Source organism: Ochotona princeps, chromosome 11 (genome assembly GCF_030435755.1).
Source record: "Ochotona princeps isolate mOchPri1 chromosome 11, mOchPri1.hap1, whole genome shotgun sequence".
NCBI lineage: Eukaryota > Metazoa > Chordata > Mammalia > Lagomorpha > Ochotonidae > Ochotona > Ochotona princeps.
Window position 1 is genome coordinate 58641403 of NC_080842.1, and position 72089 is coordinate 58713491.

The 72089-nt window shown below is 41.5% G+C and overlaps 1 protein-coding gene across 1 annotated transcript; it reads right to left on the reverse strand.

Annotated features, from left to right (window-relative positions):
• Positions 1-446: 446 nt before the first annotated feature.
• Positions 447-33727, reverse strand: PI4K2B (phosphatidylinositol 4-kinase type 2 beta). Its single transcript, XM_004579171.2, has 10 exons — positions 33229-33727; positions 25276-25430; positions 24904-25104; positions 23748-23879; positions 22003-22156; positions 20637-20704; positions 15923-16022; positions 11250-11383; positions 10650-10709; positions 447-850 (listed from the first exon to the last, which is right to left on the reverse strand). The coding sequence occupies exons 1-10, from the start codon at positions 33512-33514 to the stop codon at positions 677-679; spliced, it is 1464 nt and encodes a 487-aa protein (XP_004579228.2). The 5' UTR covers positions 33515-33727; the 3' UTR covers positions 447-676.
• Between the last annotated feature and the right edge of the window lie 38362 nt (positions 33728-72089).

Genomic DNA, 72089 nt, shown 5'->3' on the forward strand with positions numbered 1-72089 from the left:
CTCAAATCTCACTAGAGCGATTCAACTTTTTTAAAGGGACAGCATCCTCAGACTTTCTCCCCTCATTAGAGCAAAATTCACTAAAAACACTGTAATGCTTAAAAAAAATCACTAGTTGCTTAAACAAGATATAATATTTTGGTCCCTAATAATGGCCACTTAGGACTCTCTTGCAAGTTCTAAAATAGCAGCTTTTAAAATTAAGGCAATATTGTTATGTCCTTATGTTGTTCTGAACTAACTACACTAGGGTTCCTACTAGTGGGGCAAATGCAGGCCCCTCCAAGGCCTTTTGTAAATAAGAAAAGTGTGCAGTCTGCTCAGTGTATAAAAAGGATATAAAAAGTCACTCAACTTAAGGCCAACAAACATATTTTTCTACCTGGAATCCCATACTCCAGCATTTGTAAACCATGAAATTATCTTAACTAATAACACATAAGACATACAACTTCAGCAAAAATATAATATAGGAGATATGTTACGTTCCCCCTGTAATAGAAATGTAATATTTGGACAAAAAAGCTGTAAACTTTTGATTACATTCAAAATATAACATTTTAAAAGGCTTGATTATTTAAGGTTTTGGCAACCGGAGATCTTAATAATGGATTTACGTGACTGCAATGCTGTAACAACATGACGGTACTAGCTTGTTTCTGCTTCTTAACATCTGCTACCAGGAGGAGAAAAACGGCTTCCTGCAGTGCACAGTCTGGGTGAAGGAGCTGCCGAGGTGGACGATGCGACCCTGGCTTCCTCCTGTGCTGCGTTCCACGATCACACAAGGCATCTGAACCAGCTGCACGGGGCTCTTCCCGTCTTTCAACGCCTGAGTAAGATTTAAGATCTGTGGACAATTTACATATTATAAGCAGCTCATTCATGGACATTACTTTAGCCATCCCTTCACTACCGGTTCATCTCATCACCCCAGAGATCACGGTGAGGACCACTGAATAAGAATGTGTGTCCGGGGAGGCATGTGGCCTGGCACGTCACACCCGAGGGCCTGCGTGTGATGGCCACCTCCAGCTCCTGACTCAGCTTCGCAAGAATGCACGCGCTGGAAGGCAGCAGTGAGGACGCAACCAACCGTGCTCCTAACACCCAGGTAGACACAGGCTTGAATTCCCGGTTCTCCGCCCAGAGCCACTGCAGTCATTTGGGAGAGAAATGGACAGGAACTCTTGAACTTCAAATAAAAAATTTAAAATATATATCAAATAAAAGTTAAAATATATATTGAGATGTACATGCTTACAAACACACAAATACACTATCTCAGAATTAAATCCTTGACTGCTGGTAACTAGTTAAAATATTTTAGAATGTCCCTCATCTGGCAGCAGTATGAAGACTTAGTAAGTGAAGAAATCTACATACTCAATTTGACAAAGAACCTTAAAAAGGGGGGGGGAGAAATGGCCTGAATGGTCTGGTCTTAACTAACACTTGTCTTATCCACTCATTCCGCAAATAAATTTATTGGATTCCTACAATGTGTTAGGCTCTGTTCATAGTGCTAGGGAGGCAAAAGTTAAAAAAAAATTCTTGCCTTCACAGAGCTTAATTTGAGAAGGAGGAAAAGTTTTAAGACTGAAAAAGTAAGTTACATCCTATATTAGGAAATAGAAGTGGGAAATCAAGACCCACGTATTTGCTGCCTGCAAGAAAAATAGCTCTCTAACAAAAATACACAGACTGAAAAAAAAGGATGAAAAAGACATGCCAGGCTAGTGGAAAGCAACAACAAGCAGAAGCAGCCATCCTAACACCAGACAAAACAGAGATGAACACAAAAGCTGCTCAGAGACAGAGGGCATTATATAATGGTAGAAGGAAGCCAAAGGAACATGACTATACTGTGTCCATGCACTTGCATCAGGGCCCACAGCTGCTCACGACACACGGCAGCGCAATGAAGGAAGCCACAGGCCACGAGGGCAACAAAGGGGACTTTAATACTCCACTTTCCAACAGGCAGACCAACTGAAAATGCTCATTTCTATCAAACTTTTAAAGAACTCAACTCCAAATCTTCTCAAATTACTCAAAACAATTGAAAGGGAGGGAATCCTCCCAAAATCTTTCTGGGAGGTCAGCATTAGATTAATCCCAACCCAGGAAAAGATTCAACAAAGAGAACTAGAGACCAATATCCCTGAAGAACACAGATGCAAAACCTTCAACAAACAGTAGTGGATGGATTTCAGCAGTCCATCAGAAGGATCACTCACAGACAGTGGATCTACTCCTGGTATGTGGGGGACAGTTCAATGTACGCAAAACAACAAACGCGATGTATCACATTAATGACTGAAGAATAAAAATCATATGATTATCTCAATAGGTTCAGAGGAAGCATTTTATAAAATACAACATCCTTGCAATGACAAAAAAAAAACCTTAAGCAAATTGGGAATAGAAGCAACAATTCTTAACTTAATTAAGGCAATAAATGACAAACCCATGGCTAGCAACATAATTTAAAAAAATTATTGGAAAGTCAGATATCCAGAGAGGAGAGACAGAAAGGAAGATCTTCCACCAACTGTTTCATTCCCCAAGTGGCTGCAACGGCTGGAGTTGCACCCATCCAAAGCCAGGAGCTTCTTCCAGGTCTCCCACATGGGTGAGGTGCCCCAAGGCCTTGGACCTTCCTCAACTGTTTTCCCAGGCCATAAGCAGGGAGCTGAATGGCAAGTGGGACAGCCGGGATATGAACTGCTGCCCATATGGAATCCCTGCATGTGCAAGGTGAGGACTTCAGCCACTAGGCTACCACACCGGGCCCAAATATAACTTTAAAAAAAATATTATTTTATTTTGAAAGGCAGAGTTACAGAAAGAAAGAAAGAGACAAAGAGTTATAGAGAGAGAAGGAGAGAGAACTTGCAACCACTGAATCATTCCTCAAAGGGCTGCAATGGCTAGGGGTTGGGCCAGGCAGAAGCCACGACACAGGATCCAGGAGCTTTATCTAGGTCTCCCACATGGGTGTTGGTGTCTAAGCACTTGGGCCATTTCTGTTTTTTCCTTGGCAGTGGAGTACTTGGGACTTGAACAGATATTCATATGGGATATTGGTGCCACAGGCAGAGGTTTAACACACTGCACCACAGCATCAGCTCTTCCAGCAATTTATTGAATAGGGAAAAGTTGGAAGTATTTCCACTAAGATCTGGAACCAGACAAGGATGTTTACTTTTTTTTTTGCTATTTAATATAGTTATAGAAATTTTAGAACCAGCAGGAAAGAGAAAGAAATCAGACATACAAATTCAAAACGAGGAAGTCAAATTACTCCTGTTTGCATTTGACATGGTCCTGTTTAGGGGAATCAAGACTCCGCTAAGACATTCTGAAACTTATAGGGGAGCTTATAGAGCTACCAGACATAAAATCGACACATAAATCATCAGCTTTTGTATACACAAACAATGCCGTGGCGAAGCAAGAACTTGTAAGATCAGTACCATTCACAACAGCTATAAGAAATTAAATGCTTTGAAATAAATTTAACCAAGGATGTGAAAGATCTGTACAATGAAAATTACAAAACATTAAAGAAAGAAATGGAAGAAAACACATACTCAAAAGAAAAATCTTTCATGTTTGTGACTTTGAAGAATTGATACCAAAATGTCCACATTACCAAAAATAATTGACAGGCTCAATGTGATCCCAATCAAAATACTAAGTGGCTAAAGTCCTTGCCTTGAACACGCTGGGATTCCTATGTGCACGCCTGTTCTAACCCCAGCAGCCCCACTTCCCATCCAGCTCCCTGCTCATTGCCTGGGAAAGCAACCAAGGACAACCCAAAGCCTTGGGACCCTGTATCCATGTGGGAGACCTGGAGGAGGCTCCGGGCTCCTGGCTTTGGATCACTGCAGTTCCAATCATTGCAGCTACTTGGCAAATGAATCAGTGGACAGAAGATCTTCCTCTCTGTCCCTCCTCTCTGCATATCCAACTTTCTAATAAAAATAAATAAATCTTAAAAAAATTCAAAAAAATACTAAAGACATTTTTTCTAAGATCTAGAAAAAACTATATTCAAATTCATACAGAAACACAAGAAACCCCAAATAGCTACAGCAATCTTAACAAAAACAAAATTGTAAGCATCTCAGTATCAGATTTCAAAACAGAAAACAGGACAATTATAATCAAAACAGACTGGTATTGGCACAGAAATAGACATGTAGAATATGGGACAGAACAGAAATTCCAGAAATTAATCAAATTAATCCATGCAGCTAGAATCAATTCATTTTTTACAACAAGCTAAAATGAATTGCTGGAAAAAAGACAGCATCTCCAGCAAATGATGCTGGAAAACCGGATCTCGGAATGGAGAACTATGAAACAGGACTCTTACTCCTGATACAAAAATTGGCCACAGTAGATCAAGGATCTAAATTAAAGACCTGATGCCATCAAGTTATACGAGGAAAACCTCAGGGAAATACTGCAGAAGTATTGGCAGACACTTTTTGGAAAAGACCCTGGAAGCAGAGGCAATAAAAGCAAAAACAGACAAATGGGATTACATCAAGCTAATAAGCTTCTGTGCTGCATAGGAAATATCCTACAAAGTGAAGAAGCAACTGACAGAACAGGAGAAATAACTTGCAAACTATGCAACTGATAAAGGGTTAAATCCAGGATCTACAAAGAAGTAAAAACAAAAAACAAGCAAACAACAAAAACCCTCAAGGACAACAGAACAAAGAATTTTGTGTCATGAACAAGCATTTTGCAAAGGATGAGATACAAATGGCCAGCAGACACATGAAAAACACTCAGGATCACTTGGCATCAGGGAAATGCACATAGAAACCACAGTGAGGTTTCACTTCACCCCACTTAGAATGGCTATCATCCAAAAATCCAAAAATAAAATGCTGATGAGGATATGGGTGGAAAGGTCTCCTAGTACACTCTGCGTGGGAATGTAAACTAGAATACCCATTATGGAAGACAGCACAGAGATTCCTTGGAAATCTGAAAACAGATCTACTAGTAGACTGCTTCAAAAAGCAAGACTTTTAAAAAATTATTTTTAATTTTTATTGGAAAGTCAGATTTATAGAGAAAGAAAGAGAGAAAGAGAAAGATGTTCCATCCACTGGTTCACTCCCCAAGTGGCCACAACAGTCAGAACCTGGAGCTTCCTTTGGGTCTTCCATGTGAGTGCAGAGTCCCAAGGCCTTGGGCTGTCATCTCCTGCTTCCCCAGGCCACAGACAGGGAGCTGGATGGGACATGGAGCAGCCAGGACACAAACTGGTGCCCAGCTGGGATCCTGGCAGATGCAAAGTGAGGATTTAGGCGCTAGGCTATCACACTGGGCCCAGAGAATAAGCTTTAAAAGAAAATGGTAGTTGTAGATGTTACATTTTGAGTTTCCTCAAAAATTCCCTTAAATTTTCTGGGGTGCTTGTATTTGATTAATCAGAAAAATAGAAGTGAGAAAGGGCGTTTGGTGTAGCAGCTGTCGTTTCTGCCTGCATCCCATTTCCAAAGTGCTGAGTCCAAGCTCTGCTTCCAATTACAATTTCCTGCTGATATGCACTATGGGAGGCAGTAGGCAAAGGCTCAACTGTCTCACCCCTGGGACAGCAGGACTGTTCTGCAGCCTCCTGGCTTTGCATTGGCCCAGCCCTGGCTGTTGCAGGCATTTGCTGAATGAATCAGCACATGGAGCATCCCGCTCTCTGTCTTGGATTCTGTTTCTCTGCCTTTAAAATAAAATAAATAATAAAAAATCTTACAAAGTCTGCTTGATAACTATTGTTTGTGCCACAAAAATAAAATGTGGCAGCATGGCTCAGGAATGAAATGTTATGGTCAGTTTCCTCTTTGGATAAAAAAAAAAATCTATTCTAAAAATGTCGGTCTAAATATACCAATTTCAGTCAGTAACATTTAATGTTTTCCAGTCTCAAAAGAGCAATACTTGACTGTAGCAGAGAAAATGGAAAACAGGTACAAAAATATTAGGTTGGGCCTGGTGCACTAACCTAGTAGAGTTAAAAGATATCTTTGTCCCTATCTCTGTTGCTCTTTTAAATAAACAAATTTTTTTTTTAAAGATTTATTTTTATTACAAAGTCAGATATACAGAGGAGGAGAGACAGAGAGGAAGATCTTCCGTCCAATGATTCACTCCCCAAGTGAGCCGCAATGGGCCAGTGCGCGCCGATCCGAAGCCAGGAACCAGGAACCTCTTCCGGGTCTCCCATGCGGGTGCAGTGTCCCAATGCACTGGGCCGTCCTCAACTGCTTTCCCAGGCCACAAGCAGGGAGCTGGATGGGAAGTGGAGCTGCTGGGATTAGAACCTGCGCCCATATGGGATCCCGGTGCGTTCAAGGCGAGGACTTTAGCTGCTAGGCCACACCGCCGGGCCCAATAAACAAATCTTTAAAAATAAATAATTAGAGGCCGGCATGGTGGCATAGCAGGCTAATCCTCCCTTCATTTGTTGCACTACCATCCCATATGGGCACCAGTTTGTGTCCTGGCTGCTCCACTCTGACCCAGCTCCCTTCCTATGGCCTGGGAAAGCAGTGGAGATGGTCCAAGTCCTTGGGCTCCGGCACCGGTTTGGGAGATGCAGAAGTTCCTGGCTCTGGATTTGCACTGGCTCCGATCTGACACTACAGCCGTCTGGGGGAGTGAACCAGGGGATAGAAGATCTCTCTCTCTGTGTGTCTCTTCTCTCTGTAAATCTTTCAAATAAAAAAAATTAAATCTTAAAAATAAATGAACAAATAAACCACAGAGTGGATCAAACACTGCAGGTAAAATAAAATACTAGAATCCACCACGTATGTCACATCTGATAGGTGGAGAGAGACATGACAGTTTCGGCAAAGTCAGACGGCAGAAACTTGGAGATTTCTGCAGGCAGAATTCATGTTTTCCTAGTTCACTGGTCCTCAAACTTCACTGGGCAAATGCTTACTATATATGTAAAATCACATATATTTTACCTCATGGTTGATTTCAAGTTAGTTTTCAGTAGTCATGTATCCAGATACACTGAAATAATGGCAAATTTCTGAGAAATCATTCCCAGGGAAAGCTGCCAAAATCAGATCTCCCGTCCTGTGTGGCAGCAGGAGCCTGCAAGGAGCTGGAGCTTGAAGTGCTCTCTGAAGAGAGAACACGCGCAGGGCACTCCTGGGAAATGGGATGGGAAAGGACGCCTGAGCTGCCGAGGGTAAGAGACAACGGCAGGCATGCTGGCCAGATCCGCACTGAGCAGCGCCTGGCTGACTGTGCGGGAAGCCTGGACTCAGCCATGTCATGGACGTCTTGAATCACCTCACTGTGGAAGAGGGGTGGGAGAAGAGAGGAGGAGGCCACTCAGATGCTGTTAATCCAGAGCAGAGACAAGGACTCCAGCAGTGGCAATGTCTGCATGTTGTAACTGTGCAGGCTTAGATTCCTTTACTTCACAGACGCGGTATGTTAACCTATATGAGCCAGGTTTCCTTTCATTTTCTTTCTTTATTATTATTTTTTTTAACATGTAATTACTTAGTTGATCTGGAAATGTGGCAAGGAAAGTGGATGGGGAGGTGGAGAGCCAAAGAGCAATTTCATCTGTTGGCTCACTCCCTGCACACCCCCCAGGGCCCTTGGTGGGCGCCAGAGCAGGGAACTAGGACCCTGGCAGGGCCCAAGGACCTGAGTCCTTCTCCGCTGCCTGCCTGGCGGAGCATCAGTAGGAAGCTGGACTCAAGGGCAGGGTCAGGACTTGAACCCAGGCAGTACAGAGAGGAACATGGGTCTCCCATACAGCATCTGGACTGCAGACTGAACACCGTCCCCAAGCCAAGTTTCCTCTACATTCACGCAGACACAGAGCTATGGAGGAATGACAATGAACATTAAAAATTTCTGTATGGGGCCAAATTACTCAGGATATACTCAAATGCTAGCTTCATTTTCTTCAAAATCAGTTACTGCTGAATCTACAAATGAGCTTGTGGGTTATAAATTTAGTTCATAGAACAATGTATTCTTGCTATCTTAAAAAAGCATGTAGAAAGTGCAATTCATATTTTCCATAAAGTAAGTATAGTCTATAAAGTTCAATGTTTCAAGGAGAATAAGACGTGAATTTTATTGAACCTGATAATGACCTGCGATTTAGTTCAAAATTCAAAATATTTATTTTGCACTTTCATGAAGTTAAAACCACCCTTTTGTTCATTTTTTCACAATTTAAAAAAATTTTATTTTTCATCGTGCAGTTTTGTAGGTATAGGGCTTCCCCCACCCTCTTTTCTTCCCTCTCCGCCCCATTGTTCCCTGTATTTTACAATAGTATAATCCTTCAGCTGCAACCTCGACTCCAGCTTTCTGCTCTTTATGTGTGCCATGACATGGGAGGTATAAGCTACGGTCTAGTATTTTGCTGTTAAGGTATATTTAACAGTCTAATTGGATGCCTTCTTTTATTCGGAAGTAGAGATATATACTGCAATTACTCTTTGTTTCCTGGTACCACTTTCAAATTTGAAAAGAAATAGTATCAAAACAATTCAAGTCTATATTCGTATGAGAAGAATGAGAGCATGTCACTGATTATTTGCATAAAACTGAAGACTTACTGCAAACTAGGGCAAAGGCTTGAGGGTGTAAAGCACAAATCATTAAGTTAAAAAGCAAAACTGGAGGGGAGAGACATTTAAGGGACATTTATAAATGACAAATAATGTAATATTTCTGACTCAACAAGCCAATTGAGATAATTCTGTTGTTTGGAAAGCAGGATATTGTTATTTTTGGATTTTGCAACTTTGCATTTTCCACAGACATTGATTTTGTGTTTCGTCTTTTCCACAGGTACTTTGCAATACAGGACAATACATGATTTTAAAGACAAGCTTTAAAAAGACAAAACTGGATAAAATCAGAGAGTTGCACAATCATCAGAGTATATTACTCTTTTTGGCTATTAGAATGTTCAAAATCAAATTAAAAATTTAGAAGTAAAACAGTAAAATTAAAACGTCCAACCAAGATGCAGGGTCTTATGTTTTCTTCTCTCCCCAGATCTTCATCTTTTCATTTTTATATTCTATGCCTTTCTGTAAAGTTTAGCTATTTTGTGAATGAGATGGGACAGGAAAAAACATATCCAAGAGACAAGAAAGCCACACCTCAGAACTGGACCATCCTCTATTTTCTCAGTCAGGCATTGTGGCTGTAATCCCATAGCTAAAGCTTACAGAATTATTTTAAATTTAATTTATTTATTTGAAAAGCAGAGTTATACTCACACACAGTGAGAGAGGCAGAGACAGAGAGGCAGAGAGAGAGACAGACATCTTCCATCTGCTGGTTGACTTCTCAAATGCCTACAACTGCTAGGGACGGACGAAGTAGAAGCCAGAAGTTTTCTCTGGACCTCCCAGGTGGGTAGCAAGGGCCCATGCACTTGGACCATCTTCTGCTGTTTGTCCAGGCACATTAATAAGGTGGGAAGTGGAGCAGCTGGGATTTGAACTGGTGTTCACACAGGATACCAGTGTTACTGGTATCAGCTTAACTTACTGCACCACAACTGTGGGCCCCCAATTTTCATTATTCATTTACCTTAAATAATATTCCTAAGGTAAAACATGGAAATTTACATTATAATTTTGGTTCTCAAGGACCTCTGTAGGTTGGCTCTGTCCTACCTCCCCAGCCGTTTTTCTTACTATATAAAATGTATGACTCCGGTTAAGCAGAGGTTAAATGCGATACAGCTTTGAGAGATGGATTCGCTAACAATCTGTCTTTTTTCACAGCCAAAGTTCCATGAGGATGGGACCGCGGTTCTCCTCACTGCTCTATCCTATGACCTCAACAGTTTTGGGCACTGGTTCTAACAAGAAGTATCTGATGAAAGAATGATCATTTGTCTCAATTACAATTATCTGCTAATGTTTTGTAATATGACAATTAGTGTGAAAACCTGGCTCATCTTCTTTGCCAGAAGTGTTATAGGAACAGATATGCTAATTCCTAGGTCACGAAAGATAATTCAGTTTAATTTGTTTTCACTTCTCGTCTCCTTTTGGGATGTAGAGACACTAACAGGAGCTGAAGAAGTACATCTCACCCCCAGGTCAGCCCAACAGACCTCATCTCAAACCTTGTCCCCAGTGGCAAGAAGTGAGGAGGGGATAAGACAACCAACTGGACATGGGGCAGCCCCATCACGCCCCAGTGACCATTCCATGCTGCTGCCTCGGCCTTTTAGTGATTGGCTTCACCAAGTCCAAACACGATCTGCAAGGAAAATCATCAACTGACAACAGAACTGGTGTTGAAATGTCAGGTGGATCTGAAGAAGAAAAGGCAGCAGCACCCAGAAAGAGTGATAAACTCACCATGGTGAGAAACAACTGGTGAAACAAACACTACAGAGCAATACAACTGGTAAGACAAATCAGGAAGGAGACTACTGGTGTCAAACGTAGTTCTAGTCATCTGCGTTATTTTGGCTTGTGGGACAGGTGGCATTTGAGAGTTCATCTCTGAGTCACAGCAAAAAAAAAAAAAAAAAAAAAAAAATTCTGGCTGCTCCAAAGAGACTTTTTTCCCCCTAATGAGTAAGGTCATCAATAGTAACTCACCTGACCCCTCATCACAGACATCTGGTTTTCAAAAGTAGCTTTGTCAAATCCTTTGTCAGTCTATCAAAGAATGGAGAAAAATGATTATAATCGCAAAAAATCAAAATCTTTGAAACAATATTTGACAACAGTAGAATTCTTCAATTTAGCAAATAGAGCCAGCAGGAAGTTTTCTTAATCGATAATATAATATTAAAAGGACATGTTTACCTAATGTATTTTATATACCCCACAGGATGGTAAGAATACTTTTATTTATTTATAGATCAACTTGTTCCAGAAAACATTAGGTGAATTTTCAGCCATGGGGTTTAAGAGAACTTAATTACAACAGGTAACTAAACACATATTATAATTTATATCATGATTTTGTAAAAATTCAATTTATGACATTTTATTGTAATTTCACTTCAAAGAACAGTTACAGGAAGTGTAACTTATGTTCCTGTAAATTAAAACTGCTAATTCCTCTCTGTTATGTCAGGTTCTGCTGCAAGTAGCAATATAAGAAGTAATAAATTACATGACAGCTCTGTTATGAACAATCTCTTCTCATTTAAGATTTCAGTTTCTGCAATAGTCAAAGTGCTAAACATTTACCTTAAAGAGTTCATAAAGATCTTCACACAAATCTTGTACAAAGTTCATGTCAGAAATAAATGGAAGAACCAGGTTTCTTGTTTCTTCAGAAAAAGGAACTTTTGCCTGGGGAAGCCATGCCCAGTGAAATGGATCTAACAGAAACAAAGTATTCTAATCAATGGCAGGAAACAGTTTAGTTAGACAAATGTTTATCCCCCTTTGGACAGGAGAGAGTTATCAGTATTCAACTCCCCTTGTAATCTGCATCATTCGGATTACAAAAGCCAATTCACACGGTAAAGCATAGAGAGGTCTTACTGAATCAGTATATCTCTAAGTTTTAGGTAGTCAAGAATAATAATTTCAGTAACAGGTTTGTCTCAAACAGCCCTTTCTCAAAAAATACCCCAGGGATTATTCTGTTTGAGTCCAGAAATATCGATGGATACCTATACTTTGCTCACAGCCCCAAACTGAACAGCATGGCCGAGGGGCCCTGCCCTTCACAGTTGTCAATCAGGAACTGAGTCACTGACACACAGCTCTTCTAAAATATTACAACAGGAAGCAGTAAGTAGGTGAATGGGTTTACAGATAAAGGAGCCACAGCTTGGGGCTAAGTCCAGGTCTCCCCATAAGAACACCACGAGGAACCAGACAAATTTGAGTAACAGTAGAATCTTCTAACTGGGGTCCCTGTTCAGCTTTCTGCAGCACAGTGTGAGGATGCTCTGAGCCACTGTGGAACTATTGTGGGTGCTCAGGAGCTATCCCCTTCCGGGGCTTGCCACCATCAGAGAGCCTGGGGACGCAGTCAGCCTCTCCAGTCATTCCCTCCCACACTCGTCCTCTGCTCTTTGCATGCCACTGGGAGCTGCACTGTCTGTGCTGAAGAACGCCTGTCCTCTGGTTCACAGATCCTTGAAGCTGGCTTCAACTTCCTCTTGATTTGTCCCTGAACAATTTCCCAAGAGAAAAACACCTTATCCCTCACCTGCTTCTACTAGTAATTCCTCTCCTTTAACGTCTACCACTCCCACTCAAAGACCATCAGCCATCTCATAAGGGTGCTCTTAAAGGTCAACCTGCAGTCCTCAGCCCACATCCGACATTACCGCCCAGTCATAACCAGCTTGTTTTCTGCCATCTCCTTAACGAGAATGGCTTTGGAGACACCACTCACAGTTTTCCTTCTGTTGCAGGCCACCCTTTCTCTTTGTTGCTAGCTCTCCCTCCCCTCTTTCAATGTCACCGTTCCCCCAATTCTGTAATTGGACCATTCTCTTCTTCACTTATTAAGCATTCATGAAATGTTTATGGGATCTTTCTTTTTAAATATTTATTTTCATTTGAAAGGCAGCCTTAAGAGAAAGGAGAAGCAGAGAGATTTTCCATTTGCTGATCCACTTCCCAAATGGCTGTATCAACTGGAGCTGAGTAGATCCAAAGCCAGGAGCCAGGAGCTTCCTTCTGGTCTCCCACAAAGTTACAGGGTTCTAAGGATCTGGGCCACTCTCCATTGCTTTCCCAGACCATAAGCAGGGAGTTGGATTGTAAATGTAGCAGGCAGGACATGAATTGGCACTCACACAGGATGCTGGTACTGCAGGTGGAACCTTAGCATACTACACCATGGCACCAGCCCTATAGGGGTGGTTCTGCATTTAGCATGGTACTAGGAGATAGTGCTTGTTCTTTTTATTTCCTGGAAGTTACCATGGTGTCCGCTGTCACAAAGACCATTTAAAAACCTTGCTACCAATGCCTCTCTCATGCTTCAGATTCTTTATGCCTAACTGCATATTGGGGAAAATTACCTAAAATGATTATGGAAACTCCAAATTTTATACTTTATGAATATAATTTGTTTTTGAGTTCCAAACTATTGGGAGGTAAATGAAGGTGTAAAACTAATACATCAAATCAGTTCAACAAAAGAGGGGGGGAAAATAAAAAGGAACAAATTTTCACTCATGGAAAAAATTTGCTGGTAAGAAAACTTCAAATAAATCAGTTCGAACTACAGTTAAATTCACCCAATAAAAAGACAGACTGAGTTAGAAGCTATCCAGCTAAGTATTATGTAAGTCATTTGCTTAAAACAAAATGAAGGAGGTTAAAAATGAAAGCATAAAACTTTTCCATGTAACTGTTAACCAAAAGAAAGGATGAAGGGCAATGTCACGACGGACAAAACAAGCAAAGAAAAAGGACAAAGTGTATATATTTCACACTGTTTTAAAAAAGCAACCAGGAACATAAAACTCTGGACCTTTATACATACAGGATGCAAATCAAATAATGTACAGGAATGCAAGAAGAAAATGACAAAAATTACAATCAAAGGATCTTATCTCTTAGAATTATCTCTTAAAATTAGGGCCCAGCACTATGGCTCAACTGGCTAAATCCTCACCTTGCATGTACCAAGATTCCATATGGGTGCCGGTTCATGTCCTGGTTGCTCCGTCTTCCATCCAGCCAGGCCTAGGATAGCAGTAGACGATGGCCCAAAGCCTTGAGACCCTACACCCATGTGGGAGATTCGGAAGAAGCTCCTGTCCTGGCTTTGGACTGGCTCAGTTCTAGCCATTATGACTGCTTGTGGAGCGAACCAGCAGTTGGAAGATCTTTCTGTCTGTCCTCTCTGTAAATCTGCCTTTCCAATGGAAATAAGTAAATCTTAAAAAAAAAAACCAGTATGCACCTAGAATACACTTTACACAGCTACAATACTGCATCTCAACTGTGAATACTGCAATTTGATAAATGTTTGTGTGTATAAGTTTTGACAAACCTTAATTTGTTTATTTAAGATACATTTATTTATGTGAAAGACAGAATAGACACACAAAAAGAGAGATCTTCGGTCTCCTGGTTCACTTTCCAAATAGCTGTAATGGTTTAGAGCTGGGCCAGGCTGAAGTCAGGAGCCAGGAATTCTAACCTGGTCTCCCACACAAGTGGCAGGGACTCAAGTCTTATTCACTGCCTTCCCAGTTGCACTAGCATGGAACTGGATCTGAAGTGGAACCTCCAGGACCAGAACCAACATTCCAATATGGGAAAAAGGTGTCTGAGTGTTAACCCAATGCACCACAATGCCAGTCTCAAATTTAACTTTTTAAAGATTTCTGTATGTCTTATAGTAGTGATAGACTATAATCTACATATACTTTATGCATCTGTGACACTTGCTGGTTAAATTTTGAAATATTTATAGATCACATAGTTCATCTTTATTTTTTCTAATTGTTACAAATCTCAAATAAGTTTACATCTAAGGGAAATGCAGTTCAAATCCACGTTATACAAAGGCCAACTGTGCAAATCTCCAAGTTGGCTAATATAAGATTTTAATGAATATTATTAATAAACTGCAAAAACCAAAATTCACATAGTTCATATTCACAAATGACAGTGCAAATGACAAATCAAATGACAACGATGAATAGTTAGAAAAAAAATAAGAATGGACGTAAAAAGAATCAACCAACCTAGAAATTTTATTTATTTTCTTTTTAATATATATATTTTTTATTAATTACATTGCATTACAACCTAGAATTTTTAAAGCCATACAAGATACGTCTAAGCTATTTCTGTCAAAGAGAAAACCAGAAAATCAGAAGGTATGAATATATACAGTAGAACAATAAAGTAGCACCAATTCAATCTGTGGATTTGCCAAAATGATACCCAGGAGAAGATATTGGCCTAAAACGCATTTATAAGCAAGCAACAGAGAACACATGCAATAAAAAAAAGATGAAAAAAATCAATTAAAAGGAAAAAGTAAATATGCTGATCAATAAAATATATCCTGATTAACAAATTAAAAAGAATGACCAATAAAATAAAAAGCCTGTTATCTGAAGAAAGCAAAATAAATATAGTCAGTATACAATGACAGGCAAATATGTGGTGAGATTAATAATGAAAAATATTAAAGAATATAATTCTTAAAATTAAAAAAATTAGATTTACTACACATTTAAACACAAAAAAAATGAGCCATTTTTCCAATAAGCAAATTTAATTACTACCACATTTTTACAAAACTTGTCTCATCTATTCCCCTTTTCTTGTTTCTACAAGTATTTTAAAGTAAATTCTAGATATCACCCCAGGATATTCCCTAAATATTTGATCAGCAGAGAGGGGAAGATTTTGTTTTAATTGTAAAACATTTCTTCTATATGCCATAAATCTAAAATGAAGTATTTCACAGATGACTTTAAGAAAACAAATGTCTAAAAGTGGCTCAAGGAAACCCAACCGTGAAATCCCAGCAGAGTGGGAAGGCAACTATAGTCTCTCCGACTCGCAGGGGCAAGGGTTGAGTGGCGATGGGAGACTGGCGGGGACTGTTTCACAGCCTAAAACACTACTATCGTTCCAACAAGATACTGAAATAACTTCCCTCTTACTTATATTTTTAAAACTGGAAGACTACCAAACTCATTTTCCAAGGTAAACGAAAATCTAAAAATCAAAACCAAACAAGCATCCAGCAACACACACCTTACCCACGCTGCGCGCGTCTTTCCATGCCAGCGTCTAGAGTGAGCCTTAGTCATTGCTTTTCTCTAAATTTTTTTCCTTGTTATTTTACTATCCACAAATTTTGTTCCCCTCTTACTCTAGAAAAGAGGGCATTAAAGAATCTGTAGAAGGTTCTAGATACTCACATGCTCTCCATTCATCAGGATGTTTAAAAGGAAATGCTAGACCATTATCAATTGCAGCTATTTTAATAAGTGACTTTTCATCATGGGTCCAGTTTGATTCCTAAGAGGATAAAAATAATGAAATAATTTATATAAATATTTCCAAAGGATAATTACAAAAAATTGAGGTGTAAGGATATATTCTTTTTGAAGAGCCCACAACAATAAAAAATAAGTTTCCAGGGAGAATATAACTTCTCCATGAGGGAAAGAGTGTTTAAAAGACAGTGGGGGCAGGTGGGTGCACAACAGGTTAAGCTGCTGCCTGGGATGCCTACACCCCACACTGCACCCAGTTTCCTGTTAATACTGCTGGGCTAATATACTTAACTCCCTGTCAACTGGGTGGGAGACATTTGTGAGGCCAGGCCCGTGGCTTTGGCCTGGTGCGTTCCCAGGTTGTTGCACGCGTGAGCTGAAGGCTCCTGGCTTTGGCCTGGTGTGTTCCCAGGCTGTTGCACGCGTGAAGGCTCCTGGCTTTGGCCTGGTGCGTTCCCAGGCTGTTGCACGCGTGAGGTGAAGGCTCCTGGCTTTGGCCTGGTGCGTTCCCAGGCTGTTGCATGCGTGAGGTGAAGGCTCCTGGCTTTGGCCTGGTGCGTTCCCAGGCTGTTGCACGCGTGAGGTGAAGGCTCCTGGCTTTGGCCTGGTGCGTTCCCAGGCTGTTGCACGCGTGAGCTGAAGGCTCCTGGCTTTGGCCTGGTGCGTTCCCAGGCTGTTGCATGCGTGAGGTGAAGGCTCCTGGCTTTGGCCTGGTGCGTTCCCAGGCTGTTGCATGCGTGAGCTGAAGGCTCCTGGCTTTGGCCTGGTGCGTTCCCAGGCTGTTGCATGCGTGAGCTGAAGGCTCCTGGCTTTGGCCTGGTGTGTTCCCAGGCTGTTGCATGCGTGAGGTGAAGGCTCCTGGCTTTGGCCTGGTGCGTTCCCAGGCTGTTGCATGCGTGAGCTGAAGGCTCCTGGCTTTGGCCTGGTGCGTTCCCAGGCTGTTGCATGCGTGAGCTGAAGGCTCCTGGCTTTGGCCTGGTGCGTTCCCAGGCTGTTGCATGCGTGAGCTGAAGGCTCCTGGCTTTGGCCTGGTGCGTTCCCAGGCTGTTGCATGCGTGAGGTGAAGGCTCCTGGCTTTGGCCTGGTGCGTTCCCAGGCTGTTGCATGCGTGAGCTGAAGGCTCCTGGCTTTGGCCTGGTGCGTTCCCAGGCTGTTGCATGCGTGAGCTGAAGGCTCCTGGCTTTGGCCTGGTGCGTTCCCAGGCTGTTGCATGCGTGAGGTGAAGGCTCCTGGCTTTGGCCTGGTGTGTTCCCAGGCTGTTGCATGCGTGAGGTGAAGGCTCCTGGCTTTGGCCTGGTGTGTTCCCAGGCTGTTGCACACGTGAAGGCTCCTGGCTTTGGCCTGGTGCGTTCCCAGGCTGTTGCACGCGTGAGGTGAAGGCTCCTGGCTTTGGCCTGGTGTGTTCCCAGGCTGTTGCATGCGTGAGGTGAAGGCTCCTGGCTTTGGCCTGGTGTGTTCCCAGGCTGTTGCATGCGTGAGCTGAAGGCTCCTGGCTTTGGCCTGGTGTGTTCCCAGGCTGTTGCAGGCATCTGGGGAGTAAGTCAGTAGACAAACAGAAGATTCTCTCTCACTTGCTCTGTCTCTATTTTTTTTTTTTTTGCATTTGAAAAGGATGAACGTGAATAAACTAGTTTTTCTTAATTTTGTAGCCACGAGTTCAATAAAATATATATTAATAATGGTTTTCTTTTCCCCTCTTTTTGGAGGACTTAAAAACAAAAATTTTAAAAACCTAAGCTCTAGATAATCAATTGCTGGATGTACTGCTTAGATGTTTGATGTCTGCAAAACATTACCATTATTTAAAGGTAACAAAATACAATTACCTTCTTGGGAATTAATCTTTCTTATGATTCCACAGAGATAAGTAGCTCAAATATAAAATGGCTCTAAATCAAACACCCCTAAAAGCCATAATAAAATATAATAAAGTCCAGGTAAAGCAATCTTCAGGTATTTTTAATCACAGAATGTCACTGCTAACTTCTACATTCTTTTTTAAAAATTATTTTTATGGGCCCGGCGGCATGGCCTAGCAGCTAAAGTCCTTGCCTTGAACGCACCGGGATCCCATATGGGCGCAGGTTCTAATCCCAGTAGCTCCACTTCCCATCCAGCTCCCTGCTTGTGGCCTGGGAAAGCAGTCGAGGACGGCCCAATGCCTTGGGACCCTGCACCCGAGTGGGAGACCCGGAAGAGGTTGCTGGTTCCCGGCATCGGATTGGCGCGCACTGGCCCATTGCGGCTCACTTGGGGAGTAAAACATCGGATGGAAGATCTTCCTCTCTGTCTCTCCTCCTCTCTGTATATCCGGCTTTCCAATAATAATAAATCTTAAAAAAAAATATTTTTATTTGAAACCAGATTTTCAGAGACAGGAATGTCTTGCATCTGCTAGTTCACTCCCCAGATGCCTGCACGAGCTGGAGCTGAGCAGATCTGAAGCCAGGAGTCTAGAGGCTCCTCTAGGTCTCTCATGTGGGTGCAGGATCCCAAGGACTTGGGCCATCTTCTGCTGCTCTCCCAGGCCACAAGCAGGGAGCTGGAAGGAAAGTGGGCCAGCTGGATACAAACCAATATCATATGAGATGCTGGGGCTTACAGGCAGAGGATTAACTTTTTATGTCACTGGGCCACCCCTAACTTCCACATTCTTCAGCAGAGATGAAGACTTCTGGAGAAAGCATTCCATAGTATTTGAAGATGTGGTTGTCATGACTAAGTGGCTTAGCTAAAATATTTTTTCCTGCACTCATTTCTTTGAAGGCAGAGTGGTAGAGAGAAGGGAAAGGACAGGGAGACTGGATGGCTTACTTCCCAAATGCTGACACAACAGTTGGGGCAAGGCCAGGCTGAAGCCAGGAGCCAGGAATCCCATGCAGGTCTCCTGTGTGAGTGGCAGATGCTTGAGTGCCTACAGCAGCACCTGCTACCTCCCGGGCACCTTAGCAGGGAGCCAGGTGGGCAGTGGAATGGCAGAGTACCAAACCAGGTACTTGGATAAGGAATAGGGGCATCCCAGGCAGTCACATCATTTGCTGCCTCACAACACCTGCTCTGCAAAGGGTGATTTGACACTGAAGGTCCCATCATGAAGACTCATGCGAAGGACGTATCAGGTTTCTTTGCTTCCTTTAGCTAACATGAAATTTGTTCACTTCAATGAAAATGCACAAATGACTAAATGTACAAGTATAATGACTATGGCCAAACCTAATTGCTCAAGATATGTTAATGGAATAAATATGACAAAACACATATTTAAATATGTATTTTATAGCCACTTCTGCTATAACTGTCTTTTGTATTTATTTCTATCATTCTTTTCTATGTATTACTTTCTCTGGAAATAATGTATACACGACAAAGCTCATATATTAAAGTGTAGAACTGGGTAAGTGTTCAAACAAAGGTTTCCCTGGATCCCTGGTCAGTCCATCCCTCCTTCTCCATCCCCTTCACATTTTATCTGCTTTCTATCACTAAGGACTAACTGGCATTTTCTAGAATTTTGCACACATGTTATTATAAAGTATGTTTCCTTTATGTTTAGCTTAATTCACTCAGCATGGTCTTAAGAATCATCCATGTTACTATGTGTAGTCAGCCTGTTTTTTTACTATTGCTCCTGCTGCACTATTAATATGTATTTTTAAATGCCTGATAGCCAAACTTTGAAGTGATGCAACTGTTTTAAGTAATCACTTTGTAGCAGAGATGATAAGTACTGGAGAAAGTTTTTCAATCATTTAAAAATGTTCTCAATTGTGTAAGGCTTCAAACTTATAAAACACTCTAAACATATCTCATGCAAATATCTAAAATTTAAGCTTAAGTACTAAAGGTAGAAAGCAACTAATACAAAATCTAAAATTCTAACAGTGTTAAGTTTCTGCAATCCATCACGTAACTTAAGAACAGCTTCCTAAAAGCAGTAGAAGTACTTTGTTAAAGTTTAGTGGCCATGACTCACATGTCAAGTACACATGTTCCACTTTATTAGGTAATATAGTATGACCTAATACTGAAACAAGAGACTCAGGAAGTAATTAAGAAAATATAAACACAGGACTAAAAAAAAATCACAAGCTTTTATTATAGAAAACAAACAAATTTGGTAGTTCAGCAAATTTTCCAACCTCTAAAAAAAAGTACTGAGTTGGGGGCTGATGTTGGTGCGTAGCTGGTAAGCTGCCTTCTGCACTCCACAGACTGCTCTGCTTCCAATCCCCTTCCCTGCTAACGTGTCTGAGGAAGCAGCAGATGGCTCATGGACCCAGTCATGTGGGAGACCCAGAAGCAGCTACCCAGCCACTGCGGCCCTGGGGAGGGAACCAGGCACAGAAGATCTTGCTTTCTCTGTAATTCTGCCTTTCAAGTAAATACAAGAAAACTTTTAAAAAAAATTTATGAGTACTGAGTTGATATCATTCTATTACAAAATCTTTAAAAATCAGCTTAGAAGTAGTAGTACAAAACAGAATTAAGAAATGCAATGTGAACAAATAATGAGAAAAGAATGAGAAAAATAAAGAGATTAAAGAACAAAGGAGGGAATGGTGAGAAATCATACCAAGGATGACTTCACTGACACGGAATCTACATTATGTATTTTGTTCCTTTTAAATGGCCTTACCTCACGGTCAGTTTTCTTCTCACATTTCTCCTTTTCATATCTGATTAACCAGTTATCATTTCCCCTGTCTTTCAAAGAAAAAATCTGTCACTTCATTTTTATGACATTATGGCTTAATATCAAGAAGAAAGAACCTAGTAATTTGCCAATTTTTAAAACTTCCATTGGTTTTCCACAGCATATATTTTCCCACATTAAAATTTCCAATTTAATACAAACAAACTACCTTGCTAACATTAATCAAATGCTTTCTCTTTGTCACGCACTGTTGAAAGCACTTACTATGTACCAATTCATTTAACATTCAGTGAGGCAGGTACAATTTTTAAATCAAATCAAAGATGACTTTTATACCTCTTTGAGACAAAAAGCAGCTACTCGTATCGCTAGGCAAATTTCCAAGCCGGCTCACCTAATTTTAATTTAGGAGTATACTATTGTATTTCAGCTTTAGTATTAATATAAAACCACATTAATTAAGAGGGTAAATGTAGAAAATTACATGATATTTTTTCAAAAGCTAATATAATGAGGAAACATTTTTTTCAATATATTCATCTATTTGAGAAGGGGGGAGAGAAAAAAACCCGCTCCCTTTCCATGTACTAGTCTACTTGAAATGCCCTCATTGGCCAGGATAGGTCAGCTTGAAGCAGGAGCTGGGAACTCCATCCAGGACTCCCGTGTGAGTGCCACGGCCTCCCAGGACTGGCGCCAGCAGGAAGCTGGTGTTGGGAGCTGGAGGTGGGCCTCGAACCCAGCACTCGGAACCAGAATCTTGGCAGCAACACTAAACACCACCTTGAAAACACTGTCATCAAATACAAGCTTTCAAACTTGCAAGTGAATCAGACGTGTCCACAGGGCTCATTTGCAGACTTCCTACTTGGAGAGGTCTGGGTGGTCTGGGAGCAGGTGGAGCTTAGGAAGCTCTCACTATGGCTGACTCAGAGTTGGGGAGCCAGCCTGTGGATCACGCTTCCCACCGTTTCTTTACAACCCAGAACAGTAACATCACATCCAAATACACTTCTGAAATAAGTTACACAACAAGTTCCAATTATTCACACAAAGGTCTCAAAACATTCATGTCTAATGAAAAAAACTATGCACTGATTTCAAAATTGAAGCAAGGTAACTTTCTGAAGTCCGCTAATATGTTACACAGATCCCCTTTCCAGTGCCTGGTGGGGTCCCGGGGAGGAAGCTGTGCTCTGAGCGAGAGGCAGGTGCCTGCAGGACTGACTCAGCTCGTACACAAAGCAGGCAAGGGACTCAAGACATTTACTTGAACCGCTTTCTTCTGGGTGACAAGGATAAAGTTCAAAAGCTCACAACATATAAGTAAACAAATGAATTTTAATACCTGTGTTTCTGATGATGTAATCCAAAATAACTAATCTTTCAAATTGTGACTGAAATTGTTTTCTAATATTCTCAGGCAAAGGATCAGCTTCAAATTTCCTAAGCCAATATTCAGCCTCCTTGTAACCTTCAACAAATAACTGAAAGGAACCAATCTATAATTTTAAGAACTACAGTTAGAAAAGAGAAGCATAAAAACAGAAGGATTAATTTTTAATTTCCCTGCAGTACTGGCACGAAATATGTTATATAAACACAGTAAGAAAAACAGAATAGTTAATGCTAATTTAGATAAGCCACCTTTATCAAGAAGCTATTTTTATACATTGATTTTAAATAATCACATGAAGAATATACCAAATAAGAGACGTTCAACCTTAGTCTTCCAAGGAGCATACAGCTATTTCACAACAATTAAAACAGAATAAATGTACACTTCAAGGCGACACTCTTCAGGCCGTTTTCTAAAAATATTCATCCAAGTGAATTTAATTATGGAGGCCAAGTTCTATCCTTATCTTGGTTATTCAATAATCATGCAGTTTTATCTTACTGCAGAAACATTTCAGGATTAATTTTAGTCAACAAACACAATGGATTCATTCACTATAAAGATGAAAGAACCTGTTATAAAATTTTAAAGAGCTAATCAGTTAGTCATAACCTGGGTAATAATTTTTTTAATTTCTTTCCTTTACAGATTTGCCCATTTTAGAAGCATTTTTATTAGCCAAATTGCAAGTTAATATTCAACAATTACTAGAGAAGGAAAACAAATGTAAACAGTGGCTGGTTCACAGGTAACCCAGTCTGTCGCACACTCACAGACAAGCAAATCACAACACAGTCTACTGCGGACCCTGGCAATTTACATTTCTGCTGAGCCCATGAAACTTTAATTACTTTCTAAAACGTTCAAATTAAGTACTAGTAGTCCAAAGTATGGAAATGTCATAGCCTCTAGTCACACTTATTCTAGCTTATCTGGAGGAGGTCTTGTAAATCCTTTCACTTCCTGCCTGCTTCTCCAAGCACAAATAAATAAAACAGTCAAATGAACTATGCAGTTTTATTATCCATTGATCTAGACGAATGTACAACATCAACAAAACAATAAATGTATGTTAAAAAAATAAATCCTACAGCTTTCTCTAGAATGCCTTTCTTGATCCCTTAGCTAAGCTGCTAACCATTTTCAGGTTTATTCAAAGTGGGAAGATGTAACATGCAGTTGTAAGACAATGACTAGCATTGATGGAACTCTGATCACATGCCAAGCGCTTGTTATGAACCCGTTAACTTTATCCTCACAACAAGCTGAGAGGTCATTTTTATCAACCCTTTAACTGAGGCAGTAAAGAACCTGCTGCCTCAGATCTCAGAGCTACCTAGTAGAGAGCGAACCTGGGAGAGCCTAGCAGAGAGCTTGGAACCTAGGTTTGGCTCTGGACCAGCGCTCTCTGAGTCGTTACTTTATAAATCCTCTGATGCAGTTGCTTGGGAAATGGTCCCATCAAATCAAACTTAAGTCAATCATTCCCTTCCAGTCCTTTTATGGGTTCCTTCATTTAGCATCACATCCAACAGTTTCATCCCATGGCACTGAAACTGCTTACTAGGAACCCCTTAAAGATAAACATGGTTTCTTTACACGTATGTCCACAGCTCAGGGTACAATGCCCAGCAAGCTGGCCCTCAGGGCACATGTGTCCCACTGTCCCAGTAAAGTTTCTCAGAGCAACTTACCTTAGGAGGGAGCCCTATCCGATGAAACTTTCTACCCACTTTTGGCACTTTTTCCAGAGCATACTTCTTGCCTCTGGATTTTGCACGATCAATTGCGCTGTAGTTAAACGTTTCACTGACAAGCCAAACAACCTAGAAAGATACAGAAACAGCCTAGAATTTTCTTATTGATTAGTTTATTCAAAACACAGAGCAACAGAGGGAGGAGAAAGGCAGAGGACAGTGGGAGAAGATGCAAGGCAAAGGCAGATGGTAACACAGAAAGAGCGAGAGTGAGAGTGGAGAATGCCTGCAACAGCTGGGACGCCAGGGCTGGTCCAGGCTACGGCCAGCAGCCAGGAATCCCGCACTGTGGAAGTGGCCTACGCACTTGGGCTATCCTCTGGTGCCTTTTCAGGCACATCAGTGGGAAGCTGTGGGAAGCTGCACAGGAGGCAGAGTCGCCAGACCTTGAAATGGCACTTCTATAAGGGATGTTGATATTGCAAGTGCTGGCTTAATTCACAGTGCCACACACTGTCCTCAAATGGCTAGGAACTGCATTATAGTATTTTTATTCACCATGAAACTCACTCTAACATTGTAAATTGGCCAAGTTTATTCCTGTAATAAATGCCCAGGAGAACCTAAAACAGAAAGGAAGAGATTTTGCAAAGCTTGTTAACAGTGGCATACATTTCTTTCTGGGAATATAAAAGTAGCCTAAAATCTTCCAGCTGAAGGAATAACATGTCTTGGAATGCAGAGCTGGAATGAGTATTTCAGAGCAGGCTTCAAGTTGCAAACCCTAAAGCCGCAAGCCAGGCGAGGGCAGGCCAGGAGAGGGCAGGCCAGGCGAGGGCAGGCCAGGCGAGGGAAGGCCAGGCAAGGGCAGTCCTGGGCACTCTGGCTACTCTACCTTCAGCAGCCTTTCTGCATCCCCCACATGTTAATTTTCTCTCCTTGGTGTGTAGTGTCATCTGACCTCTCAGAGACAAGGACACTCCTTTTGACACTTTGTGGATTTATATTAGAGTCAATTTGCCAGGCACTCATGACTCTTGGCTTGCAGGCATTCTGTTGCAGGTTCAATGTGAGGCCTTATCAGTAGGAATGACTGCCAACACAATCAGGTTGTACACTGGAAGTACACGAGTCCAAACAAATCCTCCCTTACCTTTGTTTTTGGGACAATGCCCAGGTGAAGTTTTTCATCCACAAGGTAGGCACCGGCTTCAGAAAGATATCCCTGGTTAGGAAGCAGGCAGCCTCTGCCAAAGCAGCAAGGACAGCAGACCTTATGTACATATTTGGTCCATTTTGGGTTCAGCTGACCATAAGGCTCTTCCGATTTGGGTTTAAACACACCAATAATTTTCTATACAGGGAAAAAGGTAAAATCTCATTAGACTTTTACTCTATAGACAGACAATTTATAATGCGCATTCTGAGAATTCTGGAAAACAGGGTACAATCAGATCTAATAGTAAAATACTTTTAGACACTCACAAAGATTCAGTTACACACAGTAGCTCTGTGAAGATCTTACCCCCTTAGGATCTGCCACAAAGTAACTTCCACTTGAACCTTGAGAGATTCTTTCAGGAAAAATTCCCAGTTCTATTGCTTGCTCTGCTTTCAATATAGTTTCAGCAAATTCTGGATCATCCAAGAATGCATTCATCTCTGAGATACTAGTAGTTGCTGCATGAAGAAGACAGACCAGCTCTGAGAATGCTTATGAGATGGGTTAAGTTACTGACAGGATATTAAAGGACACAAAATGTAGTACAGTACTGTCCAGACTGCTCTGATTCTACTGCTCATCCTTCCCGAGCCACAATGCTGTTTCTTTAATAAAAAAAATGATGTATTTATTTCTAGAATTTTGGATTAACTTGCAATACTTTTATATTTTTATGGGTTATACTTTAATATGTCCACATAGTGTAAACCAAGCACAACAGGTTATTGGCTTTCTATTTTCTTATCTTTAAGTTCCTACTTTCTTTCTCTCTCTCTGTGTCTTCTAAAGATTTATTTTATTTATTGGAAAGACAAAATTAGAAAGAGAGGGACACAGGCATTCTATCCACTGGTTCACTCTGCACATTGCTTCAACGGGCAGGGTTGAGCTGGGCTAAAGGTAGAAGCTTCTTTTAGGTGTCTGAGGTGGTACAGGGATCCAAGCATTGGGCCACTCTACTGCTCTCCCAAGCGCATGAGCAAGGAGCTGGATTCTAAGTTGAGTGGCCAGTATGTCCACTGGTGGCACTGTAGGTGGGTGACTGCTTAACCCATTGGCCACAATCATGGCCCCTCCCAATTCCCTTTCAGTTTTACTGCTTGTTGAAATAATCACACTGATCTCTCCCATTTCTTAGAACTCGTCCCCACTGATTCTATCTTCCAACCCTCTTCAGCCTAACTCCAGTCACACCTCAGATTTTGTCATAATCAATAACTTCTTCCTATCCATACCTGAAATTTCAAATACCGCCTATCTTCTCAGTTTAGTCCTTCAGCACCTAAGTTTTGCCACCTCCAATAACCCATGAAGCACTAATGCATGCTCTGACTGGTCTCTCCCTGCTTCTGTACTCACTTCCCTCCCTGGCCAGCTTGAATTATGGCCAATCATTACAGGATCACTCTTGCTCCCTCCCTTCCTCATGGTCACCTGCAAAAATCCTAGTCTTGGTAAAACCCAGCTGTCTGCGGACTGTACGCTTGCACTGACTCAAGCTGAACTTGATCAAAGAAACACAACTGATTTCTCTTTGAAGTGCCAATATCACTTCTCTAATCCACTCTCAGCAGATGATCTAGTCTCTAAGCCAGCAATAGGAAAACACTATCCCCAGGGCCAGTGCCACAGCTTCCCAGCCCCTTGTCACTGTGAAACATTCTTTCCACACAACTGGTGCTACAAGTAGCTCTCACCTAAATTATTCTATTATCACCTAAATTGCTACAAATGCCTCCTAACTGGTGTCTTTCACTTGTGCCTCTGTACATTCAAAAGAGATGCTACAGTAAACTGTTACAGCATTAGCTCAGACAGTCCAAGGGCTTCCCATCGCACTTCACCCTAAGCCCTGCACTCGACTGTCTCCAGCCCTTCACTTCCTTTTCCCATTTGGCACTCATCACCTAATATACTGTGTAATTTATTTTTTGAACTCCAGGAAGACAAGGATTTTCACTGTTGTATTCTTGGAGCTTATATAACTCCTGTAACATAAGAACTCAATGAGTAGTTGCTGGATGGATTATCATCATTCATCTCAAGTGGCAGACAGGCCAAAAAAACTTTTCACATTTTAATTTGGAAGGCATTTCAACATTTTGCTTGATATAAAAATATAAAATTTATTTAAAATTGATTTTGTTTGAAATAAATAAAACTCATTTACTAATTTTTTAAAGTTCATGAGGAGAAAGTTACTACAAAAAGGGCTACTGAGAATATTTAACTTACTAAAAAATGAAAGTATTTTGGTCATATACATAAAACTGGTATGCAAAAACAAAGTTATCCTTGCTTATCTTTTCAACATTCCATTTTTCCTGGTCACTTGGAAGAGGGAACGGTATTCAGCAGGCACTCAGAACACATGAATCTGCCAGTAACTGTTACTACTAGCCAAATGATACTTCTTGTACATCAAGGATTCATGGGCTCAGAACAAAACAATGAATCTAGAGAGCTATGCTTCAACCCTGTTCCTAGGACCAGGGCAATAACCTCCATAACACATCACTGGCAAGTGGTGTTTGGACCAATATTTAAACCATTCAGAGAGATCACTTTTTAAAACTGTTTCTGTTTGTATGGAAGTGATAATATAATAAACTTCTTTCCTAGAACTAAGTCTTTAGCAGTTTCACCCTCTGTCCTAGACTTGCTACTTAGGTAGAAATAAATGTCTAGGAACCCCTTCCCGCCAGTGGCAGCTCTCCAAACAGTTAACACCATCTCCTGTTCCCCCCCGGTCTCTTCTCTTTCCTGTCTCCTTCCAATGGAAGTGTTTCCAGGTCCTCCTCTCTCCTGCCTCAGTACTTCACTGTGCATCCTTAAAATAGTCTCCAGAACTGAGAGCCACCGCAGGGAACAGAGACCCAGCCTCGACACTAACCCAGAACAAGAAGCCTTCTAACGCTGCGCTAGCGACACACTGCTAGTTCCCATTCAGTAGCTGAACTCCAAGGCCATTTTTCTCCCATCCCATACCTGAGCAGATCTTTTTGGATACCAAGTCAAAAGTTTTTAGAAAAATGGAATTAAAAGGTAAGTTTATTTTGGTGAAAAATAAAAAACTTTCTTGAGAAAGTTCACAGAAAACGTGTATTATGAAAAACTATGGGGCCCGGTGGTGTGGCCTAGCAGCTAAAGTCCTCGCCTTGAAAGCCCCGGGATCCCATATGGGCACCGGTTCTAATCCCGGCAGCTCCACTTCCCATCCAGCTCCCTACTTGTGGCCTGGGAAAGCAGTCCAGAACGGCCCAAAGCTTTGGGACCCTGCACCTGCATGGGAGACCTGGAAGAGGTTCCTGGTTCCCGGCTTTGGATCGGCACAGCACCAGCCGTTGTGGCTCACTTGGGGAGTGAATCATCGGACGGAAGATCTTCCTCTCTGTCTCTCCTCCTCTCTGTATATCTGACTTTGTAATAAAAATAAATAAATCTTTAAAAAAAAAGAGAAAAACTATGCATGGCCTTAAAAATCTTTTGCACCAAAATAATCTTTTGATTCCATTTCCCATTAAGTTTTAGAAAAGATTTATCTATTTTTATTATAAAGGCAGATTACGGAGTGAAGGAGACAGAAAGATCTCCTCAAGTGGCTGCAACAGCCAGAGCTGAACTGAGCCAAAGCCAGGCTCCTCTTTCGGGTCTCCTACGTGTGTGCAGGGTTTCAAGGACTTCGGACATGCTCTGCTGCTTTCTCACACCCCAAGCAGAGAGCTGGATTGGAAGGGGAGCAGCTGGGACACAAACTGCCACCCATATGGTTAGCGTGCTTGTGCTTAGGCTGTGCGAGGCTGGCACTTGAAGGTGGAGGATTAGCCCATGAGCCACAGTGCCAGTCCCTCCATGAATTCTTTGCGGGGCTTTTAATATGTATAGGCCATGACATTAACCATTATTAATTTTTATCTATTTGGTTTTTGAGTGACATTTTATGATTCCATTAGGGAACCTGCTTTTGCTGCCTTCATGGAGCTAACAACCATCCTAAATACTTTCCCTTAAAATTTTTTTTTCCTTTTCTATTCTCTTTTCTTTTCCTCCTTCCCTTTCTTTTGTTTCCTTCCTCAAAGGTTCCAGTGCTATTTGTCCTTCAGGTCTCAGATTGGATTCCACCTCTGCCACTAAGTCTTTCTGGTCCCTAAACCCTCAGCTTCCGCACACCTTAGCAGCAGGTTAAAGTGTTTAACTGACCGTCTCATCCATTACGTTACAAATATATATGGTGATAGGGTAGGAAACCAGGCATCCATTTGATGTAGTTCATATTGTTTCCTCTAGACTTTGATTTCCATTGGCAAGCAAATATTTGATCACTGACGAATAAACGGGAAACAAAGAGTAGCTGTACTTTGAGCAGTGGTTGTGGAATAACCTCCAATGTATCACTTTCAAAATTCCAGTTATGGAGGACTGTCAAAACACAGGGAACATGTACTCTTCTAGAAACTTTCTTCTTAGTTATTCTACACTCTCAGTGTCTTCCACCTAGATCAAACCCTTGCAATGATGCCAGCATCTCATGCCAGAGTGCCACTTCAAGTTGTGGCTGCACGGTGAAGGCAGTGGAAGCTGGCCCGGAGTCCTTGGTTCCCTGCCACCTATTGGGAGGCCAGCACAGAGTTCCTGGTTCCTGGTTCCAGCCTTGCCTCACCCTGGCTGTTGTGGCCATTTGGCCAGTGAACCAGCAAATGGAACATTTCTCTCTCTTTCTCTCTTCATACTTTCAAATAAATAAGGCTTTATTTCATTTTTAGTTACTTCTTCTAAAATGACCTTAAGGGGAGTTGCAACACGTACACCCATGAAATTGGCCACTTGGCTTACAAATACCTTGCATGGTACACAGTCCTTGCTCCCTGGGAATACGGTCGCTGTGCTCTCATTAGCTGCTCAGTGACCTTCCACCTGTGTGTAGCCTGCATCAGTTATCTCATATACACTTAGTGTACTCTTGCTCCAGTTTCCATCTGGTTTACTTCACCATCCTTTCCCACTCTAATCTTTCTTCTCATTTTTAAAGGATTTTCCGACTTTGTTCATACGTTTTTGAGCCATTAGCACTTAAATCATGAAATGACACACTCACACACACACACACACACACACACACACACACTTTTCCTTTGCTCTGGAGGCCATGCGAATTTTAACTGGCTGTCAGACTGTCTGGGAGGATAGGTGCTCCTGTGCGTATGAACTGGGACCTCAGGGAAATCACGTCACCTCTCTGTGCTTGCCTGCTTGCTCTTTTTTCTTTGGAAATATCTTTTTATTTGAAAAGTAGAGTTACAGAGACAGAGAGATCTTCCATCTGCTGCTTCACTCTCCACATGGCTCCAACGACCAGAGCTGGGCTGGTCTGAAGCTGGGAGCCAGGAACTTCTCTTGGGTCTCCCATGAGAGTATGGGCACCCAAGGACTGGGACACCCTCTGCTGCTTTCTCAAGCAGATGGACCAGAAGTACAACAGCTGGGACTCTAACTGATGCCCATATGGGGTGCGGCTGTGACAGGCAGAGAATGAGCCTGCAATGCCATAGCACTAACCTCTTTGTGCTTTCTAAAATGAAAATACAGAAGTGTTCACTTCTCTGGGGCTCACTTCACTGTATTATATTTATGAGACACACAGTTTTCATTTAACAGATACTAAATGCTATATATACTGTGGCTATTATCATCTTCATTATTATCCAATGTACTGATTAAAGTGATCACTAGCCCAAGGAATGACATTAATCCTTTGACTGCGGCACTGACCCAACAACTGAATGTTTCCAGACTTTGTCACATGTCTTATTAAAATAAAGATAACAGATGTATGACATTCTTCCACCGGTTAAAGTACATAGAGCTCCTGCTTACATAAACAAAACAGTTAAGTATAATCAATGAAGTTAAAATTAATCTAAAGGCAAGAATTTCTTGGAACTAGAGAATTTTTATGGTAATTGCTTGGTAAAGGACAAAGAAAATTAATGAGTTCATTTAAAAAGCAACTAAACTTGGGGCTGACACTGTGGTGCAATAGGCTAGGGTTTAGACTGTAGTGCCAGCACCAACTGTCTCCACTGCTTCATTTCTGATCTAGTTCCTTGCTTATAGCCTGGGAAAGCAGGTCTCCTAACCTGGGAGACCTGGAACAAGCTTCTGGCTCCTGGCTCCTGACTTTGGATCAGCTCAGCTCTGGCTGTCATGGCCATTTGGGGAGTATACAAGCAGATGGAAGACCTCTCTCTCTCTCCCCTTTTCTCTCTATAACATCTGCATTTCAACTAGCTAATAAGTAAATCTTTAAAAAAATCCCACGCAAAATTCTTTTATAATAGTTAGGGATCTATAGCAAAATGGAAAAAAAAAATGCAGGACATGAAAAAGGAAGAACCAGGCTCAGGCCCGCCTTTACCACTTCCTGGAGGTTTGACTTCAGGCAAACCATCTACCGGTAGAATTCTCTGAACTGCCAGTGGTCAAGGCTTTAGCAGATTTCTATCTTCACGAAGATGAGAGTCAGTAACAGCTGGCTGTGCTGCTGTAAGAATCAATGGTCACAAAACCAGATCTCAGCAAACTGTAACCTGTGAGACACGCTCAAGAAGCAATCCTTTCAAGTAGCAATTCTCTTTAATCCATTTGTGCTCCAATATACTGTGTCCTCACATTGTCACCTTCTGGTCTGCAGGCTATTTGTTTACAAAAGACCTCGTTTTCACAGAACAAACACACTTCCCAGATTGTAGGTTATTTTGAAATCTAGTTACCCAGGGCAACTTGGAGAAAAAAAAAGGGCAAGCTGGTGGCAGGGATCTGGGTTACTCCAGAGCCTGCAGTCCAGGCAGGCACATCCCAACTGCCAGTGCAGGCCCGGGCGGGAGCTCGGTTCTCACTTCACAGCTGTTTAAATACCACTCTGCTACTTGTTGCAGCAGCCATGCGCAACACGGCAAACTGTATGTCAGCCACACTTGCTGCAGTTTAACAACTGGATAGATGAATTCCCAATGGGCCCACTCTGTGTTTAAATGCAAGTTCAACCATAATATGAGTCATCTATCCAAAATTCTTTCAGTTGTAGATGGTATATTAGTGCACTGTGGCAGGACATGTAAAAATGAAACAGCTCCAGAACAACTCAGTAGTATTAATGCCAACTTCCTTTACTGTGGCTCTAAGTTGTCACGTGAGCAGTCAAATCTACCACAAAGCTGGTGTGCAGGTGTTAACATCACACTTCTTCATCTCCAAATGGGGCTCCTCCAGGTCCACTCAAGTTTCACCAAACTGCCTAACTCCATTTCTCCATGAATTCTCCTGTGTTATGGCACAGAGTGAAGCCACATGGGAAGCCGGCAGCCCTCTGGCACCATGTCTGATCCTACTTCCTGCTAGGGAGCCTGGGAGGCTGCAGCAGATGGCTCCTGTGCTGGGGTCCTTGGAACCCACAGTGAGACCAGGCTAAAGTTCCAGGCTCGTGGCTCTGGCCTGGATCAGCCGGGGCTTGTCCGCTGCATTTGGGGAGTGAGCCAGAGGATGGAAGATGCCTCTCTCTCTCTTCTGTCTTTCAGAAAAATACAAATAAACGTTACCAAAACAAAAACAAAAACAAAACCAAACCCACTTCATTTCATCAACAAGTATCCATGTTTGCAAATTTACCAAGCCTTCATAGCTTTCCATTTAATCTGCTCCACCTGAGGCTATACATCTCGTGAACAATGAGAAAAGATCTCGCCCCCTCTTTTCAGCACAGGCTACTCAAGACACCAAAATTTTGCCTGACAGAAAGCAGGAACGGCCTCTGTGCCCTCCAGCCAACGTCACAATAATATTCAGTAGGATACTGCTACTGTGGACACCTCCTCCTGCCATCCACCTTGGAAACTCGCGGGACGTTTATGACACTCCAGAGCCCTTCTAGCCAAACTCAAGCCTCAACGTGAACGAACAACTGACGTCACCTGCCAGTGTTGAAGTTTCCCGCCGAATCAGATTCCCCCAAGTTCAGACTGATTTTGGGTGGAGGCCCAGGGAAGCCGAGTTTAATGACAACCCTGGGCTTTGGGTGAAGGAACCGTGGTGAGGGAACCCAGGAGCGAGAGAGAGGCGAGGTGTCCCGGGGGGCCGGCAGTCCATCCACCAGGCAGGGGCAAGCGCGCCCAGGGAGGGCGTGGACAGAGGGGCTGAGTGCAGAGGCCATGGGCTGAGCGCAGGGGCCATGGGCCGAGAGAAGGGGGCTGCTGCTCGCACCTGCACCTGAGAGGCGGCTCCTGTCCAGGTCGGTGGGTGACGTCCGTGGGATCCCCATGTCCCGGGAGGCGCAGCCGGCCGAGTCCCCGGGAAGCAGCAGCTCTTCTCTGTCGCCGGCCTCGCTCCCGTCCCCCGCGTCCCCCGCAGCCTCCAGCAGCCGCACGGCGCTGCCCGGGGCGCCTTTCCGCGGCTGGGCCCAGGCGACCCGCGGCAGGAGCGGTTCCCGCTCCTCATCCTCCTCCTCCGCCGCCAGGCTGCCGCCGCCCTCCTCACAGGCCTCCGCCATGGGCTCCCTCTGCGCCTTACACGCCGAGAACCGACCGGAGAGTCCAGGGTCCCGGGTCCGGCCTCGGCATCGCGGGCAGCAGGAGCGCCTGGGTCCAGCCTACGCCACCTCACCAGCGATCGGCTCCGGCCCGGCGGCCACACAGAGGCGCCACACCTCCAAGCTCGGCGGGCAGCCCTGCGCCTGCGCACAAGGGCCGGGCGGCGCGGGGCTCGGCGGCGGGGCGGGGCGTGAGCGCGGCGGGGGCGTCACCTGTCTCCCGGGGTCCCGGAAGCCAGGAAGGTTACCTGGATCCCGTCTGCAGCATGGCGGGGTCCCGAGGCCCTTCTGCGCGAGTGAGGAGGTCAGGGGCTGGGCACGTTCTCACCTTAGTAGGCCCCTCCCTTCGCTACAGAATTCAGTTTGGCACTATCTGTACGAGCAGCCTAATCTATGTAATTATTTAATATTGGATTCTTCCACTGAAGGTCAGTGAGAACAGGAACCTTGGCGTCGGCCATTCCTGAAGCAGGTAGTTATCTTTGTTTGGCAACCCTCCTGCCCCACAATGTAGTTCGACGTGTATCAGTTTAAAAAATCTTTTCAAAAGGTCATGTTTTGATTCCACTGGCTTTGCTTCCTAGTCCTAGGAGTTTTGCTCTTTATTAACTCACCTGCTGTTTGATTTCCTTTCTTTCTGACTGCTTGGAGCAGAAAATTATTGACTGTGGATACGCTTTTGTTTGCATATCAACATGTAGGGCTATGAGTTGTCCTACACATATTGCTATAGCTGGCTTTTGCTATTTTTGATATGTTACATTTTCATTCTCACTTAATTAGAATAATTTTAACTTCCTTTGTGACGGCTTCTTTGACCCACTTTGAATTGTATTTAATGCCCAGTACACACGTAAGGGCCTTTTTTGGGTGTTCCTTAAGCCTGTGGTGGTCCAAAGAGGTCTCCAGGATTTCAGTCGTTTATTTCAAAGTCCAGAATATCACGATGAACGTCCTGTGTACACTTCAAGACAGATGTATATTTTGCCATTGAGTGTTCACATAAATATCAATTAAGTATTGATAGTGTTGCTCAAACTGCTTGTATTCTCATGGATTTTCTTGTCCAATCCTGTTACTTACTGAGAGGAAATTATGCTAGTCTTTGTAATTATGGTTAATCTGTCTTTGACTTCTGTCAGTTTGTTAAGTTTTTGCTCTGTGTGTGTTGAAGTTCAGTATATACGTGTGTACATAGGATTTTCACAACTTAGGGTTCTTTGTTTTCCTGATGATTTGATTCCTTAAAAATTGCTGTCCTGAATGTATTTTATCTTTATTAAGACTAATGGCTTGGAATCTATTTTGTCTGATGTTGACACAACCACTCTATTCTTCCAGTTGCCAAGTAAAACTTTTCCCATTCATTTTAGCCTACATGTGTTTTAGTAAAGTACATGTGACTTTTAGATAGTTTGTAGTTTATTCTTGATTTTTAAAAGAATTTATTGTGGTAATGTCTGTCTTTCAATCAGAAGTTTTAGTCCATCTATATTTAGTATGGTTGTATTTAGATACATCATTTCAAAATTTGCCTTCTATTTCTCTTTTTTCATTTTCTTTGAGGTTAATCTAATGTATCTGACTATTTCATCTGAATTTGATCATTGGATTTGTGCTGTGCTACTTTAATTTTAGTGGTCTACTAGTGTTTTCAATATGTATCTATATTATCTCAGTGTTCTGAGAACCCATATGCTACTTAACATAAACTGCAAAAGTCTTGCAAAATTTTAGTTCCATTTATCCTCTTTCATGTATGCTATTGCTGTCACATAATACTATCTTTTATAAATGGCATATTTTCACATACTTTTTCCAAACCCCTTACACATAAGTTTTAAATTATTTGCAGCAAAATAAACTTTAAATGTGCTATGCACAGATTTTTGAAGTATCTTTATATATTAGACATACATAAATACAGTAATTATTGTCTTGATGTCTTTTAAATAAATTAGGAAAATGACTTGTCTTATATTTATGTACTTTTGTTTTTTTAATTTAATTTTTAATATTGTATACATGGTTGAGATAGATGCACACCCGTGTGGGTCTTCAGTTAGAGTGGGGAGGGTCAGGGAATGCAGGAAGGTGGATAGGACAAATGCTTCATTTTTTTTCCCTGTGTCTGCAGGGCAGAAAGGAGAAGGGACCACCCTTTGCTGTTAGACTACATCAGCATGGCATCCAGAGATAGTTAATGGTCCTTTGATGACGCTTTAGAGACCTTGTTGTGGGGAAGAGTGTTGTCAGAGTGTTACTTGAGCGGTTTTGATAGTTCTGAGATGTCGTTGGTTTCTAAGCACCAGGGTTGAGGAAATCTTCCCAAGGTCTATTGGTTGACCAGATTCACTTTAGTGCATTCACAGACCCAGGAACATGTTGTAAAGCTTGGCCAGGAGAGTGGCCAACCTGTTTAGCTTTCCATCCTCTGACAAGGAATTCGACATCCTCTGCTGGCCCAAATAGGCTGGCTGCCTGGGCATGCTGTGCACTGCACAGGCATCAGCAACTGAGGAAGCCCAGTTAGACATACTCTAAGGTCATACCACATTTATTCTGATTTTGCCTGTGGCTGGAGTTTAAGTCCAGCTGTCCTCTATGGAAGTCTCTGAAGCAACCTTACCTAGGTGACCTCAGACTTCACTCTTGTATGTATCAGCCATTGCAGGGTCAGGTTTGGTCTGTCACCTGCACCAACCAACACACATACCTGCTGTGGTACGAGCAGTGGGTGTGGATGACACGAAGGTGTGAAGAGAACAGCTCCCCTGTTTGGCAAGGCCCAGAGGAGCTTCCAGCTGTATGGCAAGGCCTGGCGGGTGTCTCTTCCCTTTTTGCATGGATACTTGACCATCCTACTAAGAATTCTGTGATCTATTGAGGCATTGTTGTTTGTCCCTGTGAGATGGCTTTTGCAGCCAATGTGGGCTTGGGAGTTAATGTTGCTGACAACGTCTTGGTGAGTGGGCACTTAACAATTTGCACATAAGAGTACAATTAAGCCCATGCCGTTTCTGGACACCTTATTGTGTGCCTAACCATTGCCCCGGAATCTGGCTCAGACATGTGGAATGCCTTCTGGGAAATGGCTTGATAAATATCCTAAAAATTAATGAAAGTAATGGGAGTATGAGCTGAAACTGCTATGGCGCTAAATACAGTTACTGTGACCTTAAAGGCTAGCCTGATTTTGCAATTTCTTTGGAGCATAGGAAGTGTACTTGTTTTAGCCTCTCATACAATTTTAGGCTAGAAGAATTAAAGGATACTTTTATTAATATTATGGAGATATGCTTTTAATTATTGTTTGATTGTTTATGGGGTTATAGACCCTATAATTGTAGGGGGATTTAATATTTGAAACTTTTGTCTTGGATTTTTACATTTTTTCTCTTGTGACCTATTTTTTCCTATTAAATGATGGGCAAGTTGTGAAAATAGAAATGTGGTAGGAATATATTTCTGATTCGTAGTTAATCGCATGTGCCTTGGCCTTGGCGTCCTGGCTGTTGCCCAATGGCTGCTACTGAAGAATGAATAATAGCTTGCTTTGAAGAAAATGATAATGGTAACTTACAGGATTATCTTTAAGAGCACCTGGTTGACCATGAAGTGAAAAATAAAATAATCAAACATCTGTGCATACCCACTTAGTCATAAAGTAAAAATGGAATAGTAAAATGTTTGTGCAGAGGCTTGTGATGTGTCTGAGAAGATAAACAGGACAGCTTCTTGAGCTATTACAAGAGGGCACCAAGTGACAGTGTCTGTGTCTCTTTTTTTTGCTGACTCTACACTCCCTTCTTGAGCTCTGAACTCGGCTGGAGCTGGCCTCTGGCACATACCAGTGGATGCAGCTGCCTGGTCAGCTCCACCTCCAGCCCCATCTCCCATGTGAACTGATGGGGTGCTGTGGCCTAGCCCAGCCCAACCCCCCACAGACCTGGTCTTCACATATACCAACGGGTGCCATGGCCAGTCATGGTGATTCCCAAGAACACCCACTGGGCTTACCCCCAGCCCTAGTTTTTGCATGTGCCAGCATGTGCCATGGCCTAGACGGATCCATCCCACATACCATTTGACTTTTGTGCACTCCCGCGTGTGCTGCATCTTAGCTCAGCCTGACCTGCTGCCAGATACATGCATATTTGTCACTGATGTGTTTTACCCTTTTTATGTATCTAAATTTTAATCTAGTATCATCTCCCTTAAAGTTAGTTAATTAATTTGAAAAATTATGGAAAAAGAGGGAGAGACAGAGTGACAGATCATCCATCCATCGGCTCACTCCCTAGATGGCCTCAACAGCCAGGGCTTGCCTAGGATGAAGCCAGCAGCTAGGAGCCTCATCTGAATCTCTGCTGTGGGAGACAGGGGGCCAATCACTGGGGCCATCTTCTACTGCTTTCCCAGGACATTAGCAGTGGACTGGATTGGAAGTGGAGCAGGCAGGACATGAATTGGTGCCAGTACTGCAGTCATTGGTTCAACCCACTATGCCACAATGCAGATGTCACTTAGATTGCTTATTTTATTTAAAAAAAAAATTGTTGGGGTGAGCATTTGATGCAGCAGTTAAGACATTGCTTAGTATACTGGCACACCGTATCAGAATGCCTGAGTTTGAATCTTGGCTTTGTTCCTAATTATGACTTCCTGCTAGTGTATGCACAAAGAGGCAGCAGGTGATGGCTTTCTTATTGAGCCCTTGCTAACCACATGGGAGACCTGGTTTGAGTTCTTGGCACTTGAATTTGGCCTGACCTAGCTCCACTTGTTACAGGAATTTGGAGAGGTAACCAAAGAATAGGAGGTCTCTGTCTCTCTCTGCCTTTCAAACAGGAAAAAATTAAGAAAGAATACATTTTTTTAAAGATTTATTTATTGTATTACAAAGTCAAATATACAGACAGGAGGAGAGACAGAGAGGAAGATCATCTGTCCGATGTTTCACTCGCCAAGTAACCGCAATGGCTGGTGTTGTGCCGATCCGAAGCCGGGAACCACGAACCTCTTCCAGATCTCCCACGTGGGTGCAGGGTCCCAAGGCATTGGGCCGTCCTCGACTGCTTTTCCAGGCCAAGCAGGGAGCTGGATGGGAAGTGGAGCTGCTGGGATTAGAACCGGTGCCCATATGGGATCCTGGCACATTCAATTGAGGACTTGAGCTACTAGGCCACACCACCGGGCCCGAAAGAATACATTTTTAATAATGCAGTTATGTTGTTGATAAATTCTAAGTTTTTACTTATCTGAACTTACCCTTATGTCACCATCATTGTAAAATATTTTTGTGTGGAGGTGGAATTGGGCTAATTTATACTCTTACCTGTTCAAGCTCAACTCTAACAAAGTCAGTCCAGTGTTCTAAAATCTTCATTATTTAAGAGACATGTCTCTTTATCCACTCACTCAGTACAAATTTTTTAAAAAATTTTTATGTGCTTGAAAGACAGAGACGGAGAGATTTTCCAACTACTGGCCACTCCCCCAATGGTCACAGCGGCTGCAGCTGGGCCAATTTGAAGCCAGTAGCCAGGAACTCCATCTGGATCTCCCAAGTGCTTGGTGGTGAAGACCTAGGAGTTCTTCACTACCTTTCCCAGGGACATTAGCAGGAAGTCAGATGGAAGCAGAGCCAACTTGGACTTGAACCAGTGATCCTGTGGGAAACGGGGGTTGCAGGTGGAGCTTAACCTGATGTGCCACGACGCTGGCCCTGACCCACCCAAACAATACTGTGTCATTTTCTCAAGCTGCCTTTAGGATTTTCTGTATCTTCTGGTTTTGGTAGTTTGACTATGGTATTTTGGGTATAATTTTATACATGACCTTCCTGGATTTTCTGAGCTTCTTGAATATGTGTATTTATGTTTTACAGAAAATTTGAGGAAATCTCAGTCATTATTTCTTCAAATATTTCCTAATTCCATTCTTTCTTTCTTCTGAGTTTCCTTAAGCATATATGGTATACTCTTTGCGATTGTCCCAAAAGTTAACAGAGCTCAATTTACCTATTCTTTTTAAAATATCTTTTAGCTCTGTTTTCATGTTGTATATTTTCTAATAGTCTGTTTTAAATTCACTAATACTAATTCACTTATTAAGCTCTTCTAATGATTTATTTCAAATCCTATACTTTAAATTCTAGAATTTTATCATTTATTTTTTGTTCTTTTTCTCCACTATATTTTCTATGTATTAGTTCATCATGACTATGTACTGAAATGTTTAATAATTATAAGCATAATAACCACAAGTTTATATATTTATAAGTGTTCATATATAGATATAAAACTGTCTAAATGTCTTTGCTAATTCTTACATCTTCATCATCTTGGGGTCAGCTTCTCTTCTTTGATTTTTCTCTTGACTGTGTGCCAACCTTTCCTGTCTCTCTAGAAATCTGTTAGTTGTTTGCTATATTCTAAGCATTGTGGATGTTACATTGTGGAGCTACTAAATTCTGATGTCTTCCTCTAATGTAGTTAACGGCTGAAATGGAACACCTGCAGTTTCTGATGGTTGCTTACAGCACTTCAGCTGCTACTTTCTGCTGGGCTCCCTCTGGCTCCCACCATGTGCACATAGGTAAGGAAACAACCAAGGATTCTGACAGGGTCTATGTGCAGTTCCTGGTGTTCTCTTTGCTATTTGTTCCTTTCCAGGATTTCTCTGCTCTAGCTCCAGCTAAACTGAGAAACCCAACAGCATCCTTTAATTCCTTAAACTATTAAGACTATACCCTGAGCTTAGCATGATGGTTCAGTAGCTAAATCATTGCATTGTACGTGTTAGGATCCCATGTGAGTGCTTGTTTGTGTTCTGACTGCTCCAGTTCAGTCAAGCTCCCTGATTGTGGCCTGGGAAAGTAGTTGAGAAAGGCCCAAAGCCTTGGGACTCTGCACCTGCATGGGAGACCTGGAAGAAGCTAATGGCTCCTGGCTTCAGATAAGGTCAGCTCCGGCCATTGTGGCCACTTGGGGAGTGAACCAGTGGACGGAAAATCTGTTTTTCCTTCTCTTTTTGAATCTGCCTTCCCAATAAAAATAAATAAATCCTAACTAACTAACTAAATAAAAAGACTGTACCCTTCCAATGGAGTTTCAGCTGCCTGACATATTGGGAAGGGTCCTCAGGTGAAAAAGCACATAAGCATAAAAAGCACCCATTGTACTTTCTTTGTGGGAGTAACAGTCATCCCTTCAATTGTTTTTGATTATTTTCCAGTATCAAAAATTAATTTCTTGAATTTCTTTAAAGTCATTTTTATCCACAATGGTGGGTTAGTCTAATATACTCTCCTATGACATAACTTACTGAAAATGCATCTTTCAGTGAAATGAATATTGATATATTTTGCTTTGTGGCTCATGTATTAGTAAAGAAATATTACTTGTAGCTAAATGAGGCATGGTTCAGTATTGGATGTACTTCTAGTTTTAGTTTTGTAGATGTAAACATCAAGAAAATGTGTCTGAAAATGGAAGGCTATGGTAACCATTTGGAAATGATAATGTCACTCAAATCTTTGTCCTCCAAGAAAAGTGCCGAGAACCACTTAGGATTCTCTCATCAAGAGGGTTGTTTTTTGTACTCTTTCCTTAGACAGCTTGTTTAGGTCTTCCATTGTTTGAGTTAGTCACTTTCTCAGTTCCTGGGTAGTATACCAAAAAGACTTATAAAAGATTTTTCCAAGTTTTCATAAAAGTCTAACTCTTTCAATCTTAAATCATCTTGCTTTTAAACTCAAAGTTGAAAAAACGTGAAGAGTTCTATGAACCTGTTGCCAATACAATATTTTTCATCTAAGCGTTTTTATCCTTCTCATGAGCTTTAATCATATTTTTGTCAAAACTTCGGAACTACACATCTGTCTCATTCAATATATGTAAAAATCTCACTTCAAAGTTAATCAGCAGAGCCAGGCTTCATTATGACATCAGTCAACCAAAGCAGACTTCTCCCAGTTTTTGTGAGCACGTTGCTATGTGTCACTGTGTCAGCATCTCTGCTTTGTGTTCTCAAGCTGTCACTTTCAGTATTTTCCACTGATGCTTTATTTTGTTCCTATGGGCTTTTCCCTTAAGAGTTTAGTCTTTAATGATGATCAGGGTTAAAAAGAAACAAGACCTTTACATAAAACGTGTCATCACCCCCACAACTCACTTTATAATACATATGTATCAAAATCTGTAAATAGAGATTTTCTCATATCACGTCCAGTGTCACCATCGCTTCTAAAGAATAGTTCTTTGGGGGCAGGGTCATGGCTCAATGAACTAATCCTCTACCTCCAAGTCCTGGCACCCCACATGGGTACTGGTTTGTATCCTGGCTCCTCCACTTCCCACCCAGCTCCATGAGTGTGGCCTGGGAAAGTAGTGGAGGATGGCCCAAAACCTTGGACCCTACACCTGTGTGGGAGACCTGGAAGAAGCTCCTTGTTCCTAGCTTCTGGTCAGCTTAGCTCTGACTGTTACAGCCATTTGGGGAGTGAACCAGTGAATGGAAGATCTTTCTGTCACTGCTCTCTGTATATCTGCCTCTGCAATCAAAATTTTTAAAAAATTAAAAAGGTATAGTCCTTTAGTAAGAAAAGGCATGAAACAGAGCTGCAATTCTATAGGGTCTTTAAGGAGTCTCTGCTAATATTTGTGTTTCAAATACAGTATTTCATGAGAACCTCGGGTTTGCTTGGGGTAAGGAGCCATTGGAAGGTTCAAGTAGATAGCACCAAATTGTGTCCCACCATTCCACTCTAGCATTAACCACCCAGCTTTAATGCAGACCCCACAGGTTAAGGATTCAGTCATCTCCAACGCTGTATGCACACAGGATGCCAGCCACACTGCAGGAATCCCTTATAACTGACGGGGGAGGGAAAGAAAATACACTTGTCAAGAGTCATAAGTCCTAGGGCCTATGGAACTGTATCATAAAATGATAATAATAAAAAAGTCAAATAAAAAATAACTTTGTACTATGAAGAAAAAGAAGTTCCATAAATTCTATGATAAAAACCATCAATTTTCTTTGGTAATTTTGACATTCACTTCCTGAATATCACCAAGACAGCCTACATTGGAGATCTCCAAGATCGCCCAGTGTTTCATGAGGAACACTCACAGTGCTCAGCAATACTCTCAGATCCAAGCTATCACTTATGACAGTGAAAGGATACAAAAAACATCAGCAAAGGGACAACCCGCATGGAGCCAAGTCTGGGGGAAGCCAAGAGTCTCTTCCCAGAGTTACAGGCCATGCTTTCCTCTCCCCACCACAAGCTGTGGCAACACATGGGAGATGTTGTCTGCCCAGAAAACTCAGCAGTCGTACCCAGGGTTGTTGGTGGGGCTGGCCGTGCTGGCACCTGTATACCTTACAGGCTCTAAAGAAAAGCAAGTGTCCGGGTAAGCCATGATGCTGTTTATGCCAATGGTGTAGTCGTGGTTGGTCCCTTGGGGATCCCTTTGGAAGCCTGGGATCCCGGCTGTTGGACAAAGACCAACCCTACAGACATGTGAACAGGTTGCAGGTCCCTTCCCATGATCCAGGCACATTCCAAAAGGCCCATTCATTGAAGGGAAAAGGACCTTACTGTTGTGAAGTGAGGAAGCAGGAGAACTAGGTCTCAAATCAGTCCCCCAGTCAATATATACAGGGTGGGGTAAGAGAGTTGTTACACAGAAACACCCAGAAGAATCTTGATTGGAGAAGCTTGTAGGAAGGCCAGCATGGTAAGATGGCCTTATAATTCTTGATTTTTCATGTCTGAGGGACTCTTCTGAAATGGGTCCAGTGTATCCAAGTCCCAGTATGTTTGTGGGCCAGCTAGCTTTAACTTCTGCCAGTGCCTAGGTTGTATGGCATGCAATTCTCGGCTCTGGATTTCCTTTGCGCAGACACAGCTGTGTCCTAAAACATTCAGGGACTAAGTCGTAAGATCAGACCCATTGTTAAAACACAAAATAGGGGAACTTTCAGGAGAACAGTGGGGAAGCATAGCAGGATCTTTTTGTGTGTGAAGCACCAGGGAGTAACTTGTGAACTTTCTTCCACCATGCCAAGAAAGACTACCAGGTTGGTGGTGGGGGTGAAATGAGAAAGTGGGAAAGGGGGAGGGCAAGGTCAGGATTCACTGAAATTGGGATTAAATTGAGATTTACCTTGATTTAAAGTAGATCTTACAATGCAGGACATAGATTAGGGTTGAATGCGGATTGGTGAAAACAGTAAAAAGAAGCATTTTTGAGGCAAGATACTCAAAGATTTTTAGAACTAAAACTGTCTTCTGATGCTTTCTGTTGGAAATCTGCCAGGTCGTTTGTGAAGTTCCTACTACAAATATCAAATTATTAGCTTGGCTAAGGGCCTGCTCCTGAGACACTGGAATGATGAAGTTAATTAATAAGGGCATTAGATACAAGAACATGGGCAGTTTTCTGTTTCATTTTTTATGTGTTTTTAAAAATAGTGAATATTCAAATCAAAGTACATACTCTGCTATGGAAAATTGAAGTTAATTTATTATCTCACGTTTCAGAGACACATGATAACAATTAATGGGATTTACTTTTCCCAGAGATTTTTATCTCTAATCTCCCATGATTGTAATCTAGGAATGACCTCCGGAATGGAGGGTTTTGGGAAGAGAGGAGGCTGGGCAACAACAGCATCCCACATCTGGAGAGAAACGATTTGCAGAGAAAAACTCTTTGCTTCTATTGCCTCTGTCTCTACACCAATCTGGAAAGGTCTGTATTCTCATCTGTGTCTTACAGATATAGATGCTGAGCCTCAGAGAATCAAGTCACTGTTAGGCTTGTGCCCCCACCACTGACAAGGAGAAGATTCGAGATTACAATTCAAGTTTGCTGGTTTCCAGAACCCAGGATTTATTGGTTGAACAAATCAAGACTCTTGTGTTGACTTGGACCAATCAGGATTTATTCTCAGAGTTGGGAATATGAGTCAGCTGAAGGAGAGCTGGACATTTTCACAAAACTATAATTTTATAAGAAGTGAGGGAGGAAGATGTACAAGCTATGGAAGGTGTTGGCCTGGGTTTCTGTCACTATTTATTGTCTGTAAAGCAACCAGAGTGATCTTCCAACCTGCTTTTCTAGTAATGTTCCTCATCTGGGTGGCACCCGACGCTACACAGACTGAAATCTTCTTTGAGACTACAAGGCTATGTAGACTCTATGCCTTGCCCTCCTCATCCATTGTAAACCAGTCCTTCTAGCGTTTTCTTTATCTTAAGGGCCTATGCTGATGCTTGGAGAAAAGCTGCCACAGTTCTCCAAAGAAACAGAACCAGAAGAATATTTTCAGGCATTGGTCCCTGTGATTATAGGAGCTCCCCGGCAAGTTCAAAATCTACAGGGCAAGCCTGCAGGCTGCAGACTCAGCCAGGAGTTGGTGCTGCAACCTCGAGGGAGGCAGAACTTCTTCCCTGAGAAGCCCCAGTTACTGCTCTTTGTGTCTCTCAACTGATTGCATGAGGCCCTCTTATCCTATAAAGGGTACAGTCCTTAATTTAAAGACAGAGGATAGTAGATGTTAACCACATCCACAAAATGTGTACAGCAACATCGGAATTAGTGTTTGGTTTGAGAACTGGCTGCTCTAGTCTAACCAAACTGATAGAGCAGAAACCCTCTGATTAACTGTGCCTCTTTGACCCTATCCATACCCATCATGTGGTGAACAACTCTTGCTTACTCAGCTGACTCCAGGAATATGCTGCGAAGGCTCCCTTCCCCAGCCACAGTAGATGATCTTTAGTGCTAAAGAAATTCTCAACCTGTAACAGCACTATGTTGTAATAACCCGTTCACCTGTTTGTATTGCCAACTAGATGTAAGCCCAAGACCGAAAACTGTACTTAATTCACCATAATGCTTCATTAGCCAGCCCAGACTCTGTAACATAGCATTTACACCCATTTACTCCTACTGCTAGGAGTAGGAGAGCTGACTCTGAACTTAAAACATCTGCCTGCAAATTTGAATCTTCTTTTTGTTGAAAGGTTTGGATCATTCAGATGTAGCAAAACATGTGAATGAGTATGTGCACATGTATGGCTCCTTCATATTAAAAAAAATGAGTCACACACAGGTTACTGCAAGTAATAGGGGTTTTTGTTGTTGTGTTAAAAGTGTACTCATGACCATAAGCGAGTATAAGCTGGCAGCTCAGGCACTCTGCCTCTTACAAGAAGCACTACTTGCACTCTCATGACATGAGATCTGAAACACCTCCCCTCTAAGCATCATTCACATTGAGTTGACGATACAGGAGCCTACAGGTTCAAACCACAACATTGTCCAGTGTATTATCTCCTAGCAAATTTTTTTAAACTATACTCTCATATTCAGTATGAAGTAGTTTTGATTTTTCTTTTTGGATTTGAGTCGTAAGGGTAAAATATCCTGGGATTGGTGTGAAGAAAATGGCAGAGGTGGAAAATGCAAAGAAGTAAAACAAACCTGAGATTATCTGACTTGAACAATAACAAATGAATTTAAATGAAATAAACCTCAAAATGATTTTTATGATAATAGACAACTAAGTTTTCTCTTTTTTTAAGGTTTTAATCTGATCTGATAGAGTAGGAGAAAATAACTCAATGTTCTGAAAATAAATTTCCCTGAGGAGACCATTAAGGCAGCCCTTTTGTTTCCTGTCATACTCTGAATCAGTTACAAGGACAAACTCTATTTGTTTGGGAACATTAATTTTGTTCAATGGCCTTTCTATAAAATGAGCGTCAAATTGATGGCACTGGACCTCAGTAAAGAAGAAGTTCCAATTTTCTCTGGATGGATTGTTCTGGATGTGCAGTGGAAAATTATTATTAATAGCAATTCATGTTTACTACCCAGTGAGCACGAGTGAAAGATGGGGTTTAGAAAGGCAGCTGCCTTCAACCAAGCACTGAGGACCAGAGGACAAATTACTAGGGAGTGGTGGCCCAGTCTTCAGGTTCTGTGTGGCTTGTCTCTGGGTCATATCTGGTGTGTTGGATCATAGGTTTTTTGTGTCTTGGTTCACAAACTTCAGGGAAATGAGGCAGCTTTTAAATAAGATCTAGTCATTTGGATTGCCTGCTTGCAGATACCTGTGGTGCTGATACCTCAGATGCATCTGTATGCTTGTTTTAGTCGTTTAACAGGACACAGGATAAAGGATAAACAGACATGAGGTCTTCCCTCATGGAGTCTGTATTATGAAGATTTAATAGCTCCTAGATCTCCCTGATTTTGATTCAGCCTTGAAAGATCCAACCAAAACACATGTGTATGTTAGCTCTAGATTTTCCTTTTCTGACTAAGCGGGCTGGGAGCAAAGCATGTTGAAAGAATGGGTGTGAATGATGGGGCTCCATCAGTGCCCAACCGGTGCTGGAGTGACATGATCCTCACTTTTTTTTTTAAATATTTATTTATTTTTGTTACAAAGTCAGATATACAGAGAGGAGAGACACAGAGAAAGATCTTCTGTCCGATGATTCACTCCCCAAGTGAGCGCAACGGCCGGTGCTGCGCCGATCCAAAGCTGGGAAGCTGGAACCTCTTCCAGGTCTCCCACGCAGGTGCAGGGTCCCAATGCTTTGGGGGCGTCCTGGACTGCTTTCCCAGGCCACAAGTAGGGAGCTGGATGGGAAGTGGAGCTGCTGGGATTAGAACCAGCGCCCATATGGGATCCCGGGGCGTTCAAGGCGAGGACTTGAGCCGCTAGGCCACACCACCGGGCCCGATCCTCATTTCTTATAAATGTATATGACTTTGTCATTTGCTTAGTCTATACTAAACTTCATCCTGAGTCCATTACTCTCTTTATTTAGTGGAAATGAAGGAAGACCAATCAAATGAAAATGGGAAAGTCTCTTCATTTGGTACTCAGCACAGCAAAGAGGTCAGCCACTGTTCTCTACACTTTGGCAGAGATTCCAAAGGAGGCAGAGGGCTGGAGAAGCGTCATAGGGAGAAGAGGAAGAATTCAGGAGGACACTATTTGGAAGCTGGAGGTGGCTGAACTAGACACCCTGTGTGATTGGACAGGGATGTGGACTTGCTTTCTCTGGTTTATCCAGAGTGGGAGGTAGGACAACAATTTAGGGAAGTATTAAACCTAGGTATTCCAGTAACTGAAAACAGTTATTCATCAAGTCCTCAACATTTTTGAATTGTTACAGATGTTGTTATTCAGCCTCCTAAGTTGTTTGTTAGTCATAATGGGCTGATTTTCTAGGCTTGCTACTATATACTGTGGGTCAGAGTTCAGCTTTTTATATTGTTCATTTGCCTATTCAGTCTCTCACTTATTGTTTTACATGGTGTATTATTCCAATTTTCATCACTACAACTAACATCTTGGATAGTTAACTTGTAAAGAAGTAGGTTTATTTTTGCTCATTATTTTGTTGGTTTACAGTTCAAGATCAGGTGGTCCTGTTGGCCTGGCAACTGATGATGGTGGTGGATGGCAGAATGCATACTGTGGAAGGATCACATGGTAGACCATGAAATGGAGAGGGAGCATGCTCATCTTCTAAGTCCATGTACCTTTAGTTATAAAAGCACCATGCTATGAGCATGAGGCTCCGTCTGAGCACACCATTCACTTCCCAAGGTCATACCTTTGTACACCACAACCAGGTGAAGTTACAACTCTTACTCCTTCAGCCATTAACATTAATCCATTGTTATTAGCATAGGACTTTGAGGACCAGCTCTTAACACATGGAACTTTGGGAAACACTTGAGCTAATATCCGAAGTCTATCACTTGGGTGGCTTTATCTATTTTAAATTTAAAACTATCTAATAAATACTTATTAATAGCCACATTGTCTCCAAACTTCACATTTTCAATAAAGATTTAAGTCCAATAATTTTGCATGTTGTGGGTGCATGTTTAGTCTAGCAGTGGCTGAGCTGTCCGTTACGTCACCTGTGTACCACATTAGAGTACCTAGTTTTTTTTTGTTTTTTTTTTTGGAAGGGGTGGGTACCTAGATTTGATTCTCACTCCTAGCTCCTGGCTGCAGCTTCCCACTAATGCAGACACTAGAAGGAAACAAAGATGACTTATGTAATTGGGTCCTTGCTACCCAAGTGGCAGTCCTGGGTTGAATTTCTGACTCCTGGCTATGGCCCAGTCTAGTCCTGGCTATTTGGGATTGAACCAACAGTTGAGCTCTATCTCACTGCCTCAAATAAAAAACAAAAACAATAAAACTTCTGCTTCAGGGAAAGTTGCAGAAAATGCAGTAAGTTGTATAGACCATTAAAGGAAAATAAATTAGGGCTGGACATTCAGCATAAAAATGAAGATGCCACATGAGAGGCCTGTATCCCATGATGGAGTGCTTAAGTTCAAGGTCTGGCTCTCCTTGTGATTCCAGCTGCCTATTAATGCACACTGTGGCAGGCAGCAGAGTCACTACAAGCATCTGGGGAGAGAACCAGAAGAAGGGAGATTTCTGTCTGCCTGTGTGCCTTTTAAATTAAAAATAAATTTAAAAAATTTCCACTAAAACTGTTCATGTAGAGATGGACATTTGGCTTAGTGGTTAAGATATAACTCAGGATACACCTGGTACAGAGAGGAGGGTAGAAAGAGAATCTTCCACCCAGTGGTTCACTGCCACTTGGCGAAACAGCTAGGACTGGGCCAGGCCAGAGCCAGGAGTCAGGAACTCCATCTGTAACTCTCACTTGCATGGAAGAGGCCCAAGCACTTGGACCATTATCTGCTACCTTCCCAGGAACTTTAGTAGGAAGCTGGATAGGAACCAGAGTAGCTGGGACTCAAACCTTTGGCTCTGACAAAGGATGCTGGAATTATAAGTGGCAATGTAATCCAAAGCACCACAATATTAGCTCCTAAATTTAATCTTTTTGTACAAAAATACAATCTTTTTGTCATGACTCAATCATTTGCAATTTTCAATTCTTTTTCAAGTAATTGAAAAAATTGGAACTTTGGATAATGGTTTTTGCAAGACATTGGTCAGAGAAGTCTCTTTCCTGATTAAAAGCATGGGTGATGATATATTCTCTCCAGTCATCTTTTATTTATTTATGTCTAATAATTCTGGAACTAAATACATGACTATGGTGATCTGTCACATGCTTTATGCCAGTATTTCGGAAAATCAACTGATTTTCTTTTTTTAAAATTCATTTCAAAAAGTTGTCATTAGTGAGCCTAAGGATTTTAGAGGTATAAAAGAAATGATTTTCAATAAATCATTCAATAGCAAGGCACTGATGTCAACTTCTCTTTATAGTCCTTCTATGATACATCTCTGTAATATCTGGAGAAGGGTTATCACATACATTATTTCTAAAGCTACTGTCCTCAGGGCTGCATCTCTAAAAACCAAAAGCTGACAGTGCAGCCTGGAGAACAGGAATATGAACTCAACTGTCCTGAATATCCCCCAACCAGCTCTGTCTCTTGCAAATCCCACGAGCTACAGGTGCTGTCTTCCCTCGGAGTCTCAGATGCCAGCTCTGTAAAATAGGAACATTTCTACAAGCATTCTGTCTTGTAGAATATGGTCACTCATTGTTTTGTTTAATATAAACTTACATGTCCAGGCCTTATTCTAGATGTTACGACTCCAGACACATCATGTTCCATTGTGTAGAAACCTTTGGGTTACTGTTGAAGAGGCAGGCAAAGATTTTGATTTTGGAAAACTGAAGTTTTCCCTCTCAATTCTTGGGGAAAAATGTAAGGATACAGGCATAGTATATGATACAATGAAAAGGCAAGGTAACATGAGGTGTTAGAGACTGCTGCCAACTCAACAAAGCACATCATTTTTCAATAAACTTCTTTTTACTAAAAGGAGTACACTCTAAAATAATACTAAAAACTGTGTATTGTAACTTGCGAAACAGTAATGTAGTCACTCATTACCATTTTCAAGTGCTATGTACTGCACATAATTAGATGGGCTATACTTTTATTTAATGGTCAGCACAATCATTTGTTTACATGAGCATCACCCAAAACCCCTGACTATTATGCTCCAATGTTACCATGGTTACCATGTCACTAGGTGACAGAACTTTTCAGTTCCCTATTTATAATCTTATGAAATCCAAAAGAAAATCAGGATGAAAACAACATTGACAATGGAGTTGGAAGATCATTGAGGAAGTGGGATTTATGCATGTCTCTAGCTGCCGCCTAGAAATATCAACACTTGAGCCAAGCCCAGAAATGTGACCTTTTGAACTGGGCCAAATATACAGTAGCCACAGATATCCTTTAATGAACATTATAGCTGCAACAGTCACAGGTGTACTTTTAAACTTATAGATAGTCCTAGCAATCAATTATGTGTAGCCTGGTGTTGCACAGCCTAATGTTAGGATGACTTGTCTGCAAGTCCTTGGCAAACAGGTTGTATACACTGTCTGGAATTTCCTGTCATCTACTTCCTTCCCTTTCAAAGCCCTGTATAATCTGAAATACTTTGGAGAACCAGTTCATCTGAGTCTGGTTCCTGAATTGCAATCCCAAGACTCCAAATAAAGTTCTTTTACACATTTCCAGTCGGAGCTGTAACAGATTTCGCAGTCTTATGAGAGCACCACTGTGTGAGTGGTCTGTGGTTCCCAGAAAGGCCATCACTCAGCACATGGTTTCTGCTTCACTCAGTGTCCACACCTGTGCAGGTGGTTGCACCTGCTTGCAGTCCGCATCCGTTACCTGATTACATGATAGCATCAGAAGACATTACTTCCACAATCACCCTTTGTAGAGTGAAAGTATGTAGCTGACACTAAAATCCTTGATTCTGAAAAACTCAAGTTGATTTGAGGAAAGCAGTTTTTCAGTTCTGATTCCAGAACTAATCTTTACAAGAGTTTTGGACCACTTTCCTGTATCTGGCCTGGAGAGTTTATCTGCCATTATTGCAAGGCCTCCCTTTCCACATTTTTGGTAAACATTGGCTCAGAAGAATTGTTTTGATTTAAAAGAAATTTTAATAGATATACAGAAACTGTGCATATCAATGGGGTACAATCTGATGTCTTCTTACATGTACGCATTGTGCAGTATCAGGATAAAGATTTAACGTTTCTTTATGGTGGAAGCACCCAGAATAGTATCGTCATGGTTTATTTTCTTTTCCTTTTTTTTTTTTTTAAAGATTATTTGTTTTTATTGGAAAGGCAGATATACAGAGAGGAGAAGAGACAGAGAGGAAGATCTGTCTGATGGCTCACTCCCCAAGTGGACCCAACAGCTGGAGCTGAGCCAATCCGCGGTCAAGAGTCAGAAGCTTCTCCCAGGTCTCCCAGGCAGGTGCAGGGTCCCAAGACTTTGGGCCATCCTCAGCTGCTTTCCCAGGCCACAAGCAGAGAACTGGATGGGAAGTGGGGCTGCAGGAATAACCGGCACCCATATGGGATCCTGGCGTGTTCAAGGTGAGGACTTTAGCCGCTACAGTAACACAGCGGGTTCGGTTTCTTTTCTTAAACAGAGAAAAATATGTAGTACATTACCATTATTTATAGCTCACTACTGTGTCAATGAATCCAAGAACCTCTTACTCCTATCCATTTCTAACCCAGTACACGTCAATCGTCTTGCCTCAACCCTATCTTCCCATTTCCTTCCCCAGCCTCTGATCATCACCATTGCATTTTTAGCCTCTATGGGATCACTTATTTTTCAGACTCCACATGAGTGAGTTATATTTCTTTCCATGTGTGGCTTATTTCCATTACGTCATAACCTTCATTGCATCCATGTTGTCATAAACGACAAGATTTTGTCCTTTCGTGGCAGAGTAATATTCCATCATGTGTATCAAATATGCGCCACCTTTTCTTTATCCAAATGTCAGTGGACTGATAGTTGTTTTCATTTAGGAGCATTTACGAATAGAGCTTCCATAAATATAGCAGTACAGATGTTTCTTTGACTTATGAATTTAATTTATCTTGGACATTCACCTAGGAGTGGGATTGTTGGATCATATGGTATTTCCATTTTTAGCTTTTTGAGGAGCTTCCATACTGTTGCACAACAACTATCCTAATTCACATTCCAGCCAACAGTGTGCAAGGGTTCCATTTTCTTCACATTCTTGGCAATACTTGTTATATTTTCTCTTTTCTGCAACTGCTGAGCTTAAAAGAATGAGATGATATCTCACTGGGCTTTGATTTACATTTTCATGATGATAAGTAATGTTAAACATTTTTTCTTTTCTTTCTTTTTTCTTTCTTCCTTTCTCTTCTTCATCTTCTTTTTCTCCTGTTCCTCCCTCTTCTTCTTTTTGATAGCTATTGGAAATGGATTGCTTTCTTGCTTTATTTTTTCAGATGTTTCACTGCTACATTGTTGGTATATGAAAATGTTACTGATATTTTATACAGTGACTTCTCATCCTGAAATTTTCTGATTTCCTTATTAGTGTTAATATAGATTTTTGATGGAGTCTATGGGGTTTGGAAAGCACTTTTAGAATACCCACGCCTTGACCTCACATGAAACAACTGAATTGTAATATCTGGGAGTAGAACATTTTAAAAGTCTCCCAGTGATTCTGATGTGTAGATAGGGCTAGAAAACACCCCCTCAAAATTGTTTTTCTCACTTAACATTTGGAGTTCTTCCAGAAAAAACTCATCAGCATTACAATTGTTCTAGGTGGGCAACTGGTGGTTTTCTAAGCCTTCCTCCTACTTCTAGACAACAGTGTCTGTATTTACACTGAGTGCTTGGGCAGGTGGGTGGAGGATCTGCCCTCAGCCATTAAAAAACAGCATTGCCAGCATTTAGTATATTTTATAATAGTAATAAAATAATTTTTATAGTTAAAATGGTTCATCAACTATAGATTGTAAATATTTTAGTTCATTGAAATAAGTTTATTTCTTCTACAAATACAAACAGGCTTGTAATGGGAAACCTAGAAAATATAGAAAAGTGAGAGAATGCAAAAAACTCCTGAATTTTAATATATTATAAATTACTTTCCATTTTTAATGAATTAATTGCATTCTCATTATAAATCATACATATTTATCTTAGAATGTCAAATACAGAATTTATAAAACCAGAATTGAAAGTTGCTATCCTCCTTCTGACCCCTCACTCACCCTAGAATCTGCTCCTATTTTCCAGGAGCAGATGGTAGTCAATGGTTTTCCAAACCATGCTTCCAGGCTTTTCCTTGCTGTGGACATTAGTTTTAAAAGATTTGTTTTGTATGGTGGCAATCTTAAAGCACCTGGAAGTTCTATGCAGTTTATCTCTATTGAACTATGAGTCCTAATATAACATTAGTATTCTTTCATAGATAAGTGTTACAATTGGTTCTGTTAAATTTTGTTCAATTTAGTCATTTCCAGTTTTTCACTATTATAAATTCTGCAATCACTATACACACAGCTTTTTCTATTCTACTTATACAATTTCTACAGAAAAACCCACACTCCAAAAGAGCATTCCTGGATCACATTGCTGATTCTGGAACTGGCATTATGATTGTCATGGGTTAATTTGCTGCTTGTAATGCTGGTATCCCATAACAGAAGAAGACTGGTTCAAGTCTTGGCTGCAGAGCTTCTGATTCAGCTTCTTGCTAATGCAGTTGGGAAGGTAATGAAAGTTTCCCAAGACCCTGCCACACACATGGGAAACCTGGATGAAGTTTGGAACTCTTCACTGTGATCTAGTCCAGCTCTAGATTACAGCTGAGGGATTGAAGCTGCTTTTGAAATAAATCAATCTTGAAAAAAAAGTACCATCTCTGATTCTTTCCATGGCCTTGGTAAGCTGGCTATGCAAATACATACCAATTTAATCCTGAAGCAGAGAAGGAGTATGGGTTTGGGAATCAGGCAAACCTGTCTTTGAATCTCAGAAGGGCCACTGATTCCCTCTGTGACTTTGGAAAGTAACTTAACCTCTCTGACTCTAATGGTCTCTACATGTGTATAGAGTTAATAACATCTACTTAATGATATTACTATGAAGATTACACTGTAATGCACTTTAGCTTATACCAACCCTGAATAAGTACTGGGTAAAAGATGTTTCTTGTAACTTTTTTAAAAAATATTTATTTTCACTGGAAAAGACTGATTTACAGAGGGAATGGGAAACAGAGAGAAAGATCTTTCATCTGTCGGTTCACTTCCCAAATGACCAAATGACCACAATGGCTGGAGCTGAGCTGATCTGAATCCAGGAGCCAGGAACATCTTCCGGGTCTCCATGTGGGTTCAGGGGTTTAAAGCTTTGGCCCATCCTCCACTGCTTTCCCAGGGCACAAATATGGAGCTGGATGGAAAGTGTAGCAGCTAGGACACAAACCAATGCCCATGTGGGATGCTGGTGCCTAGAGGTAGAGGATTAGCCAGTTTAGCCATGATGCTGGTCCCTGTACCTCCTTTAAAACAACTTTTGTTTTATCTTTTAAAAAATTGACATATGACAGGAGTGGACATTCCAGTATAGTAGGCTGTTGCTTATGAATCTGCATCCCATATTGAAGTGCCTGATTTGGGCTCTGGCTGTATATTTCTAATGCAGCTTACTAATAACGTGCTTGATGATACCACATGATGGCCCAAATACTTGAGTCTACTACATGGAAGACACAAGTGAGTTTTGTCCTTGACCTGGATCAACCCTGGTTGTTCTGGGTACTTGGAGAGTAGACCAACAGATTGAAGGTGTCCCTCTGACTCTCTGTTAGTCTATGTCACTCTACCTTTCAAATAGTTGAATAAACAAGCATTTTAAAAATTGACATGTGGCTTAATACATTGTATGTCTCTTGAAGGTGCAACACAGTGATTTTTTTCTTTTACAATTGGATAAACCCAGGTGCCATAATTCAGACAAAGAGAACATTTCTGTGATCCTAGAACATTCCCTTATGGCCTTTCCTGTCAATAACCATTCACCTTCCCAGAGATAATTGCCAACTTTCATTACTATGGGTTAGTTTTTCTTGTTTTAAACCTTTATTAAAGGAATAAATCAGAATACATTCTCTGTTGGTAAGTACCATCCATGTTGTTAGGTTGTGAGTTTGTCGTTGTGTATTGAGTCATATTCTAATGTCCGAGTATCCTCCAATTTACTTTCCATTCTCCTGTTGATGAACACTTAACTTGCATAATTGGAGCTATTTTGAAAACTTTTGCATGTGTCTCTGGGGGACGCATAGCATTCCTTTCTCTCTTGTATGTCTGCTAGAAACTAAACTACTAGATCATGTGGTAGGTAAGTGTTTAATTTGGTTTTTATTTTTTATCAATACAGAATCTGAAAGTTAGTCATTTATTTAGTCAATAAATGTCAATATCTACTATATACCAGATAATGTTATAAATCTTGAGTTTAGAAGGTTCCAGGGGCAGGCAATTGAGTGAATCAAAGTGTTTTGAAGGCTTGAACTTCATTTTCAGATTCATATTTTCATAGCCTCATCTTCAGATATTATGTCATTATAAGATCTCATCCAAAAGCAAAATGAAGACATAGAAAGGGTTGTTCATGTGTATGTATATATTTGAGTGTATTTTATGTTACTCAATATGTATATTATTATTATTTCTTAGTTGACAGAGAAAGAGGGAGAGAAGGAGAGAATCTTCCATTTGCTATTTCACTCCCTGTATAGCCACAACCACTGGGCTTGGGCCAGTCTGAAACCAGAAGCCGGGAGCTCCAATGTGGATCTCTCCCATAGGGAATAGAGGCTTAAGTACATGGCATTGTTCTACCACTTTCCCGGCTGCATTAGTTGGCAGCTGGATCAGTAGTGGAGCAACCAAGACTCTAACCAGAGTTGCTATGGGCAATGGCTTAATTCACTGCTGTAAAATAGCAACCTCAATTTTTATATTTTTAACAAGAGAAAACATTTGCAAAGTTCCCTTGCTTTTTTTCCTGACCCTGTTGGATACAATAGGTGATATACATGTCGTTTTAGCAGCAGAGAAAGCTGAAATAAAGAGTATCCAGCATTCAGCTTCTTTAACAGGAGCTATGTGCCACCAGCGCAGAAGAGGGCGACTACAGTCAAATCTGCCGCAGCTCTCTTAGAGCCGCCTTAACCTAGGTAAATAGCTGTCTTTGAATCTTTCCCATCAGAAAAATAGGGACAATGACAACTGTTTTAGAGATTTGCGTCATAAAGGAAATAAAGTAGAATGTGATGTGGAGGTTACATCACAGGTGTGAAACAAATGAGCACACTGTCCTTGATACTGTTCTAACTCGCAGGAGGCTCAGTGTTTATGGAGATTTCATCAGGAATTGTTCAAATGAAAGACCAGTTGACAAAAGCGACGATGCTAAGAGAACGTATTTCATGTTGTGACACAAGTCTGTGCAGTTTATGAATTATATGGCTGGAAAAATTGGAGCTTATTATTTTAGGATGCAAAAAAGAATGTGGAAATCTGAATCAGTTAAGGGAGATGCATTGCAGTTAGCCAAATTGTGTTGCTTCGCAAATACATGAAAAAATATGATCATGTGAAGGATATTGGATGCCAAATGGGCTTTATTTTTAACTGTTTGTTTTAATAGCTCATGAAAATATGGTGGTGCTTTTTATGGCTGTAATGAATTTTAGGAATATGAGACTTCACTGCAGTTTTCTGGTACTAAATCTTTTTAGTAGAGAGATAAGAGAGTATGCTGGTGTCCCCCCCATGCACACTGGTGGCCAATTCTTTGTACTGTTGTTATTCATGCTTTTCTAAACATTGTAGATATGAGTGTGGGTAGAAGGGATGATAAGTTCAGGAGATGGTACTTAGGAAATTGATATCATGAGCTTTATTTTTCGTTTTTCATGTTAATCCTGATGTCAAAAATACGAACATTTAGGGCTAGCATGATGGCTCACTTGGATGATCCTCTGTCTGCAAGCACCAGCATCCCAAACGGGTGCTGGTTTGTGTCCCAGCCACTGCACTCTCCATTCCACTCTCTGCTTATAGACTGGGAAAACAGTGTACCAATGGAAGACCCAGAGGAAGCTCCAGGCTTCTGGTTTCAGATTGGCTCAGCCCCAGCCATTGTGGCCATTTGGGCATTGAATCAGCAGATAGAAGATCTTTCTGTCTCTTTTCTCTGTGAAGTCTTCCTTTCCAATAAGAACAAATAAATATTTTTTTAAAGAAAGAAATACAAACATTTTTCTTCCTAAATAGGATATATACAGGCTTTTTAGAAATGGGCCTTTAAAAAGGGAACATTATGTGAATGTATAAGACTTTTTGATTGTGGTATAAGAAATTCAGCAAAGCTTTTGCACTACAAAAAGAGAGCTGATGAGTTCATACATCTGGAAGTTCTAAGTTCTATTGACTCCAGGCCTGACTGGACCCAGGTGCTCCACTGTTGTCACAGGATTTGGGCATGTCTCTACTTATCGCCTTCTTTAATCATGCATACCTAATCAGCTGTGGGGAGAATGGACCTGCCCACCCCTATTCAGTTAGACTTCACCTTTGTGACTTGTTTTAGTCCATGAATCTGAGAAGTAGTATGTGTTACTTCTTTTTATAATTTTTAAAATTGATTTACTTTTTTTTTTTTTTTAATGAACAGAGACAGAAAGGGAAAAGTAGGCAGAGACAGAGATGAAGAGAGACCTTCCATCTGCTAGTTCATTTCCTGAATGTCTGCAACAGGCAGGGATGGGCCAGGTTAAAGCCAGGATCCTGGAGTTCAGTCCAGGTCTCACACAGGTGTAGCAGGACCCAAATCCATGGGCTATCACCTGCTGTGTACCAGTGTGTGTATTAACAGGAAGCTGGAATTCAGAGTGGAGCCGGGACTCAACTGCAGGCACTGTGACACGGCACACAGGCATCCCAAAGCCTTTGGAACTGCTGCACCAAGCGCCCACTCCCTACTCTGTCGTTATTTCTGAGAGCAAGCTGTAAAAGTCGGTGTGGGTTTTGACACATGCTGTGCAGTAAAGGATTTGGTCTTGCCCAGAGGAGTGCTGGCCTTTGCCCTCAACCTCTACGTCACACCTGATTGGAATATCTTTGGCTCGGCCAGAGGCTGGACACACCCAAGAGGGCAATTAGGTCACATGATACCGGCTAACCTGGGTGTAAGTTCAACCAATTTGTAGTCAAGCCTCTGTGAAAATAAAGGTCAGGATTCCAAGGTGAGCCACCTTGGACTGCAGTGGCACAGCAGGCTAAGCCCTTGCCTGTGATGCTTGCCTCATGTATGAACTCTGGCTCAAGTTCTGGCTGCTCCGTATTTGATTTAGCTCCCTGCTAATGTAGCTAGGCAAACAGTGGTATATTGCCCAAGTGATTGACTCCATGCACCAGTTTGGGAGACCTGGATGAAATTCCAGGCTCTTGCCCTTTTTGGGAGTGAACCAGCAAAGTGAAAAATCTCTGAAATATTTTCGATGTTAACAAAGCAATACTCTGTGGTTTGTCACGCAACATTCTTTGTATTTAAGATGCAAGGTAGGTGACGTGTTCTCAGGGCAGCACGACTTCAAGTTCAGAATCATCCCAGCTCTGTCTCGTGCATTGCTTCTGTTGGTCGAGATCTGTGTTCTTTCCCTGAAATAAACTTGGACCGTGAGTCTAACAGTTTCCAGTGAGCTCTGTGAGTTTTTCTGGTGAATTATAGAAACCAGGGAGAACTTGGGGGGCTTCGAACCTAAAGTTGGTGTCAGAAGTGAGGGCATCTTGAGGCTGGTGCTCTCAGGCCTGTCATCTAACTGTGGACACCCTTCCCCTGTAGCACAGTTGACTCTGTGCCAGACACAGGCAGTCTACCAGCCTGGGTGTAGCCGTGAAGGCGGTGACATCACCAAAGCAGAGTCCCAGTCGACATGATTGAGAAATAAACTGGTATTTATGGAAGCCACTGAGATTTAAGGGCTTGTTTTCATTCCATCCTAATGAATACAGCATGGCACAGGGTCTATTTATTGAGTAAGCACTTAATAAATATTAACTATTATAAATTAGTTCTCTAGTGTACACTTGCTTTAAGTAATATAGGTATATATAGAACATTTATAAATTTCAAGAGAATTTATCCATAGTGTCCATTATTTAAATCCCAGGAGCTCAAAATTAGTCTTCCGTCAATGCTCCCTAATGAACAAAGTCCTCTTGCATATCACACACAATAAAGATGATTGAATTGGGGAAGAGCTAAGAGTATAGCGTTCCCTGTGAGGCAGGCTTTTCTTCAAAATTAGAGAACCCCCACCCTGTGCCACCAGCCCAGAGCAATTTCAAAGCAGAATCTGCACTGAAAGAACATCAGAGACACTTTACAGTTTAGTTCCAGTTTACTCTCCCTTGTACCTGTTCCAGGAATGGGGGAACCAAGAAAGATTCTCTTCCTAAATTACGCATGGGGAGAAATAGGCTATGGTGGGAGAAGCAGCACCACACCTGCTCTAAAAGCCCAGCTTTTCCCGGCCTCATTTAGCTGCCACCTCTCATCCCAGATCTGCAGAGGGCAGAGCTTAGTGAAGCTCTCACCTTTGATTGAATCATGACCTTTTGTCTTTTCAAAAAAGAAAATCCTCTTTTAAAGGCTTATCTGCTTTTTTGCTGTTGTTATCTCTTATTACTGTATGTGTGGATCTTAACTTAGATTGTTTTCTAATTATCTGCTGCTGTATGAGGAATAACTGCCAAGCGGTTAACAGCATCACAGTATAGTTATTGCTTCTGACTCTGTGGGTTGTCAATTCAGGCAGCCTTCTCTGGGTGACTCCTCTGCCTTTTGAGCATCCCTGGGGGTCACTTGGTGTTTAGCTGTAAGGGACCAGGTTGAAAACCCTGGATGACTTCCTTCCCTTGTCTGATAGCTGGAGGGACTGGTGGAAGGTTGGGCTTTCTGGCTTCCTCATCTGCAGGGCCCAGACAGAGCCTCTCCTACAGTGGGCTGAGTTCAGTCATACTCCTATGGCAGTTGAAGGGCCACAGAATGCTTCAAGAACCAAGAGGGAAATGCTTCTAGACTCTTAATGCCTGACCCCCCAAACAGGAACAGAGTGAACACTTGCCATATTCTACTGAAGAAAACAGTCCCAGAACCCACTCGGGTTGAAGGGGAGAAGATGTTAGCTATTAAGAATTCTTGGCCATTTTCAGTCCTTCACACTATTTACATAGCAACAGCCTAACAAACAGCATGACTTACATGGAGAAAAGTCTGAGTTTATGTGATCAAGGCCAGAGAGATAAAATGAATACCACAAGTGTAGACAGATCAAAAACTGAGGTTTTCAGAAACTGCAAAATTTACAGATTAAGCTAAGTAAGCATGAAAACGTCTGAATAGAAAAACTGAGTAGGAGTGGGCATTTGGCACAGGAGCTGCAGTGCCATGTGGGATGCCCATATCCCATATTAGGGTGCCTGAGTCAAGGCCTACCACCTTTACTTCTGATTTTAGCTCCCAGCGAATGTGTACTCTGGTGGACAACAGATGTCCACGTGTATCAAGTAGAAAAAAAGAAAAACACTCTGTTAGTGGACAGACATATCAATTTGCTTGACCATAGTAATTGTATCATTATGTTTATTTAACATTAAAAAAGCTGAAAATACTGTATGTTGTGATTTCTGTGTTTTACGTGAGAAACATCCCAGTACAGAGCAAGTGTTGTAGCTAAGTGAATTAAGCTGCTGTTTGGGATGGCCGCACATCATAGCGCAGTGCAGTTTACTGCTAACACATCCAGGAAAGCAGCACGTGGGGCTCACATTCCTGCTGTTGGGGACCTGAATGGTTCCTGGCTTTGGCCTGGCTCAACCCTGGCAATTACAGTTGTTTTGATTTTAACAATGAATACATTAATTTCCAATTTAGACTCTAGCCTTCCCAGAGATTAATATGCTAGGTGGAGACTAGATTTATTTAGCAACAAAGGAATGCACATATATTCATGTGCAATTGTTGGTCACCCCACATTAACAAATACCCCATATGAGTGTGCCAAACAGCTGCTCATGATCCAGAGAAAGGGAGAAAAATCTGAGACTACTACCCTTAAGTAAATAAAAGAGCTGTCCATTGCAAAGAGAAAATCTTCTCAGCTTGTCCACCTCTTTATATAACAGGGAAGCGATCAGGCCTGGCATGGTGGCCTAGCAGCTAAAGTCCTCGCCTTGAATGCGCTGGGATCCCATATGGGTGCCAGTTCTAATCCCGGCAGCTCCACTTCCCATCCAGCTCCCTGCTTGTCGCCTGGGAAAGCAGTGGAGGACGACTCAAAGTGTTGGGACCCTGCACCGTGTGAGAGACCTGGAGGAAGTTTCAGGCTCCTGGCTTCGGATTGGCTCAGCACTGGCCATTGCGGTCACTTGGGGAGTGAATCATCAGATGGAAGACGTTTCTCTCTGTCTTTCCTCTGTATATCTGACTTAGCAACAAAAATAAATAAATCTAAAAGAGATAGAGAGAGAGAGAGAGGGCAGTAGTACCCCAATAGTATACAAATAGGGTGTTGTCTGAGTATGCACCCTGGTCCTGGTTGTGGCAGGTGCATCTTGAGAAGGTGGGTGTGTCAAGCTGAATGTTAGGTAGACAGCAGCACTTCATGGGGATACAAGAATTTCAGATCACTTAAACATGAAGTTATCTTATTGTACTGTACCAATTTGGGAAGTGAACCAGCAGATGAAACATCTCTCTATTTTCTCTTCCTCTCACTCTGTCACATGTACAGGTGCAGTTAGGTAGCACAGAGAAAGGAAATGATATCTGGAAGCCTCAGCTGATCCGCATTTTGACAACTCTGATGATGTGACCCACTGTGGGTCAGCTCTGGCGATACAGCCTGTCGCAGGACAGTTGTGCTGACTCCTGCATGACGGCCTGGTCTGGTCTATAAGACAGCCTGACTTTGCCTGTGTGACACTCCCTTTGTTTGCACCAACCAAATTTTCCTTTTCCATGAAACATCCAAATCCACCTTCCATGCACCATCAAGCTCCAGTTTCTGGACAACAAAAAACTACAAGTGCACAGTACTGGGGACTTAGAAGCAGGGCCAGCTGGAAATAACCGATACAGCTGCTGAATGTGTCCCCATAATAACCATTAGATCATTTTAATGCCATTGTAATAAAATTACTATGGCTGGCACATTCACCTCCATCATACATTTGACTCCACAACACTTTCAGTATTTCCAACAATGAGCACAGAAATAAGTGGTACACAAGGACACCCCAAACTGCCTCCTTTGCAACAACCAGCACTGAGATAAGCTGAAGCCAGGAGCCAGAAGTTTCATCCTGGTCTCCCATGTGGGTGGCAGGGGCCCAAACACTTGGGTTGTCTTGTTGCCTTTGCTAGGAGCCTGATTGGAAGTGGAGCAGCAGAGGCATGAATTCATATGCCAGCAGCCACATGGGATGCTGGCATTGTATGCAGCAGTTTTATCTACTATTCCACAACACTGGCCCTTGGTCTGACTTCTTTCTTTAGCATGTATCTTTGCTTTGCTTTACGTAAGTCACTCTCCACTCAACATTGTTGTGCTTTCACTTTGAATTCATTCATGGAAAGAAGAACCTGGAATAAGCCTAGCTAACTGGTGGCCCTGTTGCCAATAACTGCTCTGCCTTTCAAATACATAAATTATTTTTTAAGTATCTAAGTATTTACTTAGGGAAAACGTTTTGATGACCATACATCCTCTGGGTATCATTGAGTGGTATGGTTTTTAGGAGTGATCTCGATTTTCTTTTCTATACATCACACGGGTTTGATACACACACACACACACCACATACGCATATAAACAGAAGAAACACAACTCTGTTAAACAACCTACCCTTGTGGTGTGAATGGGTCAATAGTAGTTATTGATCTCAATGGGAGGTCTGTGGAGTCTGGTAGGTCAACATCATGTGGGAAAATGAACGAGCCCAGGAAATTCCAGATCCCAGGCAGCATGTGTTTGCCAACTGTTCTCATCAGTGGATGGCAGTGCTCCCACCTCCACAGAAGGTTGGAGACCAACTTGCTGAAGGGAGGACTCTTACCGGGGTGAATTATCCCTCTTCCTCCATAAATTCTTAAGTTGAAGTCCCAAATCCAGGACTTCAGAATGTGATTCTATTATAATTCAGAGGCCTTAAAAGAGGTATTTAAGATGAGATTATTGGGGTGGCTCTTATCCAGTCCGACTGGTGGTCTTCTATTGGGAAATTTGGATACCCAAAGATTGACCAGGGATGCACCCACACACAGGAAGAGTCAAGTGAGGACACATAAGCAGGCCATCATCTAGTACAAACTAAGGGGAGGAGCCCCTTACCCCAAAAAACCCCAACTGTTGACAGCTTGACCTTGGGCTTCAGAGCCTGCACACCTCTAAGAAATAACTTCGTGTGGTTTAAGCCACCTGTTTTGTGAAACTTGGTTGTGGTGATGACCCTTTGAATTAAATAGAACACTATTCACAATTTTAAGTATTTTCTTTTTGAGTTGTGTAAACATTCTAGCTCAAATGCTTTTGTAGACACTGTCTTTTATGGCCTTTATTCAGAGTACCTTTCTTCAACAAGTATTTCAGAAGAAACACTTCGTCAAGTAAGTTGTCTCTGTTTATGATTCCACATAATTATAGGCCTTCTTCAATTTCATTTCATTCCAGTACAGAACATAAATTTATCCAATTAAAAATAGGTGCTTCAGCAAACGATTCATCCTGCAAGTAGAGATACTCTAAAATGCAATTACAGAATTCCAACATTAATATTGTATGCCATTTGAGGACTCATTGTTTAATTAATCTGTTCAATACATCCTGTGCTTATGAAAGGATAAATTTCAGGTGTCTGTCTGCAAATCACACTTCCAATAACAGTACGTTGGCACTTCATTTGATGAACGCTTGATTAAAAATTTTCATGACCACATGAAAAAGTGCTCAACTTTAATAAATGTCAGAAAATATGTCAATCAAAGTCATGCTGAGGTACTATTATGAATAACATCATAAAGACTGATACTACCAAGTGTTGACAGGGATATGGTGCACTGGATAGCTCGTATATTGTTGGCGGGAATGCAAAATGGCACAACAACTGACAAACACATTATAAGTGCAATTCAAAAAATACCACTTGTGGGTGTTTACTCAAGAGAAACAAAAACAAATGCTGGGCCAAAAGCTTATACATAAATATTCATGACAACATTAGTCATAATGGTGCCTTCTGGAAAAAAATGCCAAGTGTTCATCACTGTTGAGTGGATAAACAGTGTGTTAGATTTATACCATGCCACAATCATAGTCAGAAATGTAAAGAGAGGAAATAGCAATTCAGATAGCAGTATGGAAACATCTCAAAATATTATGTTAACAGAAACAATATCCCTTACTATACGATTCCATCTGTATTAAAACCTATAATATGAAAAACTTCTAGACAGAAAGCAGATCAATGGTTTTCTAGAACTATTGAAGAGGAGATGACTGACTCCATACAGGTCTGAGGAAACACCAGAGAATAAGGAATTGCTCCATTTCCTGATTGATGGTTAAATGATTGTGCACAACTGCCAAAATTCACCAGCCAGGGCACTTAAATCTAGTTTAAGCATTACCTCAATAAAGAGGAAACAATTTGCAGCTAATGTTGAATGATATTAAACCAAAATTTAGAGGACTTGTATATAAAAATTCAGCACGGCAATAGAAAGCTTATATTGGTTTGCCAAATAGATTTTCTGATATTCAGAGGTTCAAACATTCTCAAATAGATTAATGAGAACCAGTAGAGAGAAAACACAGAATGATAAATGGAAAAAGTTCCTATAATCAACATCAGCACTGCCACAAAATTTCACAATTTAGTTGTTCTGTGCATATGTAAAATATTTCCAAAGTTTGGCAAGCAGCTCCTTAGTCATAGTTAGAAGGATTATCATTTGTTACAACCTCATGTTACTATATACTTATACTGCATGTATAAGTAGATCATTGTTTTTAAAATTTCTGAGTAGCATTCTATTTTAAATGTTTTGATTGGTTTATTCGAAAGAGATAGAAGGATTATATTTTTCTGAACTTTTGAGTGTAGTTATTAATTATGTGTGTGCCACATCCAGTAGTAAGTAGATCTTCCCAGTTTTTAGCAAGAGCAGAGATTTTGTGAATATTTGTATTTATCACATCATCAAGAGATAGGTTTCCCATTCACTGGTTCACTCCCCAGGTGTTGATAACAGCCAGAACTGGGATAAGGCAAAGCCAGCCATAAGGACCACACTCCAATCCACCTACATGAAAGGCAGGGACCCAATCACTTGATTCCTCCTGTGCTTCTTTCCAGGACGCAGAATGGTGGGAAGTCATAGAAAGCAGAAAAGGGACTCGAGGTCAGGCACTCCAAGGGACGATGTTCTAAGTGGTGGCTTCAAAGCGGTGCTAGAAGCCCACCCCTGAGCAAAATTTTGTTTCATAAATCTATCACAATTCCTAGTGATGGAACTTAGGTTGCTTTTGTTATTCTTGCTATTATAAATTAAACTTTATTAAATTATTTTTTGTGCAAGGCACTTTTTAAAATGTATTCTTTCTTTTTCTTTCTTTTTTTGATTAAATATCTTCAAGACATCCTATTGAATTTATCTTAACTTTAAATTGCAACTTAAGTTTAGCATAACTGCCAATAGGTTTTCTACCATAATCCTAGTGTTTTACTCTTGAGCCTACATTTGTAATGTATAAAAGTAGGAGAATCCCAATTATCCCATATTCCTACTCTCAACTGTGTTTTCAATCTATTTAATTTTAGCTATGTTAGTGAATAGGAAAATATTTGGTGATAGTTTTGAATTTTCATTTCCCTAATGACTTATAATGCATGAACACCTAATAAAAAAAATCTCTGTAAAAAATATCCTTGAGTCTATTATTTATAAATTTTTGTTGAACTCAGTGTCATTTTATTATTGATTTTATAGCAGATCTTTATATATTCTTGAAGAAGTCCTTTGTCAGATTTATTACTACAAAGTATTTTCACAAACTGTAGCTTGCCTTTTCATTTCTTAATGGTGTGTTTCAAAGAGTAGAAGTGTAGAATATTGATTAAAACAAATGCATCAGGATTTTCTTTTGCACTTGATAGTGTCTGTACCCTACCTGAAAAAAAGGCATTTAAAAAAAAGTAGAAGTAATAATGCACCTAACTTTTTAAATTTAAAAAAAAATTTATTTTATTGGAAAGGCAGATGTACAGAGAGAAGGAGAGACAGAGAGGAAGATCTTCCGATCGATGATTCACTCCCCAAGTGGCCACAATGGCCGGTGCTGTGAAGATCTGAAGCCAGGAGACAGTAACTTCTTTCAGGTCTCCCACGTGGGCGTAGGGTCCCAAGACTTTGGGTTGTCCTCCACTGCTTTCCCAGGCCACAAGCAGGGAGCTGGATGGGAAGTGGAGCTGCCGGGATTAGAACTGGCACCCATATGGGATCCCTGCGTGTTCAAGGTGAGGACTTGAACCATTATGCTATCGTGCCGGGCCCTAACTTTTTAATTTTGATCAAGTCCAATGTGTGTCCTTTTTCTTTTACACTTAGTACTTTTGCACTCTTTTTCTCAACAATTAATTAACGTGTGTGTGCGTGAGAGGAAGAGAGAAGGCTCCCATCATCTGATTTACTCTCCCAATGCTTACAACGTTTAAGTAGGGTCAAAGTTGAAGCTAGAAGCCTGCTACTCTGGGTTTCCCACGTGGGTAACAGCAGCTTGATGGCTTAAGCCACCACCACTGCCTCCTCCAGTTGCATTAAAGGAAGCTAGAACCAGGAGCTGGAGGCAGGAATTGAATTCAGGCACTGGAATATGGAGTGGAGGTACCTTAGCCAGTATTTTAACCACTAGACCAACTGCCTGCACCAACTTCTATATTCTTTCTAAGATTTTTTTCCTATCTCAAGAAGGAAAGACATTGGCTCATGTTATTTTTTAGAAATGCTATGATTCTACCTTTATGTTTATATATACAATTCATCTCAAATTGCTATTTGTGAAGAATACGAGGAAGGGATTAGAATGATTCATTTTATCTATATTAGGTCACTCATTTAACTTCTCTGAGTCTTGCTTATTAGCAGATGACTAAAGCTTATGTTGTAGTGGATATTGAAATAAATATTAGTATTTGGCATAAAGCAAATGTTGAACTCAAGATCATGTTAAACCTTTGTGGCTTTCTTGAATACTCTATAAATAGTCCTCTTGTCTGTTCTCTCATGTTCTCTTTGATATACAAGATCTTCAGTGAACATTAATAGAAATAATATAACAACTTTTGAGAACTACAATGAATCTATGTTTAAAATATGTATATATATTCCTGGCCCAGTGTGGTGGCCTAGTGGCTGAAGTCTTCCCTTTGCATGCATTGGGATTCCATATGGATGCCTGTTGTAATCCCAGCAGCCCTACTTCCCTTCCAGTTTCCTGCTTATTATCCGGGAATGCAGCTGAGGATGACCCAATGCTTTGGGACTCTTTACCCGTGTGGGAGACCTGGAAGAGGGTCTTGGCTCAACTCCAGCCGTTGCAGCCACTTGAGGAGTAAATCATTGAATGGAAGATCTTTCTCTCTGTGTCTCCTCTTCTCTGCATATCTGCCTTTCCAATAAAAATAAAATAAATCTATCTACCTCTAGATCTATCAATCTATTTATCTATCTATATAGATCTTTATTTTGAAGATAATAAAGCAAGTTCAGAGAACAAGAGAAACTTACTGAAGGAAATGGATGATGAAACCAATATCCAAAATTAGGTCCAAGTTCAAATCTCATACTCTCCCCTCTACAAGATTTTGACTTCTTAATTGGGCTAGACATTAATGTTTAACACAGTCTTTTTGAATTATTGAATTGTGTAGGGACATATCATTTCTAGTGTATTGGAAATGTCCTCTATTAGTCAGACTTTTCTCATGATGAGGAGGATGGTGTATCAATGATTTGCAAATGGACTTCAGGTTTTCTGCCTCCACAGCTTGGTCTCTTCTATCAGGGCCACTCCTCACATTTTCTATACTATCCATTGTTGGTTCATAACCAAGGAGTATTTGGAAGTGTTGGAGGCAGAGAAGAGTATATTGTACCTCCTAGCACCTTCTGGGCAGGGTTTAGGAATGCTAAATATAATGTCATGCATTCAGCAGACCCACAGAATAAATCATCCACCCCCTAATGCCAATATTTCTCTCCTTAGAACTTCCTTGTCTTTGGCAACTATATTAGTCAGCTCTTTGATACTATAACAAAATGTCTGGAACATATTACCTTTATGAAGGAAAGAAGTTTAGTTTAGTGCAAGGTCTAGAGGCTTCATCTGGTGGTGGCTTTCTTACTGACAGAGTCCTGGCATGACACAGGACAAGGCCAGAGACAGGGAGTGCATGTGTATGTATGAGTCTATGTCTCTATCTCCTCATAAAATTTGCAGGAATCAATCATGGGAGCTTTACCCCAGGAGCCCATTCCAATCCTAATACAATTCCCAAAGGTCCCACCTCTGAACAAAATAGTTTGATTAAGTCTCTGCCCTCTTACCATCATTAGTGTAAGACTTTGGGGTCTAGGGCCCAGTGCAATAGTTCAATTGGCTAATCCTCCCCTTACAAAGTACTGGGATTTCATATGGGCATAGGTTTGTGTCCTGGCTCCTCTACTTCTCATCTAGCTCCCTGCTTGTGGGCTTGGGAAGCAGTAGAGGATGGCCCAGAGCTTTGGAGAAACCCAGAAGAAGCTTCTGGCTTCGGATTGGCTCAGCTCTGGTCACTGCAGTTATTTAGGGAGTGAATCAGTGGATGAGAGTTCTTTGTGTCTTTTTCTCTCTGTAAATTTGCCTTTCCAATAAGAATAAATAAATCTTAAAAAAAAAAAAAGACGTTGGGGTTTGAACTGCATGAGTTTGGGTAGAAAATACATTTAATCAGCGCAGAAGCCAAATTCAAGCCGTACCTTCTGTGAGGTGTTCTTTTCTCAATCAGGCCCTGTGTCACCTCTTGAATGTTACAGCCTCTGCTGCTCCTATCTAGTTATGTGTTCACTGATGTCCTTCTTTTCTTGGGGTACAAGCATGTCCATCAAAGCACATGGAAGGAACTCTGCCATTCAGTTGTTTTCAGTGCTTTATGAGCACAATGCCTCATTGGCTCATTTATTTGGTCCAGAAATGATTTAAAAGACTTCAATCAGTAGAGCTGTAGCAATTTCTTTAGGGTTGGAAGCTAGAGATTCATGAGCAATAGTCTTTCTACAGAGTGAGTATAAATATGCGTACTTCTGAGGCCTGTGGGAGGCCATGGACAAAGGCAGGTGGATTGAGGGGGACTTCAGCCCTGGCTGACCTTTGTTTGGGCTCTAGGCAGCCAGGGCTTGGGGAGAGAGCTGTAAAGCGCTGGTCAGCACTCAGCTCCGCACCGCTAGTCACCTTGATTCATGCACCAGGTCGTTAATCCAGCAAGAAGTCGCTAAATGGGCAGACGAACAAAAACAGGAGGCCCTTCTGAGAGCTGTAAATTATTTCTCATAACAGCTTTATGCACTCAAAAGTGTAGGGTATTCCAGAAGCACTGTGAAGAGCCGGAGGAACCTTGGTTTCTAATAGAAACCAGGAAAGTTTTGTTCAACCACTAGCAAGTTACTTTGTATAAGTGGCTGGATTAGCACAGAGATGAAAAAAAAACAGTCCTTAGCATTTCAGAAGTGCAGACACTGGTGAGTAGAACTCTTGCACCCTGCTTTCCCCATTCATACTCCCATCCCTAGTGCTAAGAACTATCCTCTAAACCCTGTGACTGGGCTTTCTCCTCCTCCTCCTGCATTGTCTGGCTTCCTTGAGGTGAGCCTGGATGGCTGTCATCCTTGACAATTCCTGGTCTGCTCTGATCCAATGTCCACACGTGGCCGACTCACATTTCCAAAAAGCAACCTGAACCTCTTTTTGGGAGTGGATCGGAAACCTTTTAATGCTTCATTAGTGATTAGAGAATTGTTTTCTAAAGACCTTGACTGCCAAGTGCCCGTTTGCCTCTTCAGGCTTTCTACAATGGAATTCTCCCAGCCAGACATCCTGACCCTCTGGTTGGCTTCCAAATCTCTACGCTCCTGCTAATTGTTGCCTCCCACAATGTGTCCTGGTTCCTAGTTCCATTGACCATCTACTTCCAAGAGTCCACAAGGGCTCCCTCTCCACCGCCTCCTCTCTCACCCTGCATAAGCACATTTTACTTGTGCTTCCATTACACTTGGCACTTGCTCACTCATCACATGCACCACACCTGACTGACTGTCTCAGCTAAACCGAAAGTACTGTATCTGCTGACTCATCTTTTAATACGCAGCACCTCCTGGGGTGTCTGAAACTGGCTAGATGCTTGCTGAATGTCTCAGAATGAGTGCCTATGCAAGGTCATAATAAATAAGACAAGAATGGCTTTTTCAGAGATGACTATAATGCACATTTATCTCTGCGATCCCTGTTTAGTTCCTAGTGCTGCACTTGGAAAAGTTGTCATGGACAATTGACTGCCTCATTGTTGTGGAACGATGTAGGAGAGCAGTATGATATGAGAAGAGAGACAAGGTTCGTTATCTTGGGGAGATTGAAATGCAAGTCTCCTCTATAATTCTGCCTCACAAACGATACGAACATTCATATTCAAAGGTCGATGATTTGGTCAGTTGAACCTTTTGGTTAAGTGCTGAAGTTTCATGAATTCATGAAACAACCTTACTTTTGATATGGTTTCACTTATTTAGACATAGAGCGGTTTCCTAGGGTGTAGCATAATAAATTAACCCTACACTACAAAGCTATAAACACAAAAAAATGTATTCTCACACAAGTGTTTGCCAAGGCAAAAGTGCAGAATCCAGGTAACGGTGAGCTGCACTCCCTTTTAGGTCTGTAGAGGATGACTGTTCCCTGCTACTCCCAGCTCTGGGCGTCCCTCAGCATGTCACTGCATCACTCCAGTCTCTCGCTCCAGCTTCACAGAACTTTTTTCCTGCTCTTGTTATTGAATTTAGCACATTACCTGGTATTCTGAAATGATCTCACTTTGTGGTAATACACTTAATTGCAGTTGCAAAAGGTTGTTCTACAAATAAAGTCACACGGGTTCTAGAAGTTAAGCAGTGAATGCATTTATTTTAAGGAAGGGGGACTTCTGTTCCCCTATGTACTGACTGTTAATAGAAATTGCAAATATAACTATAAAAGCCATGGAATGGCCTTCCAGATTAAATGACCATGTTACCTTAATTGTGCATAACTTGTGAAATGGTTTAGAAGGCTTTGATTCTCTTGGTTGGGAAGGGGTTGCAACTGGATGAGTTGCCATCCCAATACAACACCTCTCCATATCTGAGCCTCGGACTCTTTACCTGCACATGTCACGATTTACTCCCTCATTTCTTCATCTATGAAAGCACTGCTATTTGGGCATTGCTAG

Coding starts and splice junctions, on each gene's coding strand:
- PI4K2B (XM_004579171.2), bottom strand. CDS start 33,514: ATGGCGGAGGCCTGTGAGGAGGGCGGCGGCAGCCTGGCGGCGGAGGAG. Junction 20,705..22,002: donor TTACATCATCAGAAACACAG/GTATTAAAATTC, acceptor TTTCTTTGAAAG/ACAGGGGAAATGATAACTGG. Junction 16,023..20,636: donor AGAAGAAAACTGACCGTGAG/GTAAGGCCATTT, acceptor TTATCCTCTTAG/GAATCAAACTGGACCCATGA.